Source organism: Nicotiana tabacum, chromosome 5 (assembly GCF_000715075.1).
Source record: "Nicotiana tabacum cultivar K326 chromosome 5, ASM71507v2, whole genome shotgun sequence".
Taxonomy (NCBI): domain Eukaryota; kingdom Viridiplantae; phylum Streptophyta; class Magnoliopsida; order Solanales; family Solanaceae; genus Nicotiana; species Nicotiana tabacum.
In genome coordinates this window covers 48,817,367-48,889,455 of record NC_134084.1, presented here as the reverse complement: position 1 = coordinate 48,889,455, position 72,089 = coordinate 48,817,367, and the positions used below count along the sequence as shown (strand labels likewise).

General features: G+C 39.9%; 1 protein-coding gene across 1 annotated transcript; it reads left to right on the top strand.

The window, feature by feature from the left end:
• Positions 1 to 29,446: 29,446 nt before the first annotated feature.
• LOC107819059 (uncharacterized) lies at positions 29,447 to 31,258 on the top strand. Its single transcript, XM_016645133.2, has 2 exons — positions 29,447 to 29,832; positions 30,162 to 31,258. Exons 1-2 carry the CDS (start codon positions 29,553 to 29,555, stop codon positions 30,977 to 30,979), a joined length of 1,098 nt encoding a protein of 365 aa, XP_016500619.1. The 5' UTR covers positions 29,447 to 29,552; the 3' UTR covers positions 30,980 to 31,258.
• Positions 31,259 to 72,089: the final 40,831 nt, after the last annotated feature.

The following is a 72,089-nucleotide window of genomic DNA, read 5'->3' as shown; positions in this document are numbered from 1 at the left end:
CACAAAGACAATAGTCGAAGAGCTGGAACAAATCATACTTATCGAGCACCTGCCCGATCGAAAGGTATACCTAGGCACGGGGTTAACCCCTGAGCTCAAGATTAAAACTCATTAAATTCCTTATTAAAAATATGGATTATATTTCTTGGTCCCACCTTGACATGACAGGGATCCCATCGGAGATCACCATGCAACGATTGAGGGTCGGTTCAGTCAAGTTTCTTGGATTCATGGTGTCTAATCGATAATCGAGATCAACTCCGATAAAATCAAGGCTATCGAAGATATCACCGTCGTGGACAGCGTTAAAGCCGTGCAAAGACTGACATGGCAGATACTGCCTTAGGACGATTCATCTCTAGATCGTCGGATCAGACTAATAGATTATTCTCTCTACTAAAAAAGAACGAGTTTGCCTGGACCCCGGAATGCCAACAGGCACAAGAGGAATTGAACTGATACCTCTCGAGCCCACCATTGCTTCATACTCCAAAGGCAGATGACAGAGAATATGGTAAGTGGTGTCCTGGTTCAAGAAGAGAAAGGTACGCAATTCCCTATTTATTATGTAAGTCAAACTCTAGGAGAAGCAGAAACTAGATATCCACACTTAGAAAAATTAGCACTTGCACTGATAAGTGCCTCTAGGAAGCTAAAATCGTATTTTCAATGTCACCCCATATGTGCATTAACCACCGACCCACTTCGTAAGTTTTTGCATAAGCCCGAACTGTCGGGCCGATTGGCCAAATAGGTCATCAAACTCAATGGGTATGATATTGAATACCAACCCTGAACGGCCATCAGGTCTCAAATTTTAGCATATTTCATGGTCGATTTCACGCTAACCCTCGTACCCGAAGTCGAGAAGGAACTCTTGTTAAAATTAGGTACATCATCGGGGGTGTGGACCCTTTTCACAGACGACGCTTTGAATGTGAAGGGGTCCGGGCTAGGCATCATTTTGAGTCCACCCACAAGCAATATGATTAGACAATCTATCAAAATCCCTAAGTTGACTAACAATGAGGCCGAGTATAAGGCCATGATTGCAGGTCGTGAGCTGGCTAAAAGTTTGGGATGAGGTAATCGAGGCCAAATGTGATTCCCAGCTCGTGGTTAACCAGGTTAACAAAACCATCGAGGTTCGAGACGACCGAATACAGAGGTACTTAGACAAATTGTAGGTAACCTTACACCGATTCAAAGAATGGACCCTACATCATGTACCTCAAGAACAGAACGGTGAGGTTGATGCCCTTGCAAATCTAGGGCCGTCAGTCGAAGATGATAAAATTAGCTCGGGGACTATAGTAAAGCTTTCAAAATCGGTGTTCAAAGAAGGCCACGCCAAAATAAACTCCACAAGCCTAACTTGGGATTGGAGGAACAAATATATCGATTACCTGAAAAATGGAAAGCTTCCATCGGACTCTAAGGAATCGAGGACTCTACGAACAAAAGTTGTGCAATTTACATTGGCCGAAGATGGAACATTATACAGAAGAACGTTCGATGGGCCTTTTGTCAAAATGCTTGGGTCCAGGAGACATCGACTACGTCCTTCGAGTAATTCATGAGGGCACTTATAGGAACCATTACGACGCCAAATCAGTGGTTCACAAAGTCATCAGAGCAGGATATTATTGGGACAATATGGAAAAAGATACCAAGGAGTTCGTTCGAAAATGTGACAAATGCCAAAGGCATGCACCGATGATCCACTAACCCGGAGAGCAACTTCATTCAGTCCTATCCCTGTGGCCATTCATGAAATAGGGGATGGACATCATTGGTCCTCTTCCATCATCCCAAGGTAAAGCTAAGTTCATTTTATTTACGATTGACTATTCCTCTAAATGGGTTGAAGCACATGATTTCGAGAAAGTCTGAGAGAAAGAAGTGATAGACTTCATCTGGGATCACATCGTGTGACGATTCGGGATACCCGCCGAGATAGTGTGCGACAATGGAAAACAACTTATCGACATCAAAGTAGCAAAGTTACTCGAAGATCACAAAATAAAAAGGATATTATTGACACCATATCATCCTAGCGGGAACGGACAGGCTGAATCAACGAATAGGACCATCATTCGAAACCTAAAGAAAAGGTTGAACGACGCTAAGGGGAAATGGAGAGAAATTTTGCCCGAAGTCCTTTGGGCATATCGGACAACGACAAAATACAGTACGGGGGCAATTCCATTCTCCTTAGTATATGGCGCCGAAGCTCTGATCCTGGTCGATGTCGGGGAACCCAACGCCAGGTTTCGATACATAACGAAAGAATCAAATCACGAGGCTATGATCACAAGCCTCGAATTATTAGACGAAAAATGGGAAACCGCCCTCGTTCGAATGGTCGCACAGAAACAGCGAATCGAAAGATATTAAAATCGAACAGCCAATCTTCGACACTTCAAAATAGGGGATTTAGTTCTGAGGAAAGTCACCCTCAATACTCGAGAACCAAATGAAGGGAAACTCAGCCCAAATTAGGAAGGGCCATAATAGGTCCTCGATGTCATCGGAAAGGGATCTTATAAACTTGGCACAATGGATAGAGAACAATTGCCAAACAATTGGAACATATCACTCCTCAAATGATATTACTGCTAAGATACAACCTTCTCCATTTTCATTTATATTTTATACTAATCATTTGCATGTGTTTAATCGAAGTCATCAAAGGATCCTTCAAACGCAGTCCTTAGGTCAAAAAGCACGCGTTGCACTCTTTTTTTCTTAGATCGATTTTTATCCCAAATGGGTTTTTGCGACGAGGTTTTAACGAGGCAACAATTATATGTGCTACCTGGGGAAAATTCAATAGTATCCAAGGCTTATTTGCAATCAACCTCAAATACTAGGGGAATCACCCTCGAATGTTATGCTTTCAAGGAAGATGCTTTGTGTTAATAGGGTCTCGATAAGAAATTTATGTAAAAGGCTAAACGGTCAAACGAACCATGCCCATGTAGACGCCCGAGCCCTAATGAAAAAACATGTATGCATGAATGATCTATTGAAATAAGTACTTTTTCCTTATCAGATATTCCATGCCTTAGTAAAATTTCTACTTTACAATTTTGTACTTACGATATTTTGCGAAAACTGGCTCAAGAGCCAATCACAACTAAAGCTTGAGAAATTAACTCCGTACTCGGGAACTACTGTCCGAAAATTGACCTTCTCGAATTACTAAACTTCGAAACCATAAGACCTTATAAAGGCAACTCTTGATTTTACAGGCCACGGCCATCCCATTCGGGGACTAGTACTTCGAACAAGTTCGAAGTACTATTGAGAAACAAGCCCAAAGGGCAAATCTCAAGTTTAAGTCTACGGCCAAACTAACACGGTTCCAAGACATCCGAATTTTGTAATCAAATAGTCCTTCAAATATTCTCATAAAACCGGTTTAAAAAGAGCTACCCTCAGCAAATTTACAAAGGGTTTCAATAACATTAACCCTCAAAAATCTTAAGGGGTACCAAATTGTTTGAACTCTCGAACAAACTTATGCTAAGGCATAACAAAGTTATTTTATAACTCTAAACCTTGAGAATCCCGATGGATACGGAGTTACCTCGTACTAAGGCATAATAAATTCTTGTATGATTAAACTTTTTAAGCCGAAAAGGGAAGAAGCCACTCTTTTGAGGTCATATCGACCCAATTCAAAGAGCCTAAGGGCCACTATATTTTTTGGTTCGAGAATCCAACCTCGTTCAACTGAAACCTAAAGGTTTTTTCTATTCCGAGTTCCAGCAAGTACTCACTCGATTATAGAGACTATACTTGTTCGATTTCGATAAAACTACCTAAGCCTCACACTTGTGAAAATTTCCGATACATGGTCGAAACAAAATTTGTATGAGGTAGAAATTGAAGTAAATTAAGTTAAAATGAAACAAGGGAAATTCAGAAAGGCAAATTTTTACACCAAAAATTTTCTTACAAGCACCATTGGTGTGATCTAAAACTTTATACAAAGGCTAGGGGCAACCTTAAAAGAAATACTAAAAGACCTAGCTTTCTTCGGAAGCAGATCCTTTGCCCTCAGAATCTTCTCCACCATATCCACTCACGTCTTCGGAATCCTCATCAGGCAATGTTAACTTCCGAGTCGTCGCTTCCTCAGCCTTAGTGATCTCAAGATTAGTTGATATGCCGACACTACAAACTAGGATGTTTTCGAAAACCTCCCTTCGAGCCTGCCACTTCAAATAATTAACCATGCCCCTAGCCTACTCAAGGGTGGCCTCAACATCAGCTTTGTATTGATCCGTGACAGCCTAGGCCTTATTATTGGCCGCAACCACCACGGATCTAACGACATCAAGTTCCTCGGCCAACTTGGCTAGGTTGGCTTCGAGTTCCTTAGCTTTCTTCGCTTGGGCCAAGGCTTTTTGTCTTTTGCCTGATGAAGCTGTGACTTGGAAAAATTTAGCTCTGCCTAAACGATCTCCTTTTGTGTAGCCAGGATGTCCATACATCCCTTAAATTGCTAGGCCTCAGCTTGCACTTTGTCTATTTTCCCCTGAAAGCCTTTGATCTATTCGAGCCTCTGTCGAGCCTGCAGAATGGGTTTGTTAGTCGTTATCTCCAGTTCTTCCTAACTATCATGAATAATTGGGAATACCTGCTCAGTTATCTCTTTATGTGCATTCCGTGCCTCCAACAGGTCCACCTAATGCTTTTCACTGAGAATTTTATAAGTGTTGCACTTCTCAGGAAAACCTTGAACCTCGACCTTGCATTCCTCTTGGGTTCGAAAAAAGGCCCAGTGAGGCAACACCGAAGCCTGCAAGAAAAGAAGTAATGTTAGGAATATGTATGAGACAAAAATCATGTAATTACAATGACCCTTGGACTTACCCGATTCAGGGCATGTTGGGCCTCATTGAACAAGTAGGCAACATCCACTGCATCCATTTTGGGTTGGTCCTTCTCAGTGACCAAACATCGAAGGTAACTTTCTACCCATATGGGGGTAGAAAAAACTTATGTATCCTTTGGGATTGAGATGATAAGAGGCCGTTTCCGGTATTGATCAACACTGGGAGCCGGGAACTGATTGGTCAATATACAGCTCGACGAACCTTATTCGAGCTTTTCTTTGGTGCGACCAAACCGCCCAAACCAGTTATGTCTTCCACGTCGGCAAAATAGCCATGAAAAAAGTCTTCCTCACCTTGGGCTCCCTCTCCATGACAAGTCTCCGCAGCATGGACATCACGAATCATCGAATCCGAAATGGAGGGAATGGAGAGGAATCCCTGGCTACTAGCGCCCCAAGCAGATTTTTGGAGGCATCACCTTCATTCTGCGGAACCTCGAACTTGGTTTCTACCCCATTCTCAACTGGCTCCTTGATGCCCTCTCTATCTTGAGATGAGGCACCCTCAACTTTGGTTGACTCGGTAGGTCGGGGCAAAACGGCTTCGATCCGCGCTTGTTCAGTGATTATTTGAACCTGGATGTTGGCCCGCACACGACGTACAAAATCGAAACCTTCTTCTTCATCCTCGTCTTTGGTCTCATCCGCTAACTGGTGAACGGACTCTAGAGTCAAGGGGATGACCTCCCCCTTTGGTTTGCGGGGCCTTCTAGCTGGTTTTTTCTTCTCTGGGCTTGAGGAGCTCGGAGCCTCTTTTCTTTTCATCTCCTTGCCTTGCTTCGGGGTAGACACAGAAAGTAGCGCCATTTCTTCAGCAGAAGGGGGCCTCATCGGCACATCCTTCCCAAGACCTGCAAAATGAGAAAATTTAATAAATACAAAAATAAAGCACGAATGGAAACTTTTCAAACAAAAAATTACCATGGTTCGAGCCTCCCATCGGCCTCTTGATAACTCCATCCAGGCGCGCTCAGAGTAGACTTTTTGAGACACCAACCCCTCGACCCATTGCCTTAGGTCAGGGATCATTTCCGGCACAATAGCCTTGGATGCAACATAAAAAAACCTTTTAGATGAGGGGAAGAGAAGAAAGCAGGAACGACAATAATAGGTACTAGGAAGGCCAAGAAAACACTTACATTCCATGTTCCACCTCTCGCGGAATGACATATTTCCAGCATGGATTAGGTCTGAGGTCCTTATTCGCATGTACCTGCCCATCTAACCTCAGTCTAGAGTCTCATATATACTTGAGAACAACGGTTTGGTAGCTCTACGATAAGCTTGATCATGCCTCCTCAATAGAGCCAAGGGTCGTAGAGGTGCATGAGATGATCGAGGGTAAAAGGATGTTCCTCGATCTTACTTATGAAGAATTGGAGAAGGAGAATGATCCTCCAAAATGATGGATGGATCTGGCCCAGAGTGACGTCGTACCTCTTGCAGAAGGCAGCGATGATAGGGTCCAAGGGACTTATTGTGAAGGGGTAGACGGCCAATTACCCTTCCTTGTAAGTAGTGATGGATTCTTCAGGGCTAGGCACTACAACATCCTTGCCGACCCAGTTGTACTCCTCTTTTACCTTCTCAAGGAGGCGCTCAGTAATTATACATATATACCTCAACATGGGCTTACACCACCCCGGTGTCAAGGGCGTGTTTTCCACCTTAAAATCGGAGGAAGATGCATGCTTTTTTGGAACGAAGTCAGTAAGAGGATATTCCGCCACCACCGCGGCACCGACGGGTTTTGATGAAGAGGCATTTTCTTTATGAGGGACAGCTTTGGAAGTCTTAGCCATTTTTCCAGAATGCGTAATAACCGGTAATGGGAGATTGGCATATTAATAAGATATTAGACAATTTATAGAAGAAGAACTTGGGAAATGCAAAGAAATATTGGAGATTAGAGCGGAAGAGATTGAAGGTAAAAGTCAGAAAATGGAAAAGGGATCTATTTATGGGTTTCGCAGTGACGGTTCAAGGTTGCTAATGGCCGACCACCAACTGACACTAATTAATTGTTTTGGGAACTGTACTGACACGATGCTTCAATCATTTCCATCACCTACATCACAATGATGACGTCATGGTAATCGAAGACTCTTTTCATTTCTCCTCATTACATTCCAAGAAACGAGGGGACTATCTATATATGGTTAAAATCGGGCTTGCCTGATTTTGCTATTTAATCGAGACCAGAGGATCATATGGAAGGTCAACCTCGTAATAGATCGGGCTATAGCATGAAGATGAGGTTTGAGTCCAAGAATCTAAGTGTCCGTCCATACCGAGGCCAGCAGTAATCGAGATTGAGTATGACTAACTTCGAGTGAAGTGTAATAATGGAAAGGTGAGATATTCGTAACCAGTCGAAGATCACGGCGAAATTCTCGGAATAGACCAAATCAAGGACGGTTATTTGTATCAATCAGGGGATTTACTTCCGTAATTAGTATTGTACCATAATTAGGATTCCTCTAGTATATAAAGAGGGGTCCCCATCATTTGTAAACACCTTACATTAATACAGATCAAGGCAATAAAAATTTTCTCTATTGTTCATCAATTTATTGTTCTTAACTGTTCTTGCTTTACTACTCTCGAGGTTCTATTAGCTCGAGGACGCTATTCAAACATCGGTTTGTTTTACATTCTTGTCAATTTCATCACTTATCTCTAGATTAATCAGTTGGTATTAAGTAAAATCACATATCCTTAAAACTACATTACAAGTTTAATTTTTACTCGATTTTTAGGGTAAACACTTACATTACTACAATGTTCCGGAAAGCATAGAAAGTTCAATCTATTTAGAAAAATAACAAAAGTGAACCATAATTAGGAAGATATTCGTGGTTTCAGCTCATTTGAACATTTTATCAAAAACTAGGTATGCATCATGATTTCAAGGTCCTTCTACAGTGGATTCCTTCATCCCACAACCCAATTTTTACCCATTTGAGCTGAACAATCTTCCCACAAACCTTATTGGTACATGCATGTATAAATAATACTCTCACACCCAAGAATCATACTCTATCTTTACCCATCTTCTACCCAAATACGAAATTGGAAACCAGGGTATGGTACCTTACCTCTTAGATGAAGAACTTGTGAGCTTTCTTGTTGAATTTTAAGGCTTGAGAAAGATTTTGATGAAAAATTAGCTTAGGGATTTATCTTCACTCCGGGGCACTTTATTTCACTAAAAATATCAAATATTCCCTTCAAAAATGGCCCCTTACGTCTATTTATTGAGATAGGGTTAGGTTATAAAAATAGAACAATGGAGCCTCCAAAATCTGGACCACACTATAGACTAGGCTAGGCAAGCTCTGCAACGAGCTACAAAATAGGCTTCGCGAGCTCTGCAGTGAGCTACAGACCAAGATTCATGAGGGATATAGCACTCTCTAGCGTGCTACAGACCAGGTTTCGTGAGGGATATATCACGGTCTAGCACGCTACATACCAGGCTTCACGAGGTCGAAACAATTCAACTCCCCAATGCACTGTTCAACCCAAAAAGTTCGAAAATACAATACATTAGCCTGCCTTGGCTCCACGACACTTTAAATTACTTGCCGAAAATTTACGGGGCCTTATATACTCCTCCACTTAGGATCATTCATCCTAGAATGAGGAGTAGAGTCTTCCCTAAATACCTAACATAACACATCTCTTCTCTCACACATCGCAAGCTTCCAAATTTGACTAACTCCCAAATTTTTCAAATATTTCGTCAGAGTTTCCCTAGTAATTGGGCATATCAACCTGTCAGAGAATCTCATAAATCAATCCTATCAACACATAGATAACACACATTTCACCATATACATGAAAACAACACCAACCATAACTCTCGAGGCCAACTTAATAACCTTGCTTACCTTGGTCGTATCCTTAACTTTTCCTTCTTCCAATACGAGGACAATTGGTCAATTCACACATTATGCCTGCTATGTGCGTCATTCCTTTAATCCTTAGGCTTTTATCATTTTGTATCACGGCGTACAAACATTCCTTGACATTGAAAAAGGAACTCCTGGACTAACTCAGAACCTTAACGCACGATCAAAGATATAAGAAGAGAAATAATTCCTAAATGTCGTTATAGCCTCCCTATTATAAGTGTGGCCGTCAACACACCGATAAGAGGGACTCTACTGACACAGCTCCATGACACCCTAGGATTACTAAACCATGCTCTGATACCAAGCTTGTCAAGCTACGACCTCGGGGAGCGCGACCGACACTCAACAGAGTAAACCTGGTCAAGAAAGCCTACGTTACATCAACCTTCTTTATTCATGCATGATTTACCATAACATAATTAGATCTTTACTTTTAACATGAATATATTTGGATCAATGGCCTAAAATTCTTCTCATGATGGATACATAGCTTTATAAATAGCTGTAAAGACTGTGAACATAAATACATGACAAAACTCAAAACGTTAATTACATGACCCACAGTGTACATGGAGCTTCTATGGCAATAGATACCTAAGTACATAAAACAAACTAGACTCAAACACCTACTAGAACTGTTGCGGGCTCACCATAAGCTGAGTAGTGAAGAAAATCCCTCAAAACTTTAATTACATGACCCACAGTGTACATGGAGCTTCTATGGCAATAGATACCTAAGTACATAAAACAAACTAGACTCAAACACCCACTAGAACTGTTGCGGGCTCATCCTGGAAGTATACATGCATCCATTAAAAGAAGCAGCACCCCCAAAAAAAGGGACGTGAATACATGTGGAATAGTACACGAATGTAAGGTAGATAAAACCACATATGGAAATACAGCAACTCAAATAAGAGGCAAATAAAGTACATCAAGAAACAACAAAACATCCCACAGAATCACATTTCAAGTCTTATTATACTTACACCATTATGAACTTCTTTTGCGATAAATTAAGCCATATGAATTATGTGTTGGATACAAAATATAATGTAAATGTAACAACATGTGCAAACAATGGCAATGAAAGTGACCCCTATGCTTTGTGTTTGCTATGCGTTATACTAGACCGCCATAGACCTCTTTTACTATGCACATTATACACCTATGCATTTCATAGACCGTCCATAGTGTTCACCAATATTATACACCTATGCATTTCATAGACCGTCCATAGTATTTATTCATACCGTATACCTATGCGATTCATAGACCGTTCATAGGATCACATATACAATACACCTATGTGTTTGATATACCGTCCATAGAATTCTACATACAATACACCTATGTTCTTCATAGACCGTCCATAGGATTCCATACACAATACGCATATGCGCTTCATAGACCATCCATAGGATTCCATACACAATACACATATGTGTTTTATAGTCCGTCCATAGCATCACATATACAATACACCTATGTGATTCATAGACCGTCCATAGGATCACATATACAATACACCTATGCATTTCATAGACCATCCATAGGATTCCATACACAATACACCCATGCATTTCATAGGTCATCCATAGGATCACATACATAATACATCTATGCATTTCATAGACCATCCATAGGATACCATATACAATACACCTATGTGTTTCATAGACCATCCATAGGATCACATATATAATACACATATGCATTTCAAAGACTGTCCATAGGATTCCATACACAATACACCTATGCGTTTCATAGACCGTCCATAGGATCACATATACAATAGACCTATGTGTTTCATAGACCGTCCATAGGATCACATATACAATACATCAATGTGTTTCATAGACTGTCCATGGGATCACATATACAATACACCTATACATTTCATATACCGTCCATAGGATTCCATACACAATGCACTTATGTATTTTATTGGTCGTCTATAGGATCACATATACAATACACCTATGTGTTTCATAGACCGTCCACAGGATCACATATGCAATACATCAATGTGTTTCATAGACCGTCCATAGGATCACATATACAATACACCTATGCATTCATAGACCATCCATAGGATTCCATACACAATGCACTTAGATGTTTCATAGGCCATCCATAGGATCACATATACAATACACCTATGTGTTTCATCCACCGTCCATAGGATTCCATACACAATACACCTATGTGTTTCATATACTGTCCATAGGATCACATATACAATAAACCTATGCATTTCATAGACCGTCCATAGGATTCCATACACAATACACGTACGTGTTTCATAGACCGTCCATAGGATCACATATACAGTATACCTATGCATTTCATAGACCGTCCATAGGAATCCATACACAATACACCTACACATTTCACAGACCTTCCATAATATCACATATATAATACACCTATGCGTTTCATAGACCGTCCATAGGATTCCATACACAATACACCTATGTGTTTCATAGACCGTCCATAGGATCACATATACAATACACCTAAGTGTTTCATAGAGCGTCCATAAGATTCCATAACACTTATACATTTCATAGCCCGTCCATAGGATCACATACACAATACACATATGCATTTCATAGACCGTCCTAGTATCACATACATAATACACATATGCATTTCATAGACCGTCCATAGGATTACATACACAATACACCTATGCGTTTCATAGACCGTCCATAGGATCACATATACAATACACTTATGCATTTCATAGACCGTCCATATGGTTCATTCACATAATTATGCACATGACTATATATAAACTCAAAGCGACATGAGTAACATTACATTTAATGTCGTAAGTTGACGGATTATTTGAAAACTTCATGTTCATGCTCATCATGGAAAAACACTGCTCATTACATTATCACTTGCATGGTTAATCAATAAGTCAATTTCAATGGCACATGGGCCCAATTTCTTTTCTTAAGGTTCATCATCATTTAGCGTAGGACATCTCCCTTCCTTCTCATTATTCACTCGCTTGTAATCTTAAGGTCCTTAGATAAGTTCATGATTCTTGGGGACTTAACATCGAAGTCATTTGCATTTATTATTTTAGAAGCATACATACTATGATTGAAACCATTGGAACATGCAATGCCTCATAATTCTCATGTTGGCACGCGGCCACATTTCATGTTCACACTATCACTTACTTGTACTTTCCATGGATGATCATAAGACATTAATAACATTTAAAACACTTAGGAACACCATAGCCTTTACTCATAAGAACATAAGAGCTTATAACACATTGGAAACAAAATTACAATTACGTTCATCTTATAACCTTTCACACCATATATCACTTCATACGTACTTCAACCATTTACAACATCATTATTTCATTGGCTCTCTTGGCCACACATATGATTCTTCTTTCATGGAATAATGGTCGTATTTCATATTCCACACTTTCATTTCTTTACTTTCAAGGATCATCATTATAAACATAAACATATAGAATATTCTGGAAATCACAACTTTAAGTTCAGTGGAAATGAAGACTTTAAACACAATGGATTTCCGTTCACGAAATGGAGTAAAATGATTGTCAATCGAAATGAAAGTTAAAATCATAAACGAGTAATCCGCCATTTATTCTTGAAATACTTTTCCCCAAAAGGGCAATACACAACCCATACTTTGAACACATTCCTGAAGGATAACATAATATAATAAGAGAATTCGGAACACCTATTGAATATATCTCTTTCGGCACAAAGCTTATTCGGAATAGTCAATTTATAATGAACAACTCGGGGCTTAAAACAACATTGTGGGATTCAATTCTAAGAGGGAAGTTTAGCCAATATACATTTCTTGAGCTTTCCTTACATTAATACAATGTTCCGAAAATCTTAGAAACTTCAATCTATTTAGAAACATAATAAAAGTGAACCATAATTAGGAAGATATTCATGGTTTCACCTCATTTAAGCATTTTCTCAAACACTAGGTATGCATCATAATTTCAAGGTTCTTTTAGGTTGGATTCTTTCATCCTACAATCCAATATTTACCCATTTAAGCTCAACAATCTTGTCACAAGCCTTATTGGTATATGCATATATGAATAATACTCTCACACCCAAGAATCATATTCCTCATTTTCCCATCTTCTACCCAAATTTAAAATTGGAAACCAGAGTATGGAACCTTACTTCTTAGATGAAGAACTTGTGAGCTTTATTGTTGAATTTCAAGGCTTAAGAAAGATTTTGATGAATAATTAGCGTAGGTATTTCTCCTCTCACTCTAGGGCACCTCCTCTCTCTAAAAATATTAGATATTCCCTTCAAAAATGGTCCCTTACGTCTATTTATTGAGATAGGTTCGGGTTATAAAAATAGAAGAATAGACCCTCCGAAATCCGGATCGCGCTATAGACCAGGCTTGGCAAGCTCTGCAGTGATCTACAGACCAGTCTTCGCGAGCTCTGCAGCAAGCTACAGACCAGGCTTCACGAGGGATATAGCACGGTCTAGCGCACTATTGGCCAAGCTTCACGAGGGATATAGCACGGTCTAGCGCGCTACAGACCAGGCTTCTCGAGGTTGAGACCATTTAACTCCTCAATGCACTATTCAATCCAAAAAGTCTGAAAATACAATACATTAGCCTACCTTGGCACCACGGGTGTCACGACCCAATCGGAGGGCCACGACTGGCACCCGGTGCCTATTTAACCGAGCGCCACGTACCTTATCCATCTTTACAATAAAACTCATCACGGGCCATAATAGGCCACATCTATGTATATAATTAACAATATTAGAACTTAACTAACATAGCTAATTCAAAAATATTTATATAGATACATAGGGGCCGACGATGCCGGTGACATGTCATACCTAAAACTATACACAGGACATTGTCTGCAAAACCTTTAAGAAAACATGACCATAATATATAAGTTGGGATAGGTTTTCTGACATCCTTATAAAGCCAAATAACATATATAGAACGTGACTCGGCAATACTCCAGGAAGAAGTGGAGCTCACCAACCAAAAGCGAATATCTGGAGGCAGCCTACAGCGGATGGTCCTCACCTCGCCTATCTATACCTGTGTGGCATGAAACACAACGCCCCAGTAAAAGGGACGTTAGTGCGAAGAATGTACTGAGTATGTAAGGCAGAAATAAAACGTAGTAATAAGATACTATCTCGGGGAGGGATAAGAGTAAACTTATAACTTCTGACTTGTCGCTGAGGGCCAAAACACATATAATAAAACCTATCTCGTATCTATAAATAAAACTACAATATAATAGTTCTAATTACATAATTATCATGAAGTTAACTACCCAATTGATCAGTGATAACTACCTGACCCCCCGTAGTGCGGTGGTAAATGCATGACTGCCCGACCGGCTGTAGCTCGATGGTAAATGTGTAACTACCCAACAGGTCATAGCCCAGTGGTAAATGCATGACTACCCGACCAGCCGTAGCTCGGTGGTAATTGTGTAACTGCCCAACCGGCCGTAGCGTGGTGGTAAATGCATGACTGCTTGACCGGTCGTAGCTCGATAGTAAATGTGTAACTGCCCAATCGGTCGTAGCTCGGTGGTAAGTGAAGATGCATGTGTCACTATATTATAAATATTAACATCTTTATCATATGCCTCAATAGAGAACTAAAAACATACTTAGACATGCTTGAATATCATTTTACAGGAATGAATAACGTAAACATCCTTAACTGCTAAAAGTAGAAACACTCATGAAATAGCATTACTTTTATGTATCGTTATTTAGATCATGCCAAAAAGGCATAAAGGGCTAGCCTTAACATAATTCCTACTTGTATGTGAACAATCTCCTCAATCTTGTATGCCAAAACTAGTCTTCTTCACGTTTTGCTTTAGTGTAAAGAGATATATCTACCTTTGTAGCTCAAATTTTCCAAGGGCCATTTCTAATCTTGTTGAGAAGAAGCCACAAATGTATTTCTCTTGCTAACAACGTTGCTTGATATATATGTTATAAGTATATCCTCCAAAAAGTGAATGGAAGGAAAGGAAATAACTTTATTTCCTTGCTTTAAATATTGCCACCGCCACTATCCCTTTTCCAAGACTCATTTCGATTCATCCCACCTATTTAATGAATGTAAGAATCATAATTCTTTTAAGGCAAAAACTGCTACATGAGATTATCTAACTTTATCAAAAGATTTTTAATTATCTCCCACTAAAATTTATTAATTATTCACATAATTAAGAATTATCTCAAATTACTTCAAATACTAATCAATTTTAGCATACTTTAAACACCTTATTATCATGGTCGTGTGGTACCTTGTATGGCACTAGTTCATAAATACGGGGTATTATAGCTTGGATAATATTTTATCAAAAAATGACAAACTTCGGCGATACTCAATTTCTTCGATTCGTTAACCCTCTGACCTTTACAATACTTACTTATCACTTATTACAAATAGCATAAATGCTTATAACCTCAAAAATAATCTCATTCCCGAGTCTATGTCAATTAACTTACGACAAAACTTTAACATACGAAATGCAGGATGTAACATCCTTCCCCCCTTAGAAACATTTGCCCTCGAATGTTTAAACTTGCAAGAGGTACATAGCATACTCGTCAATTATAAATGTATATATCTTCCGAGGCTATACTCCAATGAAACAAATATCAGGCTCTCAGGGGGTCAGGACATCGTCCCTCCATAAAACTACTTCCAAATCCATTCGTCTCCTATGATTTTGTTAATCTATCTTCTAGGCGCTAACACTTACAAGTTGTAATCTTAATAATCGGATTCGTAACTTTCTATTCCATTATACTAACATTCCCCAACTCACTCTTATATTAATCATATTAATTGGGCAATTTGCTTTAATAAGATCGAATATTACCCATAGTCGCAGTACCTGACACCTCATCCGGTGTAGCCTCTGGGTCCTGATGGCCTGCAAAAGCATACATGCAGTTCTGACTACCGCCGGAGCTAGATGTTCCACCCCTGCCTCTACCTCTAACAGTTGATGCCTGAGGGCCTTGCTCGAGAGGTCGTGCTGAAGAGGAGGAGACTGTTATAGATCTGGTGGGCTGAGCCATCCCCTTTCTGTCCTTCATACGACAATCCCTCATGTAATGACTAGGGTCTCTACTGGTATAGCATACATTATATCCCCGACGACATTGTCCAGAATGAGCTTTACCGAATTGACTGCACCGCGGAGGAGCCGCCCTCATCTGCGCTGAATCCCTTCGATTCTGAAAACCCGAAATTCTCGAGATGTAAGAAGATTCTGAATAGACAAATCCCTCATAATGCAGCCTCTGCAACTGTCGGACACTATCAACAGGATATGGTGGCATAAAATTGCCCAGAAAATCCTCGGGTTGTCTTGGAGACCTAGCCTTCTTATGCTGACCCTCATCACGATTCTCGTATTGTTGTCGTTTTCGATCTTCCAAAATCTAAGCGTAAGCTTGGATGCGGGAAATATCCATACCATCAAGCAGAGCGGCCGTGAAACACTCATTAATCAGGTGCGGCCCAAGTCCTACAACAAACCGATGCACTCGGTCGCTTATTTCAGCCACAATCGAGGGGGCATACCTCTCCAAGGAATTAAACAGGAGACTATACTCCCGCACACTCATATTCCCTTGTTTAATAGCCAAGAAACTATCTACCCTTGCCTGACAAATCTCTGCCGGCAAGTAATGACACAAGAAAGCCCCTGGGAACTCTTCCTATACTGCTGGAGGTGCATTTGTTCCTCTAGACAATTCCCAAGTTTCATACTACTGAAGCACAATATCTTTCAATCGGTAAGAAGCTAACTCTACTGACTTTGATTCTGAAGCATGCATCACCCTCAAAGTCCTCTGCATCCTATCAATAAAGTTTGCGGGTCCTCATCCTTGTTGGATCCGGTAAACACTGGAGGGTCCAGTTTGATGAAGTATCGAACTCTCGCGCTAATAACCATGTCAACATAACTAACACCTATACCTATCTGGCGCTGCGCCTGAGTGGCTACCAATCTAGTCAACAACCGAAATGCATTCCACATATCCATATCCTTATCCTGTACAATAAGTAGAGGTATTGTCTTCCTCTTCATCTCCTCGGGTGCTGGCAAAATCGGAGAACTATGCGAGGGTGTCATATTTCCCCTCGGGGCCCCACTCTGGCCCTTACTAGACAATGGTACTCTACTTATGCCTGTATTTGCCACTGCTTTAACCTTCTGACTAGTTGTAGCTTTCCTGGTCATAGGCATCGCTGTATATATAAAACAAGTCAAAGGTCAAGGGCTTTATTCCCTATGACTCTGCTCTTTTGCACGATCTAATATCAAGAAGGAAGGGTAACCGGTCCCTACATGCCCTGTAGTTTTCTGCTTATACAATATGGTGCACAACATATTTATAAACAAGACTTTACTAGACACGGCTTGCAGACAATCCTAGGACAGATCTGCTCTAATACCAAGTTTGTCACGAACCAATTGGAGGGCCACGACTGGCACCTGGTTCCTACTCAACCGAGCACTACGTATCTTATCCTTCTTTACTATAAGATTCATCACGGGCCATGATATGCCACATCTATGTATATAATTAACAATTTTATAACTTAACTCACATAACTAATTCAAAAAGATTTATATAAATACATAGGGGCCGACGAGGTCGTTGACATGTCATGCCTAAAACTATACACACGACACTTTATGCAAAACCTCTAAGAAAACATGACCATAATATATAAGTCAGGACAGGTTTCCCGACATCCTCATAAAACAAAATAACATATATAGAACGTAACTCAGCAATACTCCAAGAAGAAGTGGAGCTCACCAACCGAAAGCGGATATCTAGAGGCAGTCTACAATGGATGGACCTCACCTCACCTATCTACACCTACGTGGCATGAAACACAGCGCCCTAGGAAAAAAGACGTTAGTGTGAAAAATGTACTAGGTATATAAGACAGAAATGAAACGTAATAATAAGATACTATCTCGGAGAGGGATAAGAGTCAACTTATTACTTCTGACTTGTCACTGAGGGCCATAACACATATAATAAAACCTATCTCGTATCTATAAATAAAACTACAATATAATGGTTCTTATTACATCATTATCGTGAAGTTAACTGCCCAACTGATCAGTGATAACTGTGTGACCGGCCGTAGCGCGGTGGTAAACGCATGACTGTCCGACCGGCCGTAGCTCGGTGATAAATGTGTAACTGCCCAACCGGTCGTAGCACGATGGTAAATGCATGGCTTCCTAACCGGCCGTAGCGCGATGGTAAATGCATGACTGCCTGATCGGCCGTAGCTCGGTGATAAATGTGTAACTGCCCAGTCGGTCGTAGCTCGGTGGTAAGTGAAGATGCATGTGTCACTATATTATAAATATTAACATCTTTATCATATGCCTCAATAGATAACTAGAAACATACTTAGACATGCTTGAATATCATTTTACAAGAGTGAATAACGTAGACATCCTTAACTGCTAAGAGTAGAAACACTTATGAAATAGCATTACGTTTACGTATCGTTACTTGGATCATGCCAAAAAGGAAAGAAGGTCTAGCCTTAACATACCTTTAATGGCAACTTCCTACTTGTATATGTGAACAATCTCCCCAATTTTGTATGCCAAAACTAGTCTTCTTCACGTTTTGCTTTAGTGTAAAGAGATATATATACCTTTGTAGCTCAAATTTCTCAAAGGTCTTTTCTAATCTTTTCGAGAAGAAGCAACAAATGTATTTCTCTTGCTAACAACGTTGCTTGATATATATGTTATAAGTATATCCTACAAAAAGTGAATGGAAGGAAAGGAAATAACTCTTATATTTTCTTGCTTTAAATACTGCCACCGCCACTATCCCTTCTCTAAGACTCATTTTGATTCATGCCACCTATTTAATGAACGTAAGAGTCACAATGTTTTTAAGGCAAAAGCTGCCACGTGAGATTATCTGACTTTATCCAAAGATTTTTAATGATCTCCCACTAAAATTTATTAATTACCCAATTATTCACATAATTAAGAATTATCTCAAATTACTTAAAATAGTACTCATTTTTAACATACTTTATACATTTTACTATCATGATCGTGTGGTACCTTGTATGGCACTAGTCCATAAATATGGGGTATTATAGCTTGGTTCGTATTTTATCACAAAATGACAAACTTCGGCGATACTCAATTTCTTTGATTCTTTAACCCTCTGACCTTTATAATACTTACTTATCACTTGTTACAAATAGCATAAATATTTATAATCTTAAAAATAATCTCATTCCCGGGTTTATGTCGATCAACTTACGACTAACTTTAACATACGAAATGCAGGATGTAACAACGGGATATTAAATTACTTGCCGGAAATTTATGGGGCCTTACACATCCATAGGTCAAAGTCCTCATCTTGCAAAAAGATTTTTATTCTATCCTTCCACCAAAAAAATGTTCTCTAGTGAACGAAGGTGGACTATTTATTGGGTCTCCCTCTGGCTAGATTTGTTAGTTCTCTCCTTTTACATTGCAAACAAGGACAGTGGCTCATCTGTCTTTTTATATTCATCTTGATTGTCACCATTGTCTTCTTCGTATGCAGCTAGGAATGCTTGCTTCATGGCCTACTCTGCGGCCTTTATTTTAGCTACCTGAGCTTTATTGTAACCAGATCTAGAACCACAGACCTTCTTTAGGTCATTCTTTTATTTCATTACATGCTCCTTTTCCCGTTAAATTTTCTACTCTTAGCAAACCTTGACTACAGTCAAACTCCCCACATTTATTGCAGCCATTAATGTTTGTCCTTTCTAGAGCCTTTGGTTTGATTGGAACCTCTTTTTCAAGTTCCTTTTGAATTTTTCACGAACCTCTTGAATTGTCTGGCCAATAGACTTATATCAATTTCTTGTTCTTCATCATAACCAGCATCTTCGAATACCTTAAGTATCAGCCCTTTGTATCTCTTGGAGTCATCTTTCTTCAACTCCATTTTTCTTATCTCATATGTTCTCAAATTTCAAACAAGTTCATCTAGAGTGATTGTACTCAGTTCCTTTGCTTCCTGAATTGCAATGACTTTGCTTTCCCATGAGACAACAAGTATTCTGAGAATTTCTATCACCAACTCCTTATATGTAAAAGTTTTTTCAAGTGCTCTCAACTAATTTTTAATGACCGTGAACCTAGTGATCATATCTTGTATTGGTTCAGAGTCTTTCATGGTGAACATTTCATAGCTTAAGAGCATCTCAATTTTAGATTGCTTTACTTGAGATGTTCCTTCATGTGAAGTTTGCAAGGTTTCCTAAATCTCCTTTGCATCAGCACATGCCGAAACTCTGTTATTCTCAACAAGCCAAGCCACAAATAAGTGTCATTTTGGCTTTAGAAAATTTCTCCATAAGTTTGCGATCAATATCAGTAAATTCACTTCATTCCTTGGAACTTCTCTTCCTAAGGCATCAAGTTTGATCAAGATATTTGGTCCATCCAGAATATATTTCATAACTCGTAATCTTCAGTAGTTAATAATTTCTCTATCATAGCTTTCCACCACCTATAGTACTTTTCATTGAACAAAGAAGGACGTGTGATAGCATGTGATAAGTTCAGCTGCTGCCAACTACCAATTCTAGAAGCTCACCATTGTTGAAGCCACCAACCCATTCTAGAAGCCACCATGGTTGAAGCCTCCATTGTTGAATGAAGAATTCAACCATCAACCACCTTCTTTAAGGCTATAAATAGAGCCTTATGTTTTACACAGAAAATTCAATCCAGAGAGATTGAAATATAATCCAGGAAGAGATTGTGAGAACAAAAAGAGAGTTTGGTGAGATTTTTTTTGTAGAGAGAAATTCTTGGTGTAAATTCTCTGTAATTCTATTCTTGTGAAATAGAGTTGTTTTTCCTCCCAAATAATCTTCATATTGATCTGAGAATCACAACAAGTGGTATCAGAGCCTTCGATTCTGTGTTCATCGAGAAATATCGGAACATTGAAAATTTCAACCCGGATTTACGTTTTTCGAAAACGTGATCTTCGGTGTGTTTTGATCATTTCATTAGATTCCTTGCGTCGATACGAATTCAACGCAATTTTCCGGAGGCCAAACAAAGCTAAAACGAAGAAGTTATGGCAATTTTTTTTCTTCTGCCCAAGGAAGAAGATGATGAATAGTAACTGCCCAGTCAGCGCCACGTCAGCATCCAGTCAACATCTAGTCAGCGCCACGTCATCATCCAGTCAGCATCTAGTCAGCGCCCAGTCAGCATTCAGTCAGCATCTAGTCAGCGCCTAGTCATCATAATTTTTAGAAATTTATGAAATAACCCCTGAAGTTACTGAAATTATAAATCTTCCCCACAAGTTTAGTATATTTTCGATTTAACCCCAAAAGTTTGGTATAAATTTTGAAAATTTTCTGGAGGCCCTATTTTGACCTAAGAAGAGTCAATCCTACCATTTTTCACCATTATGGACGCATTGGTGAGTTCCGTTTGGTGAGATTCTGCTCCAAAATTTTGACCAAGCCATTTAAAGACATAATGGAAGAGTCATCATCATCTGGAGCTATGATAAAGCTTACTGCCACAAATTACACATTGTGGAGACCTCGGATGGAAGATCTCGTCAGTTGTAAAGATTTGTTTGATCCCATAGAAGCAAAGGGTAGGAACCCCGATTCCACCAAAGAAGAAGAGTGGAAGAAATTAAACAGAAAAACTATCGGTCAAATTCGACAATGGATTGACGATAGCGTTTTTCATCATGTTGCACAAGATACAGATGCGTATGCCCTCTGGGTGAAGTTAGAAGGGATGTATCAAGCCAAGATCGTTAGGAACAAAGCCTTGTTGATGAGGCGTTTGGTAAATTTTAAGTTAAAGCACGGAACTTCAGTTGCCGAGCATACCAGTGAGTTTCAGAGCTTGATAAATCAATTATCGTCTGTTGACATGCCGCTCGGGGATGAGATGAAATCCCTACTACTTCTTAGTTCTCTTCCTGATAGCTGGGAGACGCTGGTAGTCTCTCTCAGTAATTCAGCTCCTAGTGGAAATCTGACCATGTCTATGGTTAAAGATACCTTATTTAATGAAGAAACCAGAAGAAAGGACATCGATCATGGTGAGTCGCATGCCCTTATTACAGAAAGAGGGAGACACAAGAAAGAAGTCAAGATAAGAGGAGAGGCAGAAGCAAGAGTAGGGGAAAATCCACAGATGGTAGGAAGTCATCATATGCGTGCTACCACTGTGGAATAAAGGGCCATTTAAAGAAGAACTGCAGAAAATTGCATAAGGAGAAGGAGCAGTTGAAGCAGAAGGATGGAGATGCATTAGTCACTACCCACGGAGAGGTAGCCATTTGTTCCATCCAAGAAGAGACATGCCTTCACGTCTCAAGTCAAGAATAAAACGAATGGGTGGTAGATACTGCAGCATCATACCACGCCACATCCCGAAAAGATTTCTTCACAACATATAAAGCAGGAGACTTTGGAGTAGTGAAGATGGGGAACACTTTTTCCTGTGAGATAGTTGGAATTGGTGATATCAAAATACAAACAAATATCGGGAGTAAAATGATATTAAAGGATGTCCGTCATGTGACAGATCTTCGTCTAAACCTAATATCAGGTATAGATCTTGACAAACAGGGCTATGAAAGTTATTTCGGAAAAGGCACATGGAAATTGCTGAAAGGGGTTATGATTCTCGCTCGAGGACATATTTGTGGCAACTTATATAAAACTCATGTGAAGGTATGTTCAGACAGCCTCAATGTTATGGAAAAAGAGGCGTCTCAAAACCTGTGGCACCAGAGACTCGGTCACATGAGTGAAAAGGGGATATCAATACTAATGAAAAAGCAGCTTATCAGAATGGACAAGAATGCTGCTTTAGACCCTTGTAATCATTGCTTATTCGGAAAGCAACATAAAGTCTCTTTTACATTTTCTTCAACCAGAAAATCAGAGTTACTCAGTCTGGTACACTCTGATATTTGTGGTCCCATGGAGGAGAAGTCACTTGGCGGCAATAGGTATTTTCTGACTTTCATTGATGATGTTTCTCGAAAGGTGTGGGTGTACTTCTTAAAGACAAAGGACCAGGCTTTTGATTATTTCAAGATATTTCATGCCATGGTAGAGCGTGAAACGGGAAAGAAATTAAAATGCCTTCGCTCAGATAATGGAGGCGAGTATACTTCCAAGGAGTTCGATTCCTATTGCAAGAGACAAGGGATTTGACATGAAAAGACGGTCCCACGCGCCCCACAACACAATGGAGTAGCCGAGAGAATGAACCGGACAATTATGGAAAGAGTCAGAAGTATGATCAGTATGGCAAAGCTGCCTAAGCCATTCTGGGGAGAAGCTGTTCGCGCCGCCTGCTACCTAATCAACCGGTCACCATCAGCCCCGTTGAATTTTGAGGTTCCAGAGAAAATATGGTCTGGTAAGAATCCCTCATATTCTCACTTAAGGGTATTCGGTTGTTTAGCACATGCACATGTATCCAAGGAGCTCAGGAAGAAGCTTGATGGTAGAACTATACCATGTATCTTCATAGGCTATGGAGATGAAGAATTTGGGTATAGATTATGGGATCCAATACAGAAGACGGTGATCAGAAGTAGGGATGTTGTATTCCACGAAAACCAGACAATTGAAGACATTGAAAAGCCCACAATGTCTTATGAAAGAGGTTTCAGTGCCCAAAAAGTTGGTCCAGATCCACTACCATTGCAGTTTGACACAAATAGCATGGGGGAGCATGAAACAGTACCAGAAGCAGAATAGGAGGATGTTTGGCAGGGGGAGGCACAAACCCCTCAGGAAACTACAGAACCATCACAGGGGAACGATGACGGTACACATCCTGAAGCTAATAATCAACAACCTCGTCGATCTGAACGAGGTCAGATTCCATCAACTCGATACCCAGAAACCGAGTATATTCTACTTTCTGAAGATGGAGAACCAGAGAGTTTCCATGAAGCTATATCTCATAAGGATAAAGAAAAATGGCTGCAAGCAATGACCGAAGAGATGAACTCTTTACAGAAAAACAACACTTATGAGATTGTGAAACTTCCACAAGGAAAGAAGGTACTGAAGAGTAAATAGGTATTCAAGCTCAAGAAAGATGGCAGAGGAAAGGTGGTGAAGCACAAAGCCCAGTTAGTAGTCAAAGGATTCCTACAGAAAAAGGGAATTGACTTTGATGAAATATTTTCACCAGTTGTAAAATTGACTTCAATCCGCATCATCCTTGGATTGGTAGCCAGTTTGAATTTGGAGCTTGAACAAATGGATGTCAAGACAGCATTTCTTCATGGTGATCTAAATGAAGAAATCTACATGGAGCAGCCGGAAGGTTTTGAGGTTTCAGGAAAAGAAAACCTCGTCTATAAGCTTACGAAAAGTTTATATGGCCTAAAGCAAGCACCAAGGCAGTGGTACAAAAAGTTTGACTCATTCATGGTAAGTCAAGGATATAAAAGGACTGCTGCAGATCAGTGTGTTTACATTCAGAAATTTTCGGATGGCAATTTTGTTGTACTTCTACTTTATGTAGACGACATGTTGATCGTCGGACAAGATGCAACAAAAATTAGACAGTTGAAGAAAGAACTCTCTAAGTCCTTTGAAATGAAAGACTTAGGTCCAGCTCAACATATTTTGGGATTGCAGATAACTCGAGATAGGAGAAACAAGAAGTTATGGCTATCTCAAGAAAATTACATTGAACGGGTGATCAAACGGTTCAATATGAGTAATGCCAAACCGGTAGGTGCCCCTTTGACAAATCACTTCAAGTTGAGCAAGAGTTGTGCCCCTCATCCAAGAAAGAGATTGAGGAGATGTCTACAATTCCATATTCTTTAGTAGTTGGAAGTCTGATGTATGCCATGGTTTGCACGAGGCCAGATATCGCACATGCGGTAGGTGTGGTAAGTCGTTTTCTTTCTAACCCTGGAAGAAACATTGGGAGGCAGTTAAGTGGATTTTCAGGTATCTTAAAGGTACTTCAAAATCAAGTCTGTGCTTTGGGGGAGCTGATCCAGTCTTGGAAGGCTATACAGATTCAGATATGGCCGGAGATCCTGATGGAAGAAAATCAACCTCAGGATATGTTTATACTTTTGCAGGGGGAGCTGTGTCATGGCAGTCAAGATTGAAGAAGTGTGTTGCACTATCCACAACTGAAGCAGAGTATATTGCTGTAGCGGAAGCTGGAAAAGAAATGTTGTGGCTAAAGCGGTTTCTCCAAGAACTAGGGATAAATCAAACAGAGTATAAGATACATTGTGATAGTCAAAGTGCAATTGATTTAAGCAAAAACTCAATGTATCATTCTCGGACAAAGCACATCGACATTCGCTATCACTGGATACGCGAGGTGATGAATCAACAACTGTTGAAACTAGTGAAGATCCATACGAAGGAGAATCCAGCAGACATGTTAACAAAGGTGGTCACTCAAGAAAAGTTAGAGTTGTGCAGAGACATAGTTGGAATAACTTTCAAATAGTAGATGCGTTGGAATGCAGCTGAAGGGGGAGAATTGATAAGTTCAGCTGCTGCCAACTACCAATTCAAGAAGCCCACCATTTTTGAAGCCACCAACCCATTCTAGAAGCCACCATTGTTGAAGCCTCCATTGTTGAATGAAGAATTCAACCACCAACCACCTTCTTTAAGGCTATAAATAGAGCCTTATGTTTTACACAGAAAAATCAATCCAGAGAAATTGAAATACAATCCAGGAAGAGATTGTGAGAACAAAAAGAGAGTTTGGTGAGGTTTTTTTTGTAGAGAGAAATTCTTGGTGTAAATTCTCTGTAATTCTATTCTTGTGAAATAGAGTTGTTTTTCCTCCCAAATAATCTTCATATTGATCTGAGAATCACAACATGACCCTCATTAATCCCTGGTGGTGCACTCATTTTTTTAATCTCTCAAAGGAGTAAGCCTCAAAATTGAGAGCCTGCTCTAATAACAATTCTTCAAATTATGCACCACTTATAAACTAGAGGAGCGATGAATGGTGTATCGGCCAATTGAAATTTCTACTAGAATTTTATATTTTCCTCCGAACCTGTTTCTCAAACTGGTTCTTACAAATCTTGTAACTAATAAATACGAAAAATAAAGAAGACATGAATTTTATGTGAAAAACCTCGTTACTCAAGGCAGTAAATATCATGACCCAAATCTAAGATTTTCCTCAAAAACTTCACTCCAAATTTTTTTTAGAACCTAGGGGACTAAATGTAGTCACTCGACAACCAACAATCAAACTGATCTAGCTACTCACTCCAAACTAGATTCTTAGTTTAGAGCAAACGATTGTCACTCAAGGGTTCATAAAAGTAGCTTCAGATACAAGCAAAGTAAGATTATAACTCAAAGTACCTAATACATGATCAAGACAAAATAAACTAAAATCGAATCAATATCTGAAATTTGGTTCTTCAATTTGTCTTGCTCTTGGTTCTTGCAAAGTTGCTGCTCACAAGAAACTCACAGTTGTGTGTACGTGTGCAACCTATGCAAAAGACATATAAAGGAAATAAAGGAAGTAAAAGGACTTTCCTTCAATATTTTGAAGAAGTAAAATTTACTTCTATAACTACTTCCTTAAATCTTGGTCTAATCTCAACTCATGAAAATTTGCCAAGATATCCCTACCGTTATCACGTGGCTTGTCAGCATAGTACAAATACATCCTTGTCGGGCGCGAAAGTGAATCCCATTCTCGTTAGAACTCTGAGTTGTACAGAAACCACGAGTGGACCCAAGGTTTGAAACTCAGCAGGTAACAAATTTGTTGAGCATCAAAACTCGATTTCCAACGGGGATTATCTAGAGACCACACATACTTTTGTGGGAAAATAAGTCGAACCATATCGATGGCGGGTTATTGGATACCTAAACCAGATTGTAGTGCATATTTGAGGTAGCTAGCATACCTTATCGTATGGTGCTATAGTAGGTTGTCCTAATCGAATTAGTGGTTGGTCGAACGTTAACATGTATGCGTACTACTAGATGTAACCATCTAGAGGGAAAGCCTTCTTAAGTTTAGAATATGGTACCTGTTTTAATTGCTTTATGGGCACTTGAGTGCCAAACTGATAAAATGATAAGGTCTAAGGGCAAGATTATGTACTTGATTAAGCATTTTATGCTAGTTTTATCATGTTCACACTTCAAAGAAAAATTTTATACTCCCCGTTCTACTTTATGTGAACCTATTTCCTTTTTAATCCGTTCCAAAAAGAATGACCCATTTTTAAATTTGGAAACAATTTAGCTTAAACTTCCAATTTTGCCCTTAATTAGAAGCTTTTATAACCACACAAATACTCTGGACTAATTTTTGACTTGTTCAGGACCACAAATTTCAAAAGTCTTTCATTTTTTTTAAACTCCGTACCCACTCAAACAGGTTCATATAAATTGAAACGGATGAAGTATTAAACATGCATGTTTTCTGTAAAAATACTTAACCTAAGTTTTAGAGAAGATGGATAATATTCAGTGAGTTTTGCGCTTACTACCTCTCTCTACAAGTTAGAGACCCACTTCTATTCTTTTGCGGTTAGCCCATACTAGGCTCGGTTGCAGCATTTTTGTAATTTCCTTTCTTTGGACGCTTAACGGGTGCCAATTCATTTTGTATTATGAATTCTTTAGATTCTCTTGACATCCTTATGTTTTATGTAGAGTTTATGAGCTGTTTGTGATATATGTTACATGTGAGTACTTCTCATATAATGATGTCCATGGGCTATTTGTTGCATACGTGTTTTGTATTCTCTCGATATAAACTGCTGCATGATTGCATACAGGGCTGTCCGATATTCCATTTGCAAATGTTTCATCATATAGAGTCGCTCGAAACTCCATTATGTATTTTGTCCTCCTTTATTATGTTGAAGGTAGAGGTTCGCTTGACAAGCGCGAGGTTCTATTGAGTGCCGATCACGCCTCTCTAATTTTGAGTTGTGACAAAAAATATACCTAGATCCAGAATCCTTTCTCAGATATAAATTCTAATTTGAAAGTTATCACTCTGATATTTTTGTAAGAGAGTTTAAGTAAAAGTAAAAAAGTACTCAAAACCAATGCAAAAGTTCAATCTGCTGATAGCACATGAGCTAATGTGCTATTTTGATTTTCTATTATTTAACAGATCAAGACCCAATCAAAGTATAATATGGCACATTCCATGTGCTATCATAGTATTTTTATCACTCTCCCCTAATAATGAAAATTTTATCTGTATCAAAAAGAAAGTGTCAGAAACTCTTGAACTAATTCAACGCGGCAAGAACACTGTCTTCCATGATAAATTGATCTATAAAACCTTAAAATGACTTTGAAAAACATTATAAATAACAAGTACCATATAATTGATTCTGTTGCAAAATGAATCAGCTATAAGAAAATTTGATAAGAAACGAAGATCCAGGTTTATGCGGAGTTTGCTGATCAATGCGAATCCATACAAGTTACAAAGCAAACAATAGGAACATGCTCCCACTTCCTTTTGCTAGGAACATAATGAACCACACCGTCCCATGTGCTTCCTCCTTTAGTGCATATGTATACAACAATGCTAACCATTACTTCAACTCTCAAAATAAGCAAAATAAAAGAAAAGAAAAAAAGGATAAGAAAAAGGGGGAAAACATTCAGGGATTTTTGGTCCCAATTTTATATATTGTCCTTCCATTTCATCTTAATCTTTTTTTAATAGAAACTCTCTTCATTTCGTGTTATAATCACTAGACACAAAGTTTAAGAGAATTTTTTTCTTTAAAATATATTTAAAATACCCTAAAAATTTATAGCTTTAAATATGTCATGGCATTTCTATGGTTATAAAAATATGTTAGTATAGGTAAATAAAATGTCTAATGTAAGAAAGTAGCTTTTTATATAAAGGTATTAATTCTTTTTGGAATGTACTTAAAATTAAAAAATATCATATAAAATGAAACAAAATGACACTTTTCATTTATTAAAAGTTAGATGTGGCTAATGTTTGAAATTTAATGGCACTAAATTAATTTATCTTTTATTTAAATTTAATATTCAAAAGCTATACTAAAAAATACTATAAGTGGTAATTTTTCTCATATTAAAAGGAAAAAAATATCCCCAAATGTATTCCATTTGATGTGACACTCTTTGATTTTTTTTAAAAACCATACAATTTTATATCTGAAATTTTATATTTTACTCTTAATAAGAATATATTACAAGCTCAAAAATATTAAAACATATATTTAAGATTATAAGTGCTAAAGATATTTTTGCCACGTAGCAAATTTTTTTATTTTTTTTTATAACTCGTGTCCAGTCACATAAAATAAAATAAAATAAAATAAAGGGAGCACATGTTAAAAGTTAGACATGAAGTTGACTTGGTTTGAATATGTGTCAATCATCTTACTACGAAGAAAATGTGTATATAACAGTTCTGTTCATATCCCTTCCACTTTCATATTCTTCGTTGTCACAAAGACTTTGGAGAGAGGAAACACCATCGCTTCTGCTTTTTTTATTATTAGCAGCTTTGCTTATAGAGAGAAAAGCTAAAGAAAATCACAGCTTTCCATTTTAGTAGAGAGATGGGACTCACAGGAGCGTTCTTGGTGACTCTCATTATAGTGGCCGTTGCCTTTCCCGCTAATGGCTGCTCGCCGGAGGACATAGCGGCATTGCTAGATTTCAAGGCAGCTCTTAACGAGCCTTACTTGGGCATCTTCAACACTTGGACAGGCACCAATTGCTCGGACTGGTATGGAATAAGTTGTGATCCCATTACACTACGAGTTGCCAATATTGTCCTCCGAGGCGAATCCGAAGATCCAATTTTCGAGAAAGCCGGACGTTCTGGTTACATGACAGGTAGAAACGGATTTAGAATTTAAATTTAATAGATTTACGATTCTGAAGTGCTTTAACATTATTGAAATCGCCACTTAATGTTTACACTATTTTTGTTTCATTGGTTCGATTCGTCTATTTAATTTCAAGAAATTTAGATGTTCTAGATACACGATAGGTATATAACTGACCTATAGTTTAAATTTAGCTATTATTCATGGTTATGAGATCTTTGAAAATACAAGTACACTATTTACTTAATACTTACAGTATTTCTCTATTTTTCACATTCATATTTATTGTACGTGCCAAATATTATTTACTGTATTTTCTAACACTACAGATGACAGGTTCTCTCTCTCCATCTCTCTGCAAGCTTGACATGCTCACAACTCTTGTTGTTGCTGATTGGAAGGACATCAGTGGTGAGATTCCAACTTGCCTCGCTTCGCTTCAAAACCTTCGTATTCTTGACCTCATTGGAAACAAAATCTCTGGAGACATTCCATCAGACATTGGTCAATTGAATGAACTCACAATCCTTAACCTTGGTGAAAATCAAATTTCTGGCTCTATTCCTCCTTCTATTGTCAGCCTAGGAAAATTAATCCACCTCGATCTCAGCACCAATATGCTCACTGGAGAAATCCCATCGGATATTGGAAAAATGAGCATGCTGAGCCGAGCAATAATGAACAATAACCAAATTTCTGGTTCCATCCCGACTTCAATAGCAAAACTTTACCGGCTAGTCGATCTGGATTTATCAACGAACCAAATTTCCGGTTCAATACCGGCTGAGTTAGGTTCCATGCCGATTCTCACAGTTCTAAACTTAGACAGCAACCAGATCTCGGGTTCAATCCCTACGAATCTACTTACTAGCTCCGGATTAAATATTCTCAACTTAAGTCGAAATTCTTTAGAGGGAATTTTACCTGATATTTTTGTTCCAACAACGTATTTTACACACCTGGATTTATCGTACAACAACCTTGGAGGTTCGATTCCTAAAACGTTGTCATCTGCTAAGTACGTTGGACATTTGGATTTGAGCAACAACCACCTTTGTGGATCTATTCCTGAAGGATCTTTTTTCAACTCCCTGGAGGCTTCATCCTTCTCTAACAACGATTGTTTGTGTGGATCGCCTTTACTTTCATGTTAATATTTTTTTGATTTTTCTGTTTTGAGATTTTATTGTTTTTATTAATTAACCTGAATGATGGTTGATTACACATGATTGGTTTTTGTATTAGGGTTTTGTCACACCTCCTTTTTGCGCGCCCCACCCCGAGGGGTAAGATGCGCGGGTGGAGTTTTTCCAATTTAAGTGACGATATTCGAAATGGGATTATTTATTTAATTCAGAGTCGCCACCTGGGAAAGGTTTGGTTTTTGGTGTCCCAAGTCACCGGTTTATCTTGAATCCCAAATCGAGGAAATTTTCGACTTTTCCAAATGAAGTCTGCGAACCAGAAATTCTAAGTAAGGAATTCTGTTGACCCGAGGGAAGGTGTTAGGCATCCTCGAATCCCGTGGTTCTAGCACGGTCGCTTAAATTGTTATAATGGCTAAGTATCTGATTTAAATACAGGTTGTGACTTATGTGCTTTTATTAAGTTTAAACCGCTTTTATTATTATCATTTATTTTTATAGAATTGCAACGTCGTGAAAATGCACCTCAAACCACATCACAGTCAATGCGCCCGTAGTTGTTAACACATTTCGACTCCGTCGAGATTTGGATTCGGGTCACATCAATGTGCACCCAAGTTTAACAGTGTAATTTATTAAGGGCGCCTAAGGGGGTCTAGTGCGTTATTATTTGTGGAAGGCCATGAAATTTATTAAATGGCCTATCCTGAATTCTAGATAATTATCAAGGTTATTTATTGAGGACCCCGCGATTTTCATCTCATTTGGCGAGGCTCGTCTCATTTTTTAGAAGGAACATCCTAAAGCGATTACATTTCTAATGTGTTTATCTCTTAAAAAAAATAGAAGAAAAGATGCGTGCTATTTTTACTATGTGTTTGGCCCAAATCCAGATTTTTAGCTAATCATCCAATTAATTATTTACGGGATGAAGAAACATTGTACCTCATGTAAACATGCTTTGAACTTGATAAAAGAAACGTATATGGGATTGATGAAATGCTATGACTGTTACAAGAGCTCCTTAACTTTAACTTATTCAGACAAGATTAATTAAGATTGCTTGTTAAGAAATGCGACTAATGGTATTTTACTCATCCTATAAACTGCTTCACGCAAACTGAAACTCAAGAGTTTGAAACTGTATTGTCTTTAGCTAGATCTTAAACAATCATTTGCCCCTACATATTCAAAACATGCTGAAATGGCGATTTTGAGTTAGCAATTGTATTAAAATGGCTGCACATTTCATGGATTGTATTTACATCTTATGTACTACCAAACGAATAAAATGTCACAGCTCCAGATGGGCATAAACTTTAATTAAGTACAACCTTACTAATGTGTCTCTATTAGGCTAACAGACCAAGAAACTGCATATCTTAACAACATTAAAAAAGGCAATTCGTAAGCAATACAACAGGTGATTATAACTCCTTCAAATCTTTTGATTCATGCTTTCATTGTTACATCAAATGCGAGTCTTAGTATGTACCTGGATATTGGATACAACAGGAGAAGCAAGGGGTCAGTAGGGCAATAGAAGCGATACCAAACAACAGCAGTAACAGCAGGTGCCAAATAGAACAGAAATCCCAGTGCAAGAGGCCAATAAAGCCAATGGAGGAGAGGCAGAATGAGACAAATTCCCAGTAGTAATGGAGTCAGAGAATCAAGCAATCCAATTCCAGGGGAAGCCAACAACACAAATCCAAACAATAGACTTAACTGACACTTGAAGGAAAACAGGACTAACTTGGACAGTTTGAACAAAATGAGAATCGAACAAACAGTAGGGAGAAGACAATTCCTGATTTTTGTGATATCTCTTTCCCTATCTCCTTTCTTTTCAAGTTCTAATATCAGTCCTCAATTTGAAATCTATTTGGTTTATCAAAGAGAAAACTTTTCCAGTTTCTGTTTTCAGAATTTGAAACTTTCAGATGTTCCCTCTCATTGTCTCTCTCTATCTCTGTATGCTTTTTCTGTGTATCTCTATCAACTCTCTCTTTCAAAACTCCTCACAGTGTGTGTATTTTTCTTTTTCAGTTCTGATTCTCTCTTCTATCTATGCCCTCTCTGACCTCTATTATCAGATGGTCCTCCTCCCTCTCTCTCTCTCTCTGTGTGTATGTCTATCTCCAGAACTTCAACTCTCCTCCCTCTCCCTGTATATCAGATGGCCTCCCCTTTTATAAGCCTCCACATCAAAACTTTTACAGCCTGTTAGATTAATCAGATACCCCTCCCATGTGCCCATTACTTTTCAGTTTCCACTCAACTATTTAAGTATTAATCCCATGACATTCCCTTAGCAGGCTTTAACTTTTTTACTTTATTATCTAAAAGCAAGTATGGGCAGTAAAATATATCTGACAGCATATACTGTCAGATTGTTTAAAACTTAAAAGCTTCTTAATGCAGAAAAACAGGCTGTGCACAAGGCACATGAGGTGCACCAATGCACATGCTGTGCACGAGTGCACATGCCTTCCAATTCAGGATTTAAACATAAACAATCCCTTTTTACATTGACTGGTCCAAATCAACAGCTATAGGTAAACGAAACTGGTTCTGAATTGATTTCAACAAATGTTCAACAGAAGCAAATCGATTTACTATGCTCAGACAGTTGAAATTAATTGACGACACATGTCGACTCGACTATATTAGTATTAACATACACAATCGTAGCCAAAAATCAGACATTTAAACAGTATTGATACATGGTTCGTATTATACTGACTAAGCAGGAATACATTCGAGGAGTCAACTAGTCAGTCCAAAACTCGAAAATCAGCTACTTGCACAAACAAATACATAATGCCTTATCAGAATAGGAGGGGGGAATTTAGACAAACAAACAGAGGTTCAGGCGAAGTAGTTGAAGCACAGTTTGATAGAGGTTAAGGACATAAACAGCAAACGAACAGACCCTTACAACAATCAAACAAACCAAAACAACTAAGAAAAGAAAGAAAACTCACCTTAAACCGCAAAAAGATCAAAACCTTAACTCAGACTTGGTCAAGCCTTTCTTAAGGCTGAACGGACTTTAAACGAAGTGTTTCTCAGGCGAGAAACACTTGGATTAAAGTCCATTAGACCTTAACCTCGTTGGTTCGAACGGATATGGACCAGTGACGAAGAACCCACAAATTCCAAAACTCAGATCTGGGATTCATGCTTCCCTGATCAGATTCGGACCAAACCAAGTATGGTTTGGTCACGAGGGGGGTCTGGGGAGTGTCTGGTATGAAACTGGGGTTGGTTGGGTTAGATCGAGTTTTGACTCGAATCTTCGAATGAAGATTCGAGGACCTAGGGGGTGATTCGAACCATGGGGTTGGTAGATTTGGGTTCAGGATGGCATGAGGGTCCTATGGTGTTCAGGGGAAGGTCACCGGCATCCATGCCGCCGGCTTTCGTGGTGAAGGGTACAGGGGCGGCTCTAGGGTTTGGGTGTTGTGGTGAAGACGACGAAGGCTGGGGTTTGGATAGGGGGGGGCAGGGTAGTGTTATGCGCTTATATAGTTAGTGGGCAAGTGGATCCTGGCCGTTGGATGAGACGAGATGAAGGGCCAGGATCCTTCGGCTAACAGGGAACGACGTCGTTTCAAGGGTAAGGGGTTGGGGTCGGTCCGGGTGTAAATGGGTCGGGTTTGTTGATGGGTTATGGGGATTGATCTTGGCCGTTGATCACTCTGAGATCAACGGCCCAGATCAGGCACGACTCAAACGACGTCGTTTGGACGTCCTGGGCATCAGGTGACCTGGGCTGGGCAGGCCTGGGTCTTGGGCTGTTTGTTTGGGCCAATTTTGTTAAAATTGGCCCAAGTCCGGAAGGGGTCTTTTCTTTTTTTTTTTTTTTCTTCTTTTCTTATTTATTTTAAAACAAAGCTAAGCCAAAAAATCAAATTAAAATTAAATACACACTCAAATACAATTATTTGCACACATACTAAAATATTTCAAAACCGGTAAAGTCAAACCAAATAAAATCACGGACGAAAATGCCTATTCACGATTTTCTATTTAACGACCGAATTACGGTTTGAATTACGCAGGACACATATATATTTTTTGAATTTTATTTTAATAAAGTAAATAAATAAGAATGGGCCAAAATCACAAATAAATCCACAAGGTGCCGTACAGAAATCCGAAATTGTACAGCGGGGCCAATTATATATTTTTTTATTTCTTTTTGGAGCGATTGTCGTGTGAAAGCAAAAATCACGTGCTCACAGCTGCCCCTCTTTGTTCGGAAACACGAAGGGTTTTCGTGCAAAGATCAAGTGAGCGTGTATGAGCGATTTTTGCCTATAGACCACTCCGTATGAAGCATTTTTTGAAAGATCTGACCGAATCTTGCTTCAAAGATTTCCTACATATCCTGGGCTAAACAGGAATCAGGTCGATGTAGTTCGAGAAGTTTTGGTAGCTGGGGCTACCATGGGACTGCAATGCTTGCCGCTACTGCTGCTGCTGTTGTCACTGCTACGTCACTGACCGCCTTATTACAACCAAGCGAAAATTGGAAACTGAACTAACTACTTTTATGCATGTCAACTGCTAGTTACAAGATTCCTATCTATGATTCTTTTACGACTTGATCTTGGGTCTTAGCTGATTCTGCTTGTAGACTCTGATCTGAAACTTGATGCTTGCGAGTTGCGGCGACTTGTTTTTTAATCTCCGGGATACCGAATAAAATGTGACCGGCAGAGGTCAGGACCTTAGTCAAATGTTGGAGTTGATTTGCTTTCCCTTTACTCTGATATCTCGGGATATCTCTTTTTTGTCTTTTTCTTCTTTGATTCCGAACTGGGATTCATCTCGTGGGTCATTTCGATTCATGTGGCTCGAGGTCAGACCTGCGGGAGAAAACAAACGAACGAAATTTTCTGCCCCAGTTTCACTAGGAAAATTTCGTTAATTATTCACTAGGTAGTTCATAAAATTGATGAAAGAGGATATGCATGCTCAGTGCAGGGTTGGAGCCCTAATATCGACTAGCTGGGGAAAAGTTCAGTGTAGGTTTTAAAACCCTAGCGCCGAACAAAGGAAGAATTCAGTTTAGGGTTTAAAACCCTAATGCTGCCTGAAAGGAAAAAAAGTTCAGTTTAGGGTTTAAAACCCTAATGCTGACTAAAAGGAAAATTCAGTTTAGGGTTTTAAAACCCTAATGCTGATTGGCTGGAAAAGCTCAGTTTAGAGTTTAGAACTCTAATGCTGGCTGAAAGAAAAAAGTTCAGTTTAGGGTTTAAAACCCTGATGCTGACTAAAGGAAAATTCAGTTCAGGGTTTAAAACCCTAATGCTGATTGCACGGAAAAAGCTCAGTTTAGAGTTTAAAACTCTAATGCTGGCTAAAAGGAAAAAGTTCAGTTTAGGGTTTAAAACCCTAATGCTGACTAAAGGAAAATTCAGTTTAGGGTTTAAAACCCTAATGCTGATTGGCTAGAAAAGCTCAGTTTAGAGTTTAGAACTCTAATGCTGGCTGAAAGGAAAAGTTCAGTTTAGGGTTTAAAACCCTAATGCTGACTAAAGGAAAATTCAGTTCAGGGTTTAAAACCCTAATGCTGATTGCACGGAAAAAGCTCAGTTTAGAGTTTAAAACTCTAATGCTGGCTAAAAGGAAAAAGTTCAGTTTAGGGTTTAAAACCCTAATGCTGACTAAAGGAAAATTCAGTTTAGGGTTTAAAACCCTAATGCTGATTGCATGGAAAAGCTCAGTTTAGAGTTTAAAACTCTAATGCTGGCTAAAAGGAAAAGTTCAGTTTAGGGTTTAAAACCCTAATGCTGACTAAAGGAAAATTCAGTTTAGGGTTTAAAACCCTAATGCTGATTGCATGGAAAAGCTCAGTTTAGAGTTTAAAACTCTAATGCTGGCTAAAAGGAAAAGTTCAGTTTAGGGTTTAAAACCCTAATGCTGACTAAAGGAAAATTCAGTTTAGGGTTTAAAACCCTAATGCTGATTGCATGGAAAAGCTCAGTTTAGAGTTTAAAACTCTAATGCTGGCTAAAAGGAAAAGTTCAGTTTAGGGTTTAAAACCCTAATGCTGACTAAAGGAAAATTCAGTTTAGGGTTTAAAACCCTAATGCTGATTGCATGGAAAAGCTCAGTTTAGAGTTTAAAACTCTAATGCTGGCTAAAAGGAAAAGTTCAGTTTAGGGTTTAAAACCCTAATGCTGACTAAAGGAAAATTCAGTTTAGGGTTTAAAACCCTAATGCTGATTGCATGGAAAAGCTCAGTTTAGAGTTTAAAACTCTAATGCTGGCTAAAAGGAAAAGTTCAGTTTAGGGTTTAAAACCCTAATGCTGACTAAAGGAAAATTCAGTTTAGGGTTTAAAACCCTAATGCTGATTGCATGGAAAAGCTCAGTTTAGAGTTTAAAACTCTAATGCTGGCTAAAAGGAAAAGTTCAGTTTAGGGTTTAAAACCCTAATGCTGACTAAAGGAAAATTCAGTTTAGGGTTTAAAACCCTAATGCTGATTGGCTAGGGGCAAAGTTCGAGAATACTAAACGACCTTTTTTTTTTTTTTTTTTTGAACTTTCTTGTTTTAGTAGAAGATACAAGGGAGTTTCGTGGAAGCTTACCTTTCGAGTGAATTCCTTATTGTCAAAATGTTTCTTGTACCTTCCTCTTTGGGCGACACCTGCTTCTTGCACGGTTGTCTTGGATTATACCTGTTTCAACTTTTCAGATAAAGAACAATTGTTAGTTCGGAAATGACGGTCGGTTCGGTGACCTCGATCGTTCCCAGTTGCTTTGTTGCGTCTTCATTTCTGTTGTGAAGTCCCGCCATTGATTTGATTCCTATGCCGAAACCCTTTGGACCGCTCAGGCTTGTATTTCCAGATTCTGTGATGATTTGCCTCGTAAGGCTCTCTTTTTTTTTGTGTCCCGTTTTGCTTGGAGGTTCTCAACGGGGGTTTTATTGGAGGTATTTTGTGGGGATTTGTACAAAAGGGAAGCTTTGTGGGGAATATTTACAAAGTGGATTCTTTGTGTGGATTTTGTACAATGGGCATGCTGGGGGATTTATTTCAAAGTGGGATTTCTAGAATTTGTTGGGGTAAGCTTGTTGGGGATGTCTACCAAAGGACCCGCTGGGATGTGCTGGGGAGATTCCATTTTTTTCTTTCTTTTTTTCTTATAATTTTATAATTTGGGGAGATTCTGTGGGAGATTGTACAAGACTCTGTTGGGATTTGTACAGGGGGAGACTCTGTGGGGATTTGTCCGAAGGTGGACTTGCTGGGGAAGATTTCAAGATTTCTCTCTTTTCCTTTTCTCCGGAACACCATCAAACGTCATGATTCATCATGCTTGGGTAATCATATCAACGAGATGAGGTGCTTTCCTTCATGAGACGGGATTCCGTGTAAACAAACCATGCCACCTACCCTTTCCGGTGTGTCCTGAACTCGGGGTTAAAATGCGAAAGGGATTCGAAAAGAAACAAAAGGGGAAAACAAATCAGAAAAGAAATACCCTTTTTGGGGAGAGAAAGACTTATCTGAGGAAGATAATGCTGGCTTTAAATGACATGACATGCCTTTTGGACTGGACGTCTGACCTTCCATGAACTTGCGTTTTCCTAGACCAGAACAGATCTGTGGTTCCAAAACTGGTGGAACTTTGCCGAGACCTTCTTGGGGTGGCGTCATTCCTTTTCGGCCAACAGCGCCCTTTGCGGGTTTTCGCTGGCTGACCTCTCTCATTTCTCTTCCTGTCGTCGCTTGATAGCACTCTTTGCGAGTTTTTACTAAACAAGCTCTCTCATTTTGGTTTCTCTTCTCCCGTCGCCTCGTGGTGCCCGAAGGTTTTCACCGCCGAGACTCTCTCATTTTATTTCTCTCAACTCAGGGTGTGCTGGTTTCCTTTTGTGATGCTTATTGGTTTCCCACCATCTTTGGTAATTGATTTGAAGGCTTGTACCTGGTGAAGAGAGGTAGCTGATACTAAACTTCTCAAGTGTCTGACATGCCCCGGTTTTCCATTTCAGGGTGAATGGGATTTTGTTGTTGGTGTGACTGAACCTCAGGGAGAGGCTGCCTACGTATCCTTTCGGAATCAAGTCAAACGTAGTTCAGGCCTCAATCAATGTTTTTTTTTTTTTTTTTTTTTTGAGAGGATTGGGTAGTGTTTAGGGAGTAGTGGGGAATAAAACCTTTGCCATTTTCGAATGTGTCAGGACCACCGGAGTATGATTTAGACGTAGTACCTCTTGACTGCATCTGCATTTACTGCTGTGTCGGGGTCATTTCCTTCGATATCACCTAAATACAATGCTCCCCGCGGCAGTATCTTCCTCACAATGTATGGGCCTTTCCAATTTGGGGCAAACTTTCCTTTTGCTTCTTCATGATGCGGCAGAATACGCCTCAGTACCAATTGTCCTACTTCGAAATTCCGAGGTCGGACTTTCTTGTTGTAAGCACGGGCCATCCTTCGTTGGTATAACTGTCCGTGACAAACTGCAGCCATCCGCTTTTCATCAATCAACGTCAATTGCTCCAGTCGAGTCTTAACCCACTCGCTGTCCTCGATTTCTGCTTCGACAATGATTCGAAGTGAAGGAATCTCTATCTCTGCCGGTATTACGGCCTCGGTTCCATAAACCAAAAGATAAGGAGTCGCTCCCACCGATGTGCGCACCGTAGTGCGATACCCCAATAACGCAAAAGGTAACTGCTCATGCCACTGTCGGGAACTTTGTATTGTTTTCCTCAAAATCTTCTTGATGTTTTTATTTGCAGCTTCTACAGCACCATTGGCTTTTGGCCGATAAGGAGTGGAATTCCTGTGTGTTATCTTGAATTGCTCGCACACATCTCCCATCAAGTGACTGTTCAAGTTTGCTGCATTATCTGTAATGATAGTCGCAGGAATGCCGAAGCGACAGATAAGATTTGAGTGTACAAAATCCACTACAGCTTTCTTGGTGACCGACTTGAGAGTGACAGCCTCTACCCACTTTGTGAAGTAATCGATGGCAACCAGTATAAACCTGTGTCCATTCGAAGCCTTTGGTTCAATTGGTCCAATGACGTCCATGCCCCAAGCGACAAATGGCCAAGGTGCGGACATGGGATGCAGTTCTGTGGGAGGTGCATGAATCAAATTACCGTGCACCTGACACTGATGACACTTCCGGACAAAGCTAAAGCAATCCTTTTCCATGGTCATCCAGTAATAACCTGCTCTAAGGATCTTCTTCGCTAAGACATACCCGTTCATGTGAGGTCCACACACACCTGCGTGTACTTCGTGCATGATTTTTCTCGCTTCCTCGATACCGACACATCTTAAGAGATTGAGGTCCGGAGTCCTCTTATATAACAATTCACTGCTCAAAAAGAAACCACTTGCATGTCGCCTAATGGTCCTCTTTTGATCTCCAGTTGCATGCTCGGGGTATTCTTGCGTCTTCAAGAATTTCTTGATGTCATGGTACCAAGGCTGCGTATTTGATCCCGCCTCGATTACACTGCAGTAACCGTGTCTTTCCTTGATTTGGATTTCCAAAGGATCGACGTGGGCGTTGCCCGGGTAGGGTAGCATAGAAGCCAGAGTAGCAAGTGCATCTGCCAGTTCATTGTGAAACCTCGGAATATACCTGAATTCTATTGAGTTAAAGCGCTTGCTGAGGTCCTCCACATGTTGTCGGTATGGGATAAGTTTGACATCCCGAGTTTCCCATTCGCCTTGAACTTGCCGGATGATCAGGTCAGAGTCTCCCATAATCAGTAAGTCTTTGACATCCTGATCGATTGCCATATGTATGCCCATAATGCAGGCTTCATATTCAGCTGTATTATTTGTGCAGAAGAAACGAAGTCTAGCTGTGGCGGGATAATGCTGACCGGCAGGTGAGATCAAAATTGCCCCGATCCCTATACCCTTGGCATTCACGGCTCCGTCAAAGAACATCTTCCAAACATGAGCTTCCTCCGAGATCGCTTCTACGGTGTTTACCTCTTCATCTGGAAAATAGGTATCCAATGGCTGGTATTCCTCATCGACCGGGTTTTCGGCCAAATGATCTGCTAACGCCTGGGCTTTCATTGCCGTGCGAGTGATATAAACTATGTCGAACTCCGTAAGCAAGATTTGCCATTTAGCCAGTCTCCCAGTAGGCATTGGTTTCTGAAATATATATTTCAAGGGATCCAACCTGCTTATGAGGAATGTAGTGTGTGCTTGGAGATAATGCCTCAGCTTTTGAGCAACCCATGTGAGAGCGCAGCATGTCTTCTCCAACAGAGTGTATTTGGCCTCGTAGCTGGTGAATTTCTTGCTCAGGTAGTAGATCACCTGTTCCCTTTTCCCGGTCACGTCGTGTTGCCCCAGGACGCAGCCGAAGGAGTTCTCCAAGACTGTCAGATACAAGAAAAGTGGCCTTCCTGGTTCGGGAGGGACCAAGACTGGGGGATTCGAAAGGTACTCTTTGACTTTATCAAAGGCTTCTTGACACTCCGTTGTCCACTTAATCGCCGCATCCTTTCTTAACAACTTGAATATGGGCTCACACGTGCTTGTCAGCTGGGCAATAAACCGACTGATGTAGTTCAGCCTGCCCAAAAGACTCATCACGTCTTTCTTCGTTCTTGGGGGAGGTAGATCTTTGATAGATTTTATCTTAGTCGGATCTAGCTCGATACCTCTCCTGCTTACGATGAAACCCAAAAGTTTACCTGACGGAACTCCGAAAGCGCATTTGGCTGGATTTAGCTTCAAGTCATACTTCCTTAGCCTCTCGAAGAATTTCCTCAAGTCTTGGATGTGGTTATCCTGCGTCCTGGACTTGACTATAACATCGTCCACGTACACCTCTATTTCCTGATGCATCATGTCATGGAAAATGGCGGTCATGGCCCTCATGTAAGTAGCCCCAGCATTCTTTAAACCAAATGGCATGACCCGATAACAGTAGGTGCCCCAAGGCGTGGTGAAGGCAGTTTTCTCGGCATCCTCTTCATCCATCAATACCTGATGATATCCAGCGTAACAATCTACGAAAGACTGTATCTCGTGCTTGGCGCAATTGTCAACGAGGATGTGGATGTTGGGCAGCGGGAAATTATCTTTAGGACTTGCTCTGTTCAGATCTCGGTAATCTACACATACTCGAGTTTTCCCGTCCTTTTTCGGTACTGGAACCACATTCGCCAACCATGTTGTATATTGGACTACTCGGATCACTCCTGTTTTCAGTTGCTTGGTGATCTCCTCTTTAATTTTGTCACTGACCTCGGTTTTGAACTTTCGTTGCTTTTGTTGAACCGGAGGACAATCAGGATGAATCGGCAATTTGTGAACCACTAGATCGACACCTAGTCCCGGCATGTCATCATATGACCAAGCAAACACGTCTTTAAATTCAAGAAGAAGTTGAATTATCGCCTCTCGCGTTTTCTTGTCCGTGTGAATGCTTATCTTGGTCTCCCGGATTTCTTCCGGGGTTCCTAAATTTACCGGTTCAGTGTCATTCAGATTTGGCTTAGGTTTATTCTCGAAATATTCCAACTCTCGGTTTATCTCCCTAAAAGCCTCTTCCGCATCATATTCTGGTTCTGGATCCATTAATTCGCAGTTAAATAGCTCATTGTGATCCGGGCGTGAAGTCCGCAAGCATGTCATATTTAAAGCCGCATTATTAGGACTGAAAAGGAAGATAAGAGGAAAAGTAATAAAATCAGAACGAAAGAAAGAAAGGAAAGCAATGAAGATTTTTTTTTCATTTTCTTTGGAAAATTGGAAGACAACAACGTTTACAACTAGGAATTCGGAATAACAAATGAAAAGAAGAAAACGTTCAAGTTATGTCCCGGGGATAACTTGTGATACAGGAAAGGTGGCAGGACAAGTCTACCCGGACTTCCGTCTAGTTGGGAATGGCGTGATCTCCCAGTTTTGGAGCTTGGCGTTTGGCCCCATGTATATCATCTCAGCAGTGCTCGTGCCTTCGCCTGGTTGAACCATGTGGACCTCGTAGAGCATTTCCCTCATTGCCCCACATATTCCCTCGATTTCCTCAACTGTGAAGACCTCATCTTCTTCTTCTTCAGTGTACCCTGGCCTGACAAAAGTCGCATGTAAATCCGGCAGTGGTTGAGGCAACTTCCAGCCCTCATTTCTCCTTTTCTTTGCCCATTTTTCGTCTGCTGGAGTAGGTTTGAAACCTAGTCCAAAAGGTTTCTTGATGACTGGTAAAGTAATGGGTTCCGTCATTCCCTGAAGGGTTCGTCCAAGCCCCTTCCCTGGCCTAAATCCGTGTCGGATCATCTCTTTGGCCACCATAACCGAAGCGTTAGACAAGAAAGGCTGGGGGCAAGGTACTCCCTCTTCGTGCTGCTCTGCCAATACCACCTCGAAAGCTTGATAGACCGTATGCTCACTCCCTTCTCTTGGTTCAAGATACGGGATAGATGGGTCCCGATAAATGGCATGTTCATCTTCTCCATGGACCACGATCTCTTGGTCTTCATACTCGAACTTCACCATCTGGTGAAGAGTAGAAGGCACGGCTCCTGCCGCATGGATCCAAGGCCTGCCAAGGAGGAAATTGTAAGATGTGTCCATGTCGATCACTTGGAAAGTGACTCGAGATTCGACTGGTCCTATGACCAGCAACAGGTCTATTTCTCCCATGGTGTCTCTCTTGATACCATCGAAAGCTCTCACGCAGACGTTGTTGGGTCGAATTCTTCCGGTCTCAATTTCCATTCTTTGCAGCGTGGAGAGCGGGCAGATGTCAACACCTGATCCCCCATCCAGCATCACCCGCTTGACATAGTAGTCCTCACATTTGACTGTTAAATGCAATGCCTTGTTGTGTGCTGCTCCTTCCGGGGGTAGATCGTTCTTGCTGAAGGAGATTTGGTTGACGGCGAAGAATCTTTCGGTCATCCGCTCTAGTTGCTCCACCGAGGTTTCGACCGGTACGTATGCTTCATTCAGGGTTTTCAGCAGGATCTTTTGATGCTCGGTTGACCTCATTAATAGTGACAGCATGGACACCTGCTCAGGGTGCTTGCGCAGCTGGTCTATCACTTCATAATCCGGCATCTTCATCTGCTTGAAGAACACTTCCGCTTCTTCAACACTCACAGGCTCCTTTGGAGGGAAGCGCCTTTGTGTGGCGTTGTTCAGTTCTTGGGTATTTGAGTACCCTCCAACGAAAGTATTTTCTGGAAGTTCTTCCATGACCTCCTTACCTTTGTATGTTACCAAAGTCTTTTGATAATTCCACGGTACTGTGGACGGGTTGGTCATTGGCTTTTGTGGCACGCGTCCGATAACCACTGGCTCATTCAGCCGAGGTGGTTGAATCGTCCCCCGGACCACATAGGCCCCTTTTGGCACATACATAGGTTTTGTCTTTTTGATCCCGAAGTTCTGCTTCTTCTTGGCTTGACCTCGCGGTATGTAAAGAACTCCACCCTTTGCCGGTACCACTTTCTTCTCCACCTTCTTTTCAGGCTTGCTTTCTGCAGCCTTGGCCTCCTCCCCCCTTTCTGATTTCTGGTCTGTTTCAGGCCTCCTCGCTGTGTCGACAATGGCAATTATGGCTTTCAAGGCAGGGTCGAACTCTTTGTCTTCACAAATCATGCCGATCAGCGGCCCATTATTGTGAGCGGGCAATGGATTGTTAGTTACATTTGGGATCTCTTCGTCCCTTAGCACTATCTTCCCCTGCTCTATCAAATTTTCGACCACTCTTTTCAATGACCAGCAGTCGTTTGTATCATGACCCTCGGCCCCTGAATGATAGGCGCATCTGACTCCGGCTTTGTAAGAAGGAGATGTCGGGTTTTGCCTTGTTTGAGGGATGGGTTGTAGGAAACCCAACTGAACCAACTTTGGGAACAAAGTCGAGTATGGCTCACCGATGGGCGTGAAAGTCCGCCGTCGAGGTGGCTCTTGGGAGCGGTAGTTATTTTGAGGGGGTTGTGGGTTATAGTGGTTGCGGTAAGGAGGCTGATTTCTGGGAGGTGGAGCTGGGCCTCGGCTGGCTTGTTGTGGTGAATGGTTATAAGGTTGGGCATTCATGACCATATAAGGTTGATGAGCATATGCCGCATTTGAGTGGGGGTAGTAGTGTTGTGAGGCCCTTTCCGGAAAATGGGGCCTGTGATGACGATACTCCCTTGCTTCAGAGGCTGCCATAGCCGTTTCTTCCTTCTTCTTCCCCCTTGTCGTTCCTCCAGACCCACTTTGGATGGCCTGAGAGGTTGCCCTTAGGGCTGCTTGACTCAGAATCCGGCCCGTTTTCAGCCCATTCTCTACCATTTCTCCTATCTTGATTGCTTCCGCGAATGGCTTACCCATGGCCGACATCATGTTTTGGAAATAGTCAGACTCTTGAGCCTGGAGAAAGGTAGTGACCATTTCCACTTCATCCATGGGAGGCTTCACTCTCGACGCCTGTTCACGCCACTTAATAGCATACTCTCTAAAACTTTCCGACGGCTTCTTCTTCAAATTCGACAGAGAGTTTCGGTCTGGCGCAATGTCGATGTTATACTGGAATTGCTTTACAAAATCTCTGGCGAGATCATCCCATATATTCCATCGGGACATTTCCTGATCCATATACCATTCCGAAGCTATCCCTACTAAGCTTTCCCCAAAATATGCCATGAGCAGTTCTTCTTTTCCGCCGGCTCCCCGCAATTGGTTGCAGTATTTCTTAAGATGTGCAATGGGGTCACCGTGCCCATCATATTTCTCGAATTTGGGGGTCTTGAAACCCGTTGGCAGGTGCACGTGAGGGAACATGCACAGATCGGCGTAAGAGACGCTCTTTTGTCCACTCAACCCTTGCATATTCTTCAAACTTTGTTCAAGGCTTCTCATTCTCTTAGCAATCTCATTTTGTTCTGCAATCCTGGGGTTCTGATCCTGTCCCGGTGCGAGTTCGCACTGAGGCGGTAGAGGATTATTGTTGGTAGCGAACCTGGTTGGTTCCATTGAGAACGATGGTGCTTGGAATGTAAAAGAGGATGCGTCAAAGCTTGGCTTGTATGTGGCAGGCTGTGCCGTAGCTGGGCAAGGTGATGCAGTAAAGATGTTCATGCTTGCATCAGTGGCCGACATTCGGGGATGAGGCTCAGAAGGTGATCCTGTGGAGAGAGCGGAGTTGGCTGGGTACCCGAATGGGGTAGCAGGGTAACTTATGGGGACATTAGAAGTCCCACCTGACCTGGAGAATAATTCAGGGAATCCGGGGACGACACTTGGCGGCTCTTTCCCATTGCTCCAGTCGTCCAGCATTTCCAACATGTGGAGCCGTAGGATTCTATTTTCTTCCGCAGTTGCGGATTCAGGCGTGAGGACGGCTGAGATTGAGCTCTCCTCAGAGACGGGGACTGTTTGCAATGGAATTTCCGAAGACATTTCCACACTTCCTTTTGACCTGGTGAAGTAAGTGTGAGTATTGCTTCTAGTCCTAACAACAGGTAGTTGAGCACCTCTCCTTGATCTCGTGAAGTATGAATGCGAGGCCAGACTTTCACCAAACCAACCGTCTTTTCAAAAACCCTGGATATGCTCAATGACAAACGCACGGTTAATTTGCAGCAAATAACAGATAGTTAGTCTCACGTAGGGCATGATGCACCTATACAATTAAGTGGATTACTATATGTCTGCTACGAGAGCATGCGTCATTCCGGTATTTTTCCTTTTATTTTCCCCCCTTTTTTTCATTTATTTTTCTTTTATATATTTTTTTTTTTTTTTAGCGAAATAAAATGCGATCGGATCCGATGAGGATTGCCTACGTATCACGATACTCACGTGAATCAGATCATTACGTAGTTCGAAAACACAAATGAGCATGAAAGAAGCAAATTCTTTATTATTGAAGCAGTCTATTACAAACTACATTTTGCAAAAGAAAAAGCAAACTTTGAAAATAAACCTAGACTCAAAAAAAATAGACTAAAAATCACCCTGATGAAAAAAAACAGGCAGAAGATGCTAAGATACAGATTTGACCTATGAATGCATTATGGTTTTAAAAATTGGTTTCCGCGGGGCGTCGTTCGGCCTCGCCGCGGTCCTAGGCGTGAGATCCCTCTCAAGTTGCTCTAGCTCGTGCATAGTCTGCTTGACATAAACCATTACTGCCGAGAGGAAGGTAACACTAGACATGTTCTCACATCGTAGACATCGTCTGGTGATGGCGTGGGCAACGGCTTTGATCCTATCTCTGGTTTGCTTCTTCTCTACAAGCAGGTGCTTTATCTGATCGCTGCATATCTTGAAGACTTGAACATCTTGCACGTGTTGATGCTTCAATCGCCGTACTTCCAATTTCATATGGGCTATTGTGTCATACCAGTATCTGCTTTCCATTTGGAAATCCTTGGCCTGACTAGCTGCTTTGATTTCAAGTGCTGCCATCTCTCTCTTTATTTTAGCAATAGTCTTCTCGTGGTCGCCTTCCAATTGATTCAGGTGTCTGCGATGTTTATCTGCTCTTGTATCCCACTGTGCCTTGAGCTCTGCTATGATGTTTTCAGATTTCTCCAAACCATCTCGCCATTCCCTGATTTCACCTTTTAGCCCTTTTATCAGCTGCTCGTCCGATCGACGCCTTGGTTGTCTATCTGCATCCAACCTTATCTGTTTGATCTGGGCTCTGAGCATTTCATTTTCTTGAATCAACCTGTTCCGTTCTCCCAGATCGGTAGCAACTTGCACGTTGTGTTCATATTTCAATTTTTCCACTTGTTGCTTTAACCCGCTGATTTCGGTGCAATAGCCTCTTTCTTTTGCTAACCAATCCCACTGCTTTTGTGATGATTCGGTAAAATTCCGGATGTGGGGTCTCTTAGCGGGCCTTTCGTGCTCGAGTTCCCTTCTGTACCATGCAAGGTAACCTGGCGCCGTTTCTCCTTTGGCTTGATCCCGCACGCAAGTATCTGATTTCAAATATTGACCCTCATTCCAGATTTGGCGAATCTTTGCTTCTGGGAACTGTCCGTTAGGACTTATCTCGATTGCTTGAGTGCTTAGATCTTCCTCACGAGGTACTGTCTGGCATTTTCCGAACTGTCTTAAAACTCGGCCGGGTGCGTAAGGTTGAATGCTCTTAAGCCCCATTAGCAAGAAATGAGTTTTAGTTGCTGACATATATAAGACCTCATCAACGGGCAACCATCCCAACTTCCATTGTATTTGGCTAGCAGTAAGAGCTTGAAAGAACGAGGTCCAAGCCAGGACTCCTTCGGGCAAACTGATCTCTTTGGCTCTTGCGTAAGATTCTTCTATGCGGGTCTTATCCGGGGAACCACGACTCAAAATCTCGGAATGATGGCAAAGGTGCTCGGTCATCCATATCTGCAGGAGCAAGTTACAACCTTCGAAGAAATTTCCCCCAGCTTTACAAGCTGTGAGAGCTCGAAAGATGTCGGATACCACCATAGGCGCGAGAGTACTGTCACTTTGCGTGAGTAAAGTGCTGACGACCCCCGATATCTTCAAATCAATGTTTCCATCTTTCCTGGGAAATACCAGAAGTCCCAGAAACGTTATCATGAACGCCACCCGTCTGTGCTCGTCCCACTTCTGACGAACTCCTTTGCTGCACAGTTTGTTGATTGGATTATTGAATCCCCCCTCGTGACCGTATCTATCATATATGAAGCATGGAGTACAGAATCCGGCTGCTAGATCCGGGTTGTGGACTGTTCTAGGTATTTTCAATGAATCCAGGAACCGATGTACTGTGACGACTCTTGGGGCGACCAAGTATTTTTCCCTCAGCGGAAGTTCAGTATTCCCGATGTATCCGGCCATTTCTTCTAAAGTTGGGGTGAGCTCAAAATCAGGGAAATGGAAAACATTGTGCGCCGGGTCCCAATAGGTAACCAAAGCTCTTATGATATCTCCCCGAGGCTGGATTTCCAACAGACCCACAAGACCTTTCAGATTTTTCTTAACCTCATTTTGCCCTTCAACACCTAGATCATTCCACCATAGCCGTAACTTGATAGGGATTTTGGTCATTATTGAAAAATGTTCATTTTGCATCGTGCTCATCCTGCACATTTATTAAGGTGATTTTAACAAAAATGACTGACTCAAAATATTTTACAGAGGGGACCAAGCTTTGAACACGGCCTTTAAGCACTTCGGGGACGAAGATTTTAAGGCTGTGTGGGTCTAAAAATGCTAAGCAAAACCCAAAAGTGGCTATTTATGCAAAGTCAGCCTTCCGGCGTCCCCTTTCGGGACCATTCGGCTATTCATGTCAAAACAGCATCACCTGACTTATTTATGACTCTTTAAAAATTTGAAACATATATTTTTTTGATTTTGGCTATTTTAGCAAAATGGGGGTTGAACCCGACGAGGGTTGCCTACGTATCTCACATCCGGTGAGAATCAAACCGGCGTAGTTCGGGGATACCGCGAATAGAGAGAATTAAATAAACCTAAAAATCAGAAATAAGTATTTTTTTTTATTATTCTTGAAGAAAGATAAAGACTAAAGAAAAAATAATTTTTTTTTTGCAATATTTGGACTATCAGTCTGAATTTATAAAAGGGTATTACAAGAGAAAATTTTTTTTGAATTATGAGTTTTCCATTTTTTTTTTTTACTTTTAAAAATAAATACCATTTCTTTTTCTTTTGATTCTGAAAGTGAAAGAATTTTTTTTTTTATATATATACCCCCTTTTTTAATAATTCAAACTAAGAAGACAAATTTTGTTTTTATTCTTTTTTCTTTTTTTTTTTTTAAAACAATTCCGGTGAGGTTTTGACAATATTTGAACATTGGTTTTATTTTTCCAAAATAAGTAATTATCCTTCCACGTTGCTATTTTCCTCTTTTTTTTTAGAAACCGGTCAGCATGCGGAACCGAAGCAAATAAATGTACAAAACAAATAGGATGCAGCAGGGTGGTCTTTTCAATTCAGGTTGCCTGTCCTAGACGGACCCAACCCCTGTGTTGAGCCCCCTAAGTCAAATGCAACATAATGCAAATAAACGTTCCTACTAGGGATCCGGCATGAAGTTTCGTTATACTAGGTTTAAACCTTGGTATTTGTTCTAGACTGTGTACCCGAGCGGACCAACTCGAGTCGAGGAGGGGCTACGTACCGGGGACCCGCGAGATCGTCCGGCTTTGTAACTTGTCCGTCCTCTTTCTTATTTTAGGTATTGACATTAACAGAATAGGGAGTCTCGACCAGCGAGCTTCTCCCCGGAGGTAAGAAGAGAAGGGTTTCGGCACAGTTTATATACAGTTCAGATAATATCAAAGCGGTAAAAGACAGCATTTAGCACATTATGCAAAAACATGTAATAAAGATCAGATAATAAAGCCAAATATAACAATTATCCTAAGCTCGAATTCTTGAACCCTGAACCAGTGGTTCTGGGTCCACTTTTCCCCAGCAGAGTCGCCAGAGCTGTCACACCTCCTTTTTGCGCGCCCCACCCCGAGGGGTAAGATGCGCGGGTGGAGTTTTTCCAATTTAAGTGACGATATTCGAAATGGGATTATTTATTTAATTCAGAGTCGCCACCTGGGAAAGGTTTGGTTTTTGGTGTCCCAAGTCACCGGTTTATCTTGAATCCCAAATCGAGGAAATTTTCGACTTTTCCAAATGAAGTCTGCGAACCAGAAATTCTAAGTAAGGAATTCTGTTGACCCGAGGGAAGGTGTTAGGCATCCTCGAATCCCGTGGTTCTAGCACGGTCGCTTAAATTGTTATAATGGCTAAGTATCTGATTTAAATACAGGTTGTGACTTATGTGCTTTTATTAAGTTTAAACCGCTTTTATTATTATCATTTATTTTTATAGAATTGCAACGTCGTGAAAATGCACCTCAAACCACGTCACAGTCAATGCGCCCGTAGTTGTTAACACATTTCGACTCCGTCGAGATTTGGATTCGGGTCACATCAATGTGCACCCAAGTTTAACAGTGTAATTTATTAAGGGCGCCTAAGGGGGTCTAGTGCGTTATTATTTGTGGAAGGCCATGAAATTTATTAAATGGCCTATCCTGAATTCTAGATAATTATCAAGGTTATTTATTGAGGACCCCGCGATTTTCATCTCATTTGGCGAGGCTCGTCTCATTTTTTTAGAAGGAACATCCTAAAGCGATTACATTTCTAATGTGTTTATCTCTTAAAAAAAATAGAAGAAAAGATGCGTGCTATTTTTACTATGTGTTTGGCCCAAATCCAGATTTTTAGCTAATCATCCAATTAATTATTTACGGGATGAAGAAACATTGTACCTCATGTAAACATGCTTTGAACTTGATAAAAGAAACGTATATGGGATTGATGAAATGCTATGACTGTTACAAGAGCTCCTTAACTTTAACTTATTCAGACAAGATTAATTAAGATTGCTTGTTAAGAAATGCGACTAATGGTATTTTACTCATCCTATAAACTGCTTCACGCAAACTGAAACTCAAGAGTTTGAAACTGTATTGTCTTTAGCTAGATCTTAAACAATCATTTGCCCCTACATATTCAAAACATGCTGAAATGGCGATTTTGAGTTAGCAATTGTATTAAAATGGCTGCACATTTCATGGATTGTATTTACATCTTATGTACTACCAAACGAATAAAATGTCACAGCTCCAGATGGGCATAAACTTTAATTAAGTACAACCTTACTAATGTGTCTCTATTAGGCTAACAGACCAAGAAACTGCATATCTTAACAACATTAAAAAAGGCAATTCGTAAGCAATACAACAGGTGATTATAACTCCTTCAAATCTTTTGATTCATGCTTTCATTGTTACATCAAATGCGAGTCTTAGTATGTACCTGGATATTGGATACAACAGGAGAAGCAAGGGGTCAGTAGGGCAATAGAAGCGATACCAAACAACAGCAGTAACAGCAGGTGCCAAATAGAACAGAAATCCCAGTGCAAGAGGCCAATAAAGCCAATGGAGGAGAGGCAGAATGAGACAAATTCCCAGTAGTAATGGAGTCAGAGAATCAAGCAATCCAATTCCAGGGGAAGCCAACAACACAAATCCAAACAATAGACTTAACTGACACTTGAAGGAAAACAGGACTAACTTGGACAGTTTGAACAAAATGAGAATCGAACAAACAGTAGGGAGAAGACAATTCCTGATTTTTGTGATATCTCTTTCCCTATCTCCTTTCTTTTCAAGTTCTAATATCAGTCCTCAATTTGAAATCTATTTGGTTTATCAAAGAGAAAACTTTTCCAGTTTCTGTTTTCAGAATTTGAAACTTTCAGATGTTCCCTCTCATTGTCTCTCTCTATCTCTGTATGCTTTTTCTGTGTATCTCTATCAACTCTCTCTTTCAAAACTCCTCACAGTGTGTGTATTTTTCTTTTTCAGTTCTGATTCTCTATTCTATCTATGCCCTCTCTGACCTCTATTATCAGATGGTCCTCCTCCCTCTCTCTCTCTCTCTGTGTGTATGTCTATCTCCAGAACTTCAACTCTCCTCCCTCTCCCTGTATATCAGATGGCCTCCCCTTTTATAAGCCTCCACATCAAAACTTTTACAGCCTGTTAGATTAATCAGATACCCCTCCCATGTGCCCATTACTTTTCAGTTTCCACTCAACTATTTAAGTATTAATCCCATGACATTCCCTTAGCAGGCTTTAACTTTTTTACTTTATTATCTAAAAGCAAGTATGGGCAGTAAAATATATCTGACAGCATATACTGTCAGATTGTTTAAAACTTAAAAGCTTCTTAATGCAGAAAAACAGGCTGTGCACAAGGCACATGAGGTGCACCAATGCACATGCTGTGCACGAGTGCACATGCCTTCCAATTCAGGATTTAAACATAAACAATCCCTTTTTACATTGACTGGTCCAAATCAACAGCTATAGGTAAACGAAACTGGTTCTGAATTGATTTCAACAAATGTTCAACAGAAGCAAATCGATTTACTATGCTCAGACAGTTGAAATTAATTGACGACACATGTCGACTCGACTATATTAGTATTAACATACACAATCGTAGCCAAAAATCAGACATTTAAACAGTATTGATACATGGTTCGTATTATACTGACTAAGCAGGAATACATTCGAGGAGTCAACTAGTCAGTCCAAAACTCGAAAATCAGCTACTTGCACAAACAAATACATAATGCCTTATCAGAATAGGAGGGGGGAATTTAGACAAACAAACAGAGGTTCAGGCGAAGTAGTTGAAGCACAGTTTGATAGAGGTTAAGGACATAAACAGCAAACGAACAGACCCTTACAACAATCAAACAAACCAAAACAACTAAGAAAAGAAAGAAAACTCACCTTAAACCGCAAAAAGATCAAAACCTTAACTCAGACTTGGTCAAGCCTTTCTTAAGGCTGAACGGACTTTAAACGAAGTGTTTCTCAGACGAGAAACACTTGGATTAAAGTCCATTAGACCTTAACCTCGTTGGTTCGAACGGATATGGACCAGTGACGAAGAACCCACAAATTCCAAAACTCAGATCTGGGATTCATGCTTCCCTGATCAGATTCGGACCAAACCAAGTATGGTTTGGTCACGAGGGGGGTCTGGGGAGTGTCTGGTATGAAACTGGGGTTGGTTGGGTTAGATCGAGTTTTGACTCGAATCTTCGAATGAAGATTCGAGGACCTAGGGGGTGATTCGAACCATGGGGTTGGTAGATTTGGGTTCAGGATGGCATGAGGGTCCTATGGTGTTCAGGGGAAGGTCACCGGCATCCATGCCGCCGGCTTTCGTGGTGAAGGGTACAGGGGCGGCTCTAGGGTTTGGGTGTTGTGGTGAAGACGACGAAGGCTGGGGTTTGGATAGGGGGGGCAGGGTAGTGTTATGCGCTTATATAGTTAGTGGGCAAGTGGATCCTGGCCGTTGGATGAGACGAGATGAAGGGCCAGGATCCTTCGGCTAACAGGGAACGACGTCGTTTCAAGGGTAAGGGGTTGGGGTCGGTCCGGGTGTAAATGGGTCGGGTTTGTTGATGGGTTATGGGGATTGATCTTGGCCGTTGATCACTCTGAGATCAACGGCCCAGATCAGGCACGACTCAAACGACGTCGTTTGGACGTCCTGGGCATCAGGTGACCTGGGCTGGGCAGGCCTGGGTCTTGGGCTGTTTGTTTGGGCCAATTTTGTTAAAATTGGCCCAAGTCCGGAAGGGGTCTTTTCTTTTTTTTTTTTTTTTTTTTTTTTTCTTCTTTTCTTATTTATTTTAAAACAAAGCTAAGCCAAAAAATCAAATTAAAATTAAATACACACTCAAATACAATTATTTGCACACATACTAAAATATTTCAAAACCGGTAAAGTCAAACCAAATAAAATCACGGACGAAAATGCCTATTCACGATTTTCTATTTAACGACCGAATTACGGTTTGAATTACGCAGGACACATATATATTTTTTGAATTTTATTTTAATAAAGTAAATAAATAAGAATGGGCCAAAATCACAAATAAATCCACAAGGTGCCGTACAGAAATCCGAAATTGTACAGCGGGGCCAATTATATATTTTTTTTTATTTCTTTTTGGAGCGATTGTCGTGTGAAAGCAAAAATCACGTGCTCACAGGTTTCATTTAAGAATAAACGAGAAAATGTTGAAAGAAGACTGAACATTTCTAAAGTTTCATGCTGCGTTTCCCCTATTTTTTTTTTATTTTATTTTTTTTTTTTTTTTTTATGCTGCGGTTCCTTCATTTGCGAAGACAATGGAAACAACGGTTTCAGCCGCTAGACTTTTTAGTAATTTCATAATTAAACAGTAATTTTAAATTAATACCGTACAACGATTATCTCCTAAATTTTTAATTTTATTGAATTGTAATTTTAATTTGATACTATCCGACGGTTATGACGTTGAGTCATTCATGCGTGCACGTGAAAATGCGTCAAACATGCAAGAGAGAATCAAAAACATTGTACCCCTTCATTGTTTTTAATTCTTAATTAATCATTATTTACTCGGTACTCAATGGTGACTTCTCTTTCTCTAACTATACCACTGACACTCTTTAATTTCCGTGTTTTTTGCCGTCGATAGAAATTTTTTCGCCTTGCTGTTTTCTGAAGTATTCATATATGCCAATGAAAGTCGCCCCCGATCTGGGTCAAAGGCGTCAGAGCAGATATGCCCGTTGAGCCGACCTGGTTCGATACCTTCTTTGAATCAATTGTCAGAACCCAAAATCTCAATTAAAGGGATTGTGATGACGCCTAACTCATAGATAGAAATAAAAATGAAGAAAACTAGACATATAAAAAAAATATATCATAAATAAAGAGTCCAAGCTCCTATAACAACACAATAAGTCAAAAATAATAAGACTGACATAAAAACCTCCCAAAATAGGTATTACTAAGTACATGAGCTATTAAAGAGTATTAATTATAGAGTCTAAAATGAAGTACAACAATATCTGATTCAAATAAACAGTAAAAAAAATAGGAAAGGTGACACCAGAGTCTATGAACGGGTATGCAAAACTACCTTGAATCTCTCAGATGTCCAAGCTAATCACCTCTCCTGACTTTGCTAGGACCAATGCCTGAAACTGCACTATAAGTAAGGGTGGCAAAACTAATCCGAACCCATTTGACATGCCCAGCCTGTCCAAATTTTAATCTGTTTGGGCTGGACCAGTATTGAAGATGGCTTGATTTGGGCTAGCCCAAGTTAACCCATTACAAATCAACAGCCCAAATGAACCCATGACGATGAAGCCCAATTTTGACCCATGGAAATATCAATCTTAGGGTGTCTACCATGATACATGTTTTAGCTTCAATCTCTTGTTCATCATAGAGATAGATATACTTACCCGGCCTGATCATGCTAAAAGAAAAGAAAAATCTCATCTTATTGGTTGTCTTCCCATATATATATATAAGCAGTTGAGAGGTTATTAAATATCATATATCATATTTACTATATATATCTAATATATAGATACAGTAATATACCTTTTTTTATACAACACTACTCCATGATATTATATATATCATTTAACATAATGTTTAAATGGTATGTTAATGGTAATATCATTAAAAAGAAATATCAATTTATATATGTGATATCATGTACAAATATGTGATCGATTTGCCACACTTTGTTGCATTAAATCAGTGTTGATATATTCGGCATCGTTTCTTAAAGCACAAAACACACACAAAAACAGGACACTATAACTGAAATTTTTTCAAAAATTTAAAAAATGAATAACATAGTGAATACCTATTTTACAAAATGATGTAGCGTGGTGAATGTTGGTGTTAGTGCATTTTAATATTAAAGTGTGTAAGCACGTGATTTTTGACCCTCCCGAGAATTTTCACATTTTTAGCATGAATATGTGAAATTGGGTCTAGTATAGCTATTTTAACTATTTTTACTTTATTTCGTTGCAAAAAGAAAATTTCAAAAAAATATATATATATATAAATTTTAGTTTATGTATTTCTCATAAACTTGAAAAATACAAAAATTGCACTTTATTTTTGTACCTTATATAATTTCGAAAAAATACAAAAATAATAATTCTATTAAAGTTTTATAGGCATTTTTAACTTTGAAAAAATACAAAAATATTACCTCATATTTTATCTTAATATTTTAAAACGAAAATTACAAAAAATATAGTTTTATTAATATTTTGTAGCTATTTTAAACCTTGAAAAATATTTAAAAAAGATATAGTTTTGTTTAAATACTAGTCTTATCTTTTGGTAGTTATTTTGCTTACATAGGACTAGTTAAGCAACGTGTTCCTATTTCTCGGGTCCGGGCAAAAGAATAATATTCGGGTTTAAACTACCCGGTTTTAGGCCTAATTTTCGGACCTAGCCCATAATAAACAGTGTCCAGGACACATGGGGAACCCCACCACGCGTGGGGGACATATGCCTCGAACCCCACCACGCGTGGGGCTCATTTTCATGGGCAAAGTATTACAAAAACACGGACTGGGAATTGAAAAAGGGAAGGAACGAAAGAGGGACTGGAAAAAAAAAATTTAAAAAGAGGGTACTGTTCCTCTTTCTTCTTGAAGAAGAAGAAAGAAAGAAACCTACAAAAAACCCTACTGAACGACGCCCTCCCATCCAGCTACGTCAAAACCCTACTGTCAAACCCAATTCCTCCATAACCACCACCAAACGAGCCGTCTCCTCCCAAACTTCGTCGACAACAATCCCCAAACAGCTCCCTCCGTCAACTGCTCTAACCACCATAACCAACACCCAAACACCATCACCTCGTCCCCAGCTGCTCGTCGAAGCTGCGTCGGCATCCTCACCTTCCCGTCGACCTTAACCCTGTCCAAACAGCTACCCCACCGACACACCTCCACTGTCCACCTCCATAAAACCAACCAGTTCCAACCAACGACGAAACAACCACCTCCATCGTCGAACCCCCTCCTCCGCCATCGTCAACAAACCACGCGAAAGACCCACCAACTCATCTCCGTCGTTACTGCCCCAAACCCTCACTGTCCAAGCCAACCAGTCCTACACCCTAAAACCATCGTCAAAACCACCCGAACCAGCTTCCCCCGACGCGCGAACCACCGGCCCCGTCGAGCAGCAGCTGTTGCTGCCGCTGCTGCTGTGTCACCTTCCCTCCGCCGACCATGACCACTCCTCCATAGCTGCTTCTTCTTCCTGAAGAAAGTAGAACAAAAACCCTACGCCCACACGTCCGAACCCACCAGCTCCTCACCACAACCCAACACCACGACCAACAGTTTCCCCCCGTCGTCAAGTCCGCCATTTTCAGTCCGCCATTTTCAGTCCAAGGTCATCAACCTCCAAGCAGTCGTAACTGCGTTTCGCGAGCAGTTGTGGGTCGCTGCGATCCCGCCGTGTCGAGTTTTCTGTTTTCCGTCGAGGTTCGGTACGTCGAGGTTGTTGTCCGAGGTTTCGTCGCAGGTCCAACGCACCGGACGTCGATCGCAAGTAGGTATCCCTGCCCGTGTCCTTCATGTTTTATGTTAGTAATATATATATGTGTTTGTTGAAATACAATCCTAGTTCATGCGAATAGTATGCAAATGAGCGAGACATATTCACATGATGTTTGTAAGTTGCTATTCCTTGTTAATTAACTCCGTATGATATTGAAATTTGTTCGGGAATGTATTTCTTTTGTTCCGTCATGTTAAGTAGTTATTCGGCATTTTGTTTCTTCACGCTCAGATGGTTGTTATCTCAATGTTTGTCTTAATAGTTGTTTGAACATGTAGTAGCAGTGTTAAAATCATAGTAGTAATTTAATCCCGCGAAAAAATACTCGTTTCATCAAATACGTTTAATCTACGATCCATGACCTCGCGAAATAGCAAAGAAATGTAGTCATTTTAGCCTTGTCTTTTTTTTAAAAAAAAAATAATATAAAAATATATAAAAAAAATATAAAAAATAAATAATAAATAATAAGAAAAATAATAAGTAAAATGAGACGAGCCTCACCAAATAAAAGGGACAAATTGCGGGGCCCTCTAAAGTGTATATATTAAATACTTAGATTCCGGGACGGGCCGTTAGCAAATTTCACGGCCCTACCCAAAATAATAATGCGCTAGTTGCTCTAGGCGCGCCTTTAATAATTTAATTTTCCTAAATTCGGGTGCACATTTATGTGACCCAAATCTAAATCTCAACGAAATCGAAATGTGTCTTTAATCACGGGTACATTGACTGTGACGTGGTATGAGATGCATTTCCATGACGTTGCAAATTCCTTTTAAAAAATAAGAATGAGATGAGCCTCGCCGAATAAAAAACACAAATTGCGGGGCCCTCAGTAAATACTTGTTTAAAATTACTTAGAATTCAGGAGGGTCGTTTAGCGAATTTCACGGCCTCCGCAAAAATAATAACGCGATAGTCTCTTTAGGCGCGTGTTTAATAATTTACTTTCTTAAACTTGGGTGTGCATTTCATGTGACCCAAATCCAAATCTCAAAACATCAAATAAAATGCGTTCCGGATTGTGGGTGCATTTCATGTGACGCAGTCCAAAGACGCGTTTTAAGCGATGTTCACATTCTTGTAAAAAAAAATAATAATAATAATAATAGCGGTCAAGAGTTTAAAACTTGCACATAGGTTTAACATGTATAAAATCAGATAATCAAGCCAAATATAACAGTTGAGCGACCGTGCTAGAACCACGGAACTCGGGAATGCCTAACACCTTCTCCCGGGTTAACAGAATTCCTTATCCGGATTTTTGGTACGCAGACCATAATATAGAGTCATTCTTTTCCTCGATTCGGGATTAAAATTGGTGACTTGGGACACCCTAAATCTCCCAAGTGGCGACTCTGAAATAATTAAACCAATCCCGTTTCGATTGTCCTTTAATTGAAAAAACTCCCCTGCGCCCCCTCGGGCGCGGAAAAAGGAGGTGTGACAGCTCTGGCGACTCTGCTGGGGACAATAACCCAGAACCACTGGTTCGGGGTTAAGAATTCGAGCTTAGTGTAATTGTTTTTATTTGGCTTTATTTTTTATCTGATTTGATTACATGTTTCGAGCCTAATGTGCTAAATACTGCTTTTACTGCTTTGATATTGTTTGAACTGTACATATAAACTGTGCCGAAACCCTTCTTTTCTCTCTTGAGGAGCGCACGCTGGTCGTGGCTTCTTTCTGTTAGTGTCATATGCCAAAATAGAACGAGGATTCGGAGGAGTTGCAAAATCGGATGGCCTTTTGGTTACCGGTACACAGCTCCCATCCTTGGCTCGAGTTGTCCGCTCGGGTAAGCCAGGTCTAGAACAAATACCCAGGTTATGAACTTAGTATAACAAAGCCACATGCCGGATCCCTAGTAGGAACGTTTATTTGCATCATGTGCATTTGACTTAGGGGACTCAACACAGGGGTTGGGTCCGTCTAGGACAAGCAACCTGAAAATAATAGACCATCTTTGGCATCCCATGTGCTACATGTTATATTTATTCAAGGGTGAATGAGTCATTTGGCGGACCAATGATATTTACGGACAAATGACACTTCTTATCATGCTAATCACGTTAAATAAGAAAGTTGCACGATTTTTTTTATTATTAAGCATGCTATTATATTAATCAAAGCATGGGGAACATTTGTGGAATCCAAGAAGCCTTGGAATTTCCTATGTCCCCCACGCTTGCTTTTTGGGAAAGCACATGGGGAACATTTGTGGAATCCAAGAAGTCTTGGAATTCCCATATGTCCCCCACGCTTCATATGTTGGGAAAAGCGCATGGGGAGCATTTACGGAATCCAAGAAGTCTTGGAAATCGCTATGTCTCCCATGCCGCATTTTTGAAAGAAATAATAAATATAAAAAAAATAAAAATACAAATAAAAACAAAGCATGAAAATTCAAAAAGATTTTGTATGTTGTCATCATTTTCCACATATAAGAAAATCGTGAAAAAGGAGAAAATAACAGCATAGAAGTCCGAGTAGAGTCGAAACTCTGCCGAAATTTTGAAAATGAAAAATGTCTTGTTAGTTTGTTATATTAAAAGCAAAGGAAAAATAAAAAAAAATCATCATTGTTCTGCCTGGTTTTTTTAAAAAAAATATTAAAGAAAATAGTTTGTTTTGCCATTAAACGAAAATGAAAAAGAGTCTGTTTTTTTTTAAAAAAAAAATATTTTATTTGATCTTACTTTGTTTGTCTATGAAAATGCCAGAAATAAAAATAAAAAAAGTCCGGCGTTGAATGTGATTTTATTATTTGTTCCAAAAATAAGTATATATATAATCCAAAAAAAAATTCAAAAGAAAGTTCAAAATTCAAAAAGATAAAATAGATAAATCCGAAAATATTTTGATTCTTCGTTAGAAAATTCAAAATTCAAAAAAAAAAACATTTTAGAAGCATTTCTTATATTGAAGGTAAAATTCCGAAAAATATTTTTTTCTTTTCTTTTTTAAAAAAAATAAATAAAAAAAAACGAAAATTCAAAAATATTAGTCTTTCTTTTAAAAAGAAAATCAATCAAAAAATAATATTTCCTCGCTTCTTTTAAAGTAGTTCTTTTAAACGAAAATTCAAAAAAAAAGTTAGTTCATCTGCTTATTATTATTTGCCTACTTATTCTTATTTGACCGAACTACGCGGGTTTGATTCTCACCGGATGTGAGATACGTAGGCAACCCTCATCGGGTCCAACCCCCACCTTCTCAAAAAGAAGGAATGTTTTATGTTTTTCGTTAATTCGTTTGTTTGTTATAAATGAAAAATAATAGAGTAGTAGTCTATTTGATTGTTGTGAAAATAATAATAATAAAAAAAAAGAATAGAAAATGGAAAAGGGTCCTTTCAAAAACAGTTTGTTTGCCCGAACTACGCGGGTTTGATTCTCACCGGATGTGAGATACGTAGGCAACCCTCATCGGGTCCAACCCCACCTTTTGCTAAAATAGCCAAAAATCAAAAAATTTAATCTTTTCATAAATAAGTCTGGTGATGTCCAACCCACCTTTTGCTAAAATAGCCAAAAAACAATAGCAAAAATATATATGTCAAATTTCATAAAGAAGTCGGGTGACGCTGTTTTATCAAGACATAGCCGAATGTTCCCGAAAGGGACGCCGGAAGGCTGGCTTTGCATAAACAGCCACTTTTGGGTCATTTTTAAGACTTGGTCCAGTTGACCCCCACAGCCTAAAAATCTTCGTCCCCGAGACGTTGAAAGGCCGTGTTTGCAATATTGACTTTTCTAATTTGAAAAACAATAAAAAAGAGTTATAAATAAGTCAAGTGATGCTGTTTTGTCATAAATAGCCGAATGTTCCCGAAAGGGATGCCGGAAGGCTGACTTGGCATAAACAACCACCTTTGGGTCATTTTGAGATATGGACCCACACAGCCTTAAAAAACTTCGTCCCCGAGACGCTGAAGGGCCGTGTTTTGCAACACCAAGTTTTTCTTATAATTTGAAAAAAGGAGTCGACGGTCAGGTGAATACCGTTTGAATTTTGTCATAATAAGCCGAGCCAGCTTCGGCCGCGTCTTAAACCGTTCTTGCCGAAATAGCCTTAGAGTGTCTTTCAGTTGTCGAAAGGTTATTTTCGTAAAAGAATGGACAAGTTTGTAAAAGTGTCATAAAATAATCCTCCCCGGCCTCAAAATTCATGTGAAATTTGGAAGGGGCCACATTGGCAAAAATAACCATTTGGTTGCATTTGTCGAACAGAGAAAGGGAGTTAGCCTTTTGTTTTTGAGTTTATAAATCTTTTGATTAAAATAGGCGGGTTGTTTGATTTTCAAGATGGTAGGTCATCTTTAAACCTTTGAAACCCAGTTTGTTTTAATATGAAAAGTGAAAAGAAAAATTGTTTGTTATGGTTTATCTCTTATTGGCCCGAACTACGCAAGGTCTGATTCATGCGGGGTCATGATACGTAGGCAATCTCCATAAGATTCGACCACAACAAAAAAAAGAAAAATGAAAAAGAGCAAAATGAAAAAAAAAGAAAAGAGAAAGAAAAAAAAAGGAAAAAACAATGAAAAAAAGAAAAGAGAAAGAAAAGAAAAAAAAAGAAAAAAAAACATCGAAAAAGAAAAAGAAAAAGATGTTGTCAATAATGAGGACCGACTTTACTGAGTCCATTCTAACCTGTTTGTTTTGCAAATAAGTTAAGGTGGTTGGTTTGTGGTAAGCCGGATAATGACACCCGGAATCCTTTACTTGCACCTCATGATGCACACTCTGCGGGGATCAGGCCTGATGATAGAAGCATTCCAGTCCTATTGGGAACTTGTTGACTAAGGGTAATGATATTGAAGTTGGCAATGGTCTTGACAATACTAATGCAAAGCTCAGTGGCTAAGATGCCAAGTTTGATAAAGTGGGAGGACGCTCCGTTCCTTAGTTAGCAAGAAAGAAGCTGTTGGTGGCTTATTTTGTTGTCATTCCTGTTCGGATTATTCTTAGGGTTGTAATCCAAGTATTGTCTTGTGTCAAACCTTCCTATCTTTCCATTTTGACATATAAGTTTGTTTAAGTTTTGTCGAGGCTGGGTTAGAATTTTATTCTGGTTGTTTTGTTTGTCTGGTCATTCAAACCATTTCACCGGTAATCTAATGCAAAATCCGGTCCTTTTTATTTCAAGTTTTGTTTAGTCCTTTTATCATTTTTTATTCAATGCCGATTCTAGGGACATGACATGCGCACCCAATTTGGGCCTAGTCTTTAAAGTTAATCATAAAACCCCAGAAAGGCGATCAATCCATTTAAAGGAAATAAGAACGGTTTGAGATTATTTGGAGCCCGAGTCATGTGGAACTGGGGCAAGTTAAACACAAAACCGTTAAAGAAAGATTCGCCTAAATTGGCATGAGGGTCATTCATAATAAGGAGAATGAGAGTGTCGCCCAACGGTGCTTTAGAAGTGACAGATGAACAAACAAATGTTGAATATAATTGTCAAGTCCAGCACCCTCAAAAGAGAGTACAAATTTAAATTGTGTTGTTTGCACTTGGCATGTTTTGAAGACTGGAATGACGAAGGCATTTTGTTCTGCTACCCAAACACTTTATCCTTCGTTAACCCCTTTTGAGCCTTATTTATTTTCTTTCGTACCCCTCGTTCGGAATTAGTAGCAACGAATAAAATACGCAAGCATGGCGGGTAAGAGAAAAGAAAGAAAAGAAAACAACAAAATGGAAAAAGAAGAATAAAAGAAAAAGAAAAAAAACGACAAAAAGAAAGGAGAAATGAGAAAGGAAGAGAGAAAAATGATAACAAAAATCAAAAAAGGGAAAGTCAAATGAAAAGAGGAATTGGGAACTACGTTTGACCTGATTCCTCAAAGAGGATACGTAGGCGCTTCACGGCTCGGTCATAGTTTTGAAAAATGAAAAAAAAAACAATCAAAATATCCCCAAGCAAGAAACTGGGGCAAAAGTTGCGTTTGTTGTAAATAAATCTAATTCCGAAGGTTGTAATTAATAACCCGAAATCGATTCATTTTTGAGCCTTTAATACCCTTTCTTTCTAGCCCTATCCAAAACCCACATTACTGTCCAAAGAAAGACCTTCTGACCAGTCTTCAAAAGATGCCAAGTCAGACAAATAAGATTCTTACCGGCGAACATAACATTCTGTTTCCACAACAGAAAGGACTCTAATCTCCAACAAAAAGAGTCATGCCGGCAACACTCCAAATTCCCAGCTGGAAAGTGATACAAATGAGAGAGTCTTATTGGTGAAAACCTTCACAGACACCATAAGGCGATAAAAGCTGAGAGAAAACCAAAATGAGAGAGGCTTGATAGTGAAAACCCTTCCGGCACTACAAGTCGAATAAGAGTGAGAATCAGATGGGGAATCGCCAATGGAAGATCTTAAAAGATGATTGACGGCAGAGGATAGGCCACATATGCATGTCATGGCCATTAGAGTCGGTATCTGCGTTTGATAGGTTTTTATTTATAGTTTCCTTTGTAAAAGAGTCATCGTTTCCTTTGTCTTTTATTTTGTTTCTGTTATCTTTCTCCTTTCATAAAAAAAAATTTTCCCCAATAGAGTCTGTCCGGTCAGAACAAGTGTGAAATGACTTCAAAATATGCCATCAGCTTTCCAAGATGAGATCTGACTAGTATATCCAAATGGTATAGTCAACAAGGAACAAGCGCGAGGCCAGTGTCAAAAAAAAGATATCCCCAGCAAAGGGAATTGACAAAAGGATTGACGAGCGTCAAGAGAGATATCCTTGCCAAAACCAAGGTTATAAACCTCAAAGGCCAAGGCCCGTGAACAAAGCAAGGAGAGCAGTGAGCATGATTTGGCGAAATCCATACTAGACTAAAAGGTCGGGGAAATGCCAGTTTCCGAGCTATGCCACAAAAGAAGAGGGATATCCCCATCAGAAAGGGATTGTACCCAGCAAATAAAATCGTCCCCAACAAGTTGTGCAACGCAAAGCAAGGAAGGAAAAGAGGAAAAGCCATCCCGTTGGGAGTATCACAACCAACCACCATGTTTTAAACTAACAATTTTGTTTGATTTGAAACAGGTAAAGGAAATGGCATTGATGCCAGAACTGCATGCCACAAGGGATATTATCAAACTGGGGCAGAAAATTTTCCTTCCATTTAGAAAATTTTCTGGAAGTCAGGTACCCCCAGCTGATAACATTTTACCCAACAGTGTTATCCCTAGCAGGTAAGTAAATAATTCCTCAAAAGTGTTATCCCTAGCGGTTGCGAGGGGTCTAACACAAGGTTGGAAAGTCGGTATCCTCAGCGGTTAGACTTCAAAGGAGGAAGCTAATAATAATAATAATAATAATAATAATAATAAATAAATTTAAAAAAAAAGAATAAATAATAAAAAATGGGGAAGGTAGAAAATGAAAATTCATCCCAATCCCCAGCAAGTATTCGAGGTAAGACATCTTCAAGTCTTAAGGATATGTTGGGTTAATCCGCCCTCAAATAGGATATGTTGGGTTAATCCGCCCTCAAATAGGATCTGTCGGGTTCATCCGCCCTCAAATAGGATCTGTCGGGTTCATCCGCCCTCAAATAGGATTTGTTGGGTTCATCCGCCCTCAAATAGGATCTGTTGGGTTCATCCGCCCTCAAATAGGATATGTTGGGTTCATCCGCCCTCAAATAGGATCTGTTGGGTTCATCCGCCCTCAAATAGGATCTGTCGGGTTCATCCGCCCTCGAATAGGATATTTTGGGTTCATCCGCCCTCGAATAGGATTTTATTTTCAAAGTTATTGTTAAAGACAGGCGCCCACCTGAATAACGAGAGGAATACATTTCAGTCTTTAAATTTCTTGACAGGCGCCCACCTGAATAACGAGAGGAATACTTTTGTCTGCGCATTTCATATTTTAGGCGCCCACCTGTATAATAAGGGAATACATTTTGTGTCTTTACCATTAGGCGCCCACCTGTATAATAAGGGAATACATTTTGTGTCTTTACCATTAGGCGCCCACCTGTATAATAAGGGAATACATTTTGTGTCTTTACCCATAGGAGATGCATTTCCTCCTAAGTTTGTTTTAGTTTTACCCATAGGAGACGCATTTCCTCCTAAGTTTAAGTTTACCCCCTAGGAGACGCATTTCCTCCTAAGTTCATTTTAGTTTCACCCGTAGGAGATGCATTTCCTCCTAAGTGGTTGTTAAAAAAAAATCAAAAAAAAAAGGAATAAAAAGATAATAATGAAAAAAAATAATGAAAAAATTAAAAAGGTAAAAGCCATCCCCATCTAAATAATCCCCAACAGTTTCGAGGGAGGACAACACAGGTAAGTAAATAATTCAAAATAAAAAAAAAAAAAAAGAGAAAGCAAAGGTTTCATTAATAGGAGACGCACTTCCTAAGTTTGAAATCGTTAGAGTTCACCCATAGGAGACGCATTTCCTCCTCGTTTTGTTTTAGTTTTACCCATAGGAGATGCATTTCCTCCTAAGTTTAAGTTTACCCATAGGAGATGCATTTCCTCCTAAGTTTAAGTTTACCCATAGGAGACGCATTTCCTCCTAAGTTTAAGTTTTACCCATAGGAGACGCATTTCCTCCTAAGTTTAAGTTTTAGTTTCACCCGTAGGAGACGCATTTCCTCCTAAGTGGTTGTTAAAGATAACAAACAAAAAAGAAAAAAACCTAGTCTGATGAACCTTCTCCTAGGATCAAAATCTTAGTCCGATGAATTTTTCTCCTAAGATAGAGACCTAGTCTGACGAACCTTCTCCTAGGATCAAATCTCAGTCTGATGAATCTTTCTCCTGAGATACCAAAAACAAAAAATGACCTAGTCTGACGAACCTTCTCCTAGGATCAAAATCTTAGTCCGATGAATTTTTCTCCTAAGATAGAGACCTAGTCTGACGAACCTTCTCCTAGGATCAAATCTCAGTCTGATGAATCTTTCTCCTGAGATACCAAAAACAAAAAATGACCTAGTCTGACGAACCTTCTCCTAGGATCAAAATCTTAGTCCGATGAATTTTTCTCCTAAGATAGAGACCTAGTCTGACGAACCTTCTCCTAGGATCAAAATCTCAGTCTGATGAATCTTTCTCCTGAGATACCAAAAACAAAAAATGACCTAGTCTGACGAACCTTCTCCTAGGATCAAAATCTTAGTCTGACGAATTTTTCTCCTAAGATAGAGACCTAGTCTGACGAACCTTCTCCTAGGATCAAAATCTCAGTCTGATGAATCTTTCTCCTGAGATACCAAAAACAAAAAATGACCTAGTCTGACGAACCTTCTCCTAGGATCAAAATCTTAGTCTGACGAATTTTTCTCCTAAGATAGAGACCTAGTCTGACGAACCTTCTCCTAGGATCAAAATCTCAGTCTGATGAATCTTTCTCCTGAGATACCAAAAATTAAAAGACCTAGTCTGATGAACCTTCTCCTAGGATCAAAATCTTAGTCTGACGAATTTTTCTCCTAAGATAGAGACCTAGTCTGACGAACCTTCTCCTAGGATCAAAATCTTAGTCCGATGAATCTTTCTCCTAAGATGCTAAAAAAAACATTTTTGAAAAAAAAAAAAAGAAAAAAAAAAGAGTCATTTTCCTAAACCCAGGCGCCCACCTGTATAACGAGAGGAATACATTCCAGTTTTTATTTCAAGTGTTGAAATTGGGAGCCCGCCCATAATAACAGAGGAATAAATTCAGTCTTTTATTTTAAGTGTTGAAATTGGGAGCCCGCCCACATAACAGAGGCATAAATTCAGTCTTTTTATTTTCAAGTGTTGAAATTGGGAGCCCGCCCAGATAATAGAGGCATACATTCAGTCTTTTTATTTTAAGTGTTGAAGTTGGGAGCCCGCCCAGATAACAGAGGCATACATTCAGTCTTTTTATTTTTTAAGTGTTGAAATTGGGAGCCCGCCCAGATAACAGAGGCATACATTCAGTTTTTACTTTCAAGTATTGAAATTGGGAGCCCGCCCATAATAACAGAGGAATACATTCAGTCTTTTATTTTAAGTGTTGAAATTGGGAGCCCGCCCAGATAACAGAGGCATACATTCAGTCTTTTTATTTTTTAAGTGTTGAAATTGGGAGCCCGCCCAGATAACAGAGGCATACATTCAGTTTTTACTTTCAAGTGTTGAAATTGGGAGCCCGCCCATAATAACAGAGGAATACATTCAGTCTTTTATTTTAAGTGTTGAAATTGGGAGCCCGCCCAGATAACAGAGGCATACATTCAGTCTTTTATTTCAAGTGTTGAAATTGGGAGCCCGCCCAGATAATAAAGGCATACATTCCACGTCTTTACCCATAGGAGATGCATTTCCTCCTAGGTTTGTTCAGTTTTACCCATAGAAGATGCATTTCCTCCTAAGTTCAGTTTTACTATAGGAGACGCACTTCCTAAAATTCAGTTTTACCATAGGAGACGCACTTCCTAAGTTCAGTTTATTCATAGGAGACACACCTCCTAGTTCTAGTCACTGAAGTTTTCACCCTTAGGAGACGCACTTCCTAGTTTAGCTCATTCCGATTCAACCATAGAAGACACACTTTCTAGTTTGAGTCATTGAGGTTTTACTTTAGCAGACACATTTGCTAGCAAGAGTTTTGGTTTTACTCATAGGAGATGCACATCCTAGCCTTTAGTTCACTCTCATCATTGCATCAGTAGTGTAAGTGAGTTACAATTTTGCTAACAACTCACAAACCTTCCCAGTACAAACTGGGTTAGGAAATTTTGTTTGTTTTGTTTGTCAGGGACCCGCCTGTAGAACGGAGAACATTTTTCAAAATCAAGCAGTGACCCATTGGAAGGCAGAAGGCTACGATAGAAGTCCCCAGCACTCAATCCAAGATAGAAGCAACAAGAAGCTCGCCCCAAGAATGCGAGTCAACAGTCTGAGAGGGTCAACAAAAGCTAGTCACAAAAAACAAAAACAAAAAAAAAAAAAGAGAAGAAAAAGAAGAAAAACAAAAAGGGAGAAAAATACGGAAGTGGAGAACAAATGTGGTCTGTTCAAGAACTAGCGCCTACAACTAGCAAGTATCAAGATTCAAATCCAAAGTCTGTATGAAGCACCATTCAAGACTCAAGACCAAGTTTCAGAAGACTTAAGAGATAGGAAACCTTGTAACTAGTAGCTGATAGGCTTAGTTAGTCTTTTTCAGTTTTTCATTTTTGTTGTAATGACAGGACTGCGGACCGGAACCTCGATGGAACGGCACCTCGATCGGCTCTCCACCTCGGTACAACTTCACTATCTCTCTCATCCCGAACTACACGTGGCCTGATTCCTGTATAACCAAGGATATGTAGGCAGCTCAGATACCAGGGCTCGGTCACAATCCCTCCCTTTCCTTAAGTGTAGTCCGTCCAAGTAATGGTCGGGTCAAAAACACGTCTAGTCGTTCTTTGTCGGAAAACTCTTCGTGTTTCCAGTCAAAGAGGGCAGCTGTAAGCACGTGATTTTTGACCCTCCCCGAGAATTTTCACATTTTTAGCGTGAATATGTGAAATTGGGTCTAATATAGCCATTTTAACTATTTTTACTTTATTTCGTTGCAAAAAGAAAATTTCAAAAAAAAATATATATATATAAATTTTAGTTTATGTATTTCTCATAAACTTGAAAAATACAAAAATTGCACTTTATTTTTGTACCTTATATAATTTCGAAAAAATACAAAAATAATAATTCTATTAAAGTTTTATAGGCATTTTTAACTTTGAAAAAATACAAAAATATTACCTCATATTTTATCTTAATATTTTAAAACGAAAATTACAAAAAATATAGTTTTATTAATATTTTGTAGCTATTTTAAACCTTGAAAAATATTTAAAAAAGATATAGTTTTGTTTAAATACTAGTCTTATCTTTTGGTAGTTATTTTGCTTACATAGGACTAGTTAAGCAACGTGTTCCTATTTCTCGGGTCCGGGCAAAAGAATAATATTCGGGTTTAAACTACCCGGTTTTAGGCCTAATTTTCGGACCTAGCCCATAATAAACAGTGTCCAGGACACATGGGGAACCCCACCACGCGTGGGGGACATATGCCTCGAACCCCACCACGCGTGGGGCTCATTTTCATGGGCAAAGTATTACAAAAACACGGACTGGGAATTGAAAAAGGGAAGGAACGAAAGAGGGACTGGAAAAAAAAAATTTAAAAAGAGGGTACTGTTCCTCTTTCTTCTTGAAGAAGAAGAAAGAAAGAAACCTACAAAAAACCCTACTGAACGACGCCCTCCCATCCAGCTACGTCAAAACCCTACTGTCAAACCCAATTCCTCCATAACCACCACCAAACGAGCCGTCTCCTCCCAAACTTCGTCGACAACAATCCCCAAACAGCTCCCTCCGTCAACTGCTCTAACCACCATAACCAACACCCAAACACCATCACCTCGTCCCCAGCTGCTCGTCGAAGCTGCGTCGGCATCCTCACCTTCCCGTCGACCTTAACCCTGTCCAAACAGCTACCCCACCGACACACCTCCACTGTCCACCTCCATAAAACCAACCAGTTCCAACCAACGACGAAACAACCACCTCCATCGTCGAACCCCCTCCTCCGCCATCGTCAACAAACCACGCGAAAGACCCACCAACTCATCTCCGTCGTTACTGCCCCAAACCCTCACTGTCCAAGCCAACCAGTCCTACACCCTAAAACCATCGTCAAAACCACCCAAACCAGCTTCCCCCGACGCGCGAACCACCGGCCGCGTCGAGCAGCAGCTGTTGTTGCCGCTGCTGCTGTGTCACCTTCCCTCCGTCGACCATGACCACTCCTCCATAGCTGCTTCTTCTTCCTGAAGAAAGTAGAACAAAAACCCTACGCCCACACGTCCGAACCCACCAGCTCCTCACCACAACCCAACACCACGACCAACAGTTTCCCCCCGTCGTCAAGTCCTCCATTTTCAGTCCGCCATTTTCAGTCCAAGGTCATCAACCTCCAAGCAGTCGTAACTGCGTTTCGCGAGCAGTTGTGGGTCGCTGCGATCCCGCCGTGCCGAGTTTTCTGTTTTCCGTCGAGGTTCGGTACGTCGAGGTTGTTGTCCGAGGTTTCGTCGCAGGTCCAACGCACCGGACGTCGATCGCAAGTAGGTATCCCTGCCCGTGTCCTTCATGTTTTATGTTAGTAATATATATATGTGTTTGTTGAAATACAATCCTAGTTCATGCGAATAGTATGCAAATGAGCGAGACATATTCACATGATGTTTGTAAGTTGCTATTCCTTGTTAATTAACTCCGTATGATATTGAAATTTGTTCGGGAATGTATTTCTTTTGTTCCGTCATGTTAAGTAGTTATTCGGCATTTTGTTTCTTCACGCTCAGATGGTTGTTATCTCAATGTTTGTCTTAATAGTTGTTTGAACATGTAGTAGCAGTGTTAAAATCATAGTAGTAATTTAATCCCGCGGAAAAATACTCGTTTCATCAAATAAGTTTAATCTACGATCCATGACCTCGCGAAATAGCAAAGAAATGTAGTCATTTTAGCCTTGTCTTTTTTTTTAAAAAAAAATAATAATAATAATAATAATAATATATAAAAAAAATATAAAAAATAAATAATAAATAATAAAAAAAATAATAAGTAAAATGAGACGAGCCTCACCAAATAAAAGGGACAAATTGCGGGGCCCTCTAAAGTGTATATATTAAATACTTAGATTCCGGGACGGGCCGTTAGCAAATTTCACGGCCCTACCCAAAATAATAATGCGCTAGTTGCTCTAGGCGCGCCTTTAATAATTTAATTTTCCTAAATTCGGGTGCACATTTATGTGACCCAAATCTAAATCTCAACGAAATCGAAATGTGTCTTTAATCACGGGTACATTGACTGTGACGTGGTATGAGATGCATTTCCATGACGTTGCAAATTCCTTTTAAAAAATAAGAATGAGATGAGCCTCGCCGAATAAAAAACACAAATTGCGGGGCCCTCAGTAAATACTTGTTTAAAATTACTTAGAATTCAGGAGGGTCGTTTAGCGAATTTCACGGCCTCCGCAAAAATAATAACGCGATAGTCTCTTTAGGCGCGTGTTTAATAATTTACTTTCTTAAACTTGGGTGTGCATTTCATGTGACCCA

Excerpts from the sequence above, each read along its gene's own strand:
- LOC107819059 (XM_016645133.2), top strand. The coding sequence starts at position 29,553 with ATGGGACTCACAGGAGCGTTCTTGGTGACTCTCATTATAGTGGCCGTT. Across the intron at positions 29,833-30,161 it reads ACGTTCTGGTTACATGACAG|GTTCTCTCTCTCCATCTCTC; the intron begins GTAGAAACGGAT and ends TACAGATGACAG.